General features: G+C 34.1%; 4 protein-coding genes across 5 annotated transcripts; 1 reads left to right on the forward strand and 3 right to left on the reverse strand.

The window, feature by feature from the left end:
• Positions 1-10,497: 10,497 nt before the first annotated feature.
• On the reverse strand, positions 10,498-19,914 carry LOC123556558 (uncharacterized). Its single transcript, XM_045347347.2, has 6 exons — positions 19,431-19,914; positions 14,757-14,947; positions 14,065-14,234; positions 13,713-13,823; positions 12,380-12,586; positions 10,498-11,687 (listed from the first exon to the last, which is right to left on the reverse strand). The coding sequence occupies exons 1-6, from the start codon at positions 19,620-19,622 to the stop codon at positions 11,257-11,259; spliced, it is 1,302 nt and encodes a 433-aa protein (XP_045203282.2). The 5' UTR covers positions 19,623-19,914; the 3' UTR covers positions 10,498-11,256.
• Positions 19,915-20,451: 537 nt separating this feature from the next.
• LOC123556252 (uncharacterized) lies at positions 20,452-23,792 on the reverse strand. Of its 2 annotated transcripts, XM_053542831.1 has the most exons (6): positions 23,557-23,792; positions 22,537-22,727; positions 22,196-22,383; positions 21,737-21,895; positions 21,277-21,504; positions 20,452-21,050 (listed from the first exon to the last, which is right to left on the reverse strand). In XM_053542831.1, the coding sequence occupies exons 3-6, from the start codon at positions 22,371-22,373 to the stop codon at positions 20,617-20,619; spliced, it is 999 nt and encodes a 332-aa protein (XP_053398806.1). In that variant the 5' UTR covers positions 22,374-22,383; positions 22,537-22,727; positions 23,557-23,792; the 3' UTR covers positions 20,452-20,616. The 2 variants fall into 2 exon arrangements, with proteins under 2 accessions (XP_053398806.1, XP_045202784.2); XM_045346849.2 differs by lacking the exons at positions 22,537-22,727; positions 23,557-23,792 and having other exon boundaries at positions 22,156-22,338.
• Positions 23,793-24,378: 586 nt separating this feature from the next.
• LOC123556561 (alpha-crystallin B chain-like) lies at positions 24,379-37,908 on the forward strand. The gene is made up of 3 exons (XM_045347351.2): positions 24,379-24,692; positions 35,520-35,696; positions 37,452-37,908. The coding sequence occupies exons 1-3, from the start codon at positions 24,432-24,434 to the stop codon at positions 37,578-37,580; spliced, it is 567 nt and encodes a 188-aa protein (XP_045203286.2). The 5' UTR covers positions 24,379-24,431; the 3' UTR covers positions 37,581-37,908.
• Positions 37,909-39,844: 1,936 nt separating this feature from the next.
• LOC123556560 (uncharacterized) lies at positions 39,845-47,502 on the reverse strand. The gene is made up of 2 exons (XM_045347350.2): positions 47,352-47,502; positions 39,845-42,955 (listed from the first exon to the last, which is right to left on the reverse strand). The coding sequence occupies exons 1-2, from the start codon at positions 47,422-47,424 to the stop codon at positions 42,180-42,182; spliced, it is 849 nt and encodes a 282-aa protein (XP_045203285.2). The 5' UTR covers positions 47,425-47,502; the 3' UTR covers positions 39,845-42,179.
• Positions 47,503-56,286: the final 8,784 nt, after the last annotated feature.

The following is a 56,286-nucleotide window of genomic DNA, read 5'->3' on the forward strand; positions in this document are numbered from 1 at the left end:
TCATTAATATAAGATAAAACTCCTGAACTTGAACTTGGAAGGGTATCAGAATTTCTGATAATGATTTTTCAAAAACGATTTAGAACATACAAATATACTCCTGTAAAATGTCATAAAATCACCCTTGTTTTTAGATCTGTATCAACTAATAAAGACAACTTCTTATTTTAATTGCGTCATTTAAAGTTCGCCATCAAAACAATTGCTACAATAATAAGGCCATGCCTTGGTTATGTTGATCTAATTTGTGATTCGGTAAACGAACTGTTAATTCTAGTAATGAACACTTCTACTGATGTAATTTGTTACGGTAAGTTTATGTCTCATATGTTTCTTGATTGGTCACGTTATTGTTATGTACTCGGAACTTCCTGTATGCTGTCTACCAATCAGAAAATGGCTAACTAAAATCTGAACTTAAATAGACATAACTCATTACATTTTGCCAACTGTATGTTGCGATATTTTGTAAGACAAATAAGTGTTTTCGTTAAGACTTTGAAGACTATACAAATAATAATAACTGAATACTTTCAATGAATGTAAATGATCGCTTTATGTCAATTTATCAATACGAATAAAAAGATATCAAGACGTGAAGAAGGATCACAGAGAACACTGTATAAATGTACTACACACTATAATATACAGCTTATAAAATCTACAATAGACACGTATATCTAACAACACATGCAGATTGTAGTTGTAAGTTATTATGAATAACCCACTGTACAAAAAATATATATGTCTGAGATCCTTTATCAAGTGTTTTGTTATTTTCAATTATGAAATCAAATCTTAAATGACTGAGTCAAGTGAAACAATATATCTGCGTGTACTCGCTGGATGCTCTGTTTAAAGTTGAATTTGATAGTAAGTGCGAAATCATTTTATTTCATTTAGAATTATATAATCATAAACTACCTACATTTAACGACAGTTTATTTACGTTAGTTAATACATCCTCCAGTATAAAGATACGGCTACTGGCCTTCTGATGATCTATAAGTTGTGTAAATAAATTTAGGAAACCTTCCACGAAATGACGACAAAGCTTCATGTATGAAGTTGTAATGTAACTGAATAATTTGATTAAACGCCTATTTTTATACAATGATATATGCAATGGTGTTGTACATAATAATGATAATAATAGTTGTTATAACAATGTTAATAATGACAATAATGTACCTACACCTCTGTACATTCTACCGACACATGCATGATCACGATGTCAACCGTAGAACATAAAGCAGTGGTCCTGTACAATAACGTTTTCTCCATATGTTATACCGGTATTCCGCGGTTATTAAGGAATCCATTGCTCGTATGAATTACATTTTGTGCCCAAGAATACCAAAATAGCAGACAAGAAAACAAAAACGCACGGAAATTGCCGACGGTCATCATGGGTATCCTAATTCAATATGAACTGTATTGAATAGACTTAGTTGCATATAGACTAATCGAATGCGACTTGCGGGTTTTTCATTTGTACGTGCGTGTCTGCGACGTTGTAGGAATACTGCCTTTTAGGGAACATGGCTTTCCCTGTTGAATATTCATCCTCCATCTCCACTTTCCCCCAACATCCGACCCTTTTATCCAACCCTTACCACTCACCCCTACTTTTTTGTATTTTGTATATATTTTTATTGTACTTGTTGTTGGATTTTTGAAGCAACCCGTCTACACTATTTTTCCGTTACAGCTTCTTTTTGTTGTGGGCCTATTTTGAGATACATGGCTCTATGGCTGTGTTTGGGATGTTCTGTGCTTCTGGCAGATTTACCCTTATCTTTAATCTTTTCAGACGTCCATTTCTGCATCGTGGTTTAACTATTTGGAAATTCGTACAATATGCAGGTTTTTGAGGACATTTCAAATCATCATATCTTTTTGTTTGTTTTGTGTTTAACGCCGTTTTTCAACAGTATTTCAGTCATGTAACGGCGGGCAGTTAACCTAACCAGTGTTCCTGGATTCTCTAACAGTATAAACCTGTTCTCTGCAAGTAACTGCCAACTTCCTCACATGAATCAGAGGCGGAGGACTAATGATTTCAGACACAATGTTGTTAATCATTTGTGATCATGAACATAATTTATCAATGAACACAAAGAACGTGTAGGAATGACTAAATTTGCCATAATACACGTACTATATTCATTTTTATTTACTGAAAACATATCATTATTGAACATCACAAATGAATTTGTAATGCACACGTTTACGTAAACGAGCATATTTATGCATGCAATGATGAACGCTTTCAAAAATTGACTACAAGTCATGACAAAATGTAAAATATCAAAATATCAAACTGTTAAAAATTACTACCAATTTGAAAGTGACTGTAAAAGCAATAAAGTGTTATCTTGCTATCTTAAATTTTAAGTTATTTTAACTGCTGAAAATCGTAGACAAATACGTAACAGTGTTAATCAAATACCATTTAAGTGCAGGAGCAAACAAAAAACTTTATGATTTTAATGACGCGCTCACTGTAATCTATATAGCGCTTCAACGAAGTTAGGTCATAATAATTATTATATAGACAGTACAAACAAAAATATTAAGAAAATGACTACTTCATTGTCTAAGGCGTCGATACAATGTAAATATAAAAGCATTGCAAAATTATGCAAACAGCACAACGTAGGCGTATTTAAGTTATCTGTCTCTATCACAGAATATGACGAGCTCAATTATATTTCGTGGTTTAAGCACAATAAAATATCTGAGAAAGCAAATTGTGTGCTTAGATCTTCTCCTAGTGAACTTCCTGTACGTGTGATGTAATTAATCATCATGATTATGCAGCTTTGAAGAGTAAACATTATATTTTCAATAGGTTTTAAACTACTGTCTGCTTCATTTAAAAGCAAATATGAAGAGTTTTCATACCGAATTTGATTACAAGTATCAAAACTGCTGTATGCTAAAGGTCTTTCCAAGACACTTTAAATGCTTTCAGAGACAAGTCCATTGATGAGCAAATTGATTCACAAGCAGTACAAGAATCTGAAGTACATAAAAGTTACTTTTTGACATGTTGTGTTTCCTTTGCACATACAGTCCAATTTGTTCAAGAGATCACGTTTATGAAGAGACCACTTGCATTAAAAGACACCTTTTGCAGTTTCTTTTTGTTTTATTGAAGAACCAGTTTTGTTGTATTAAAAGATCAGTTGTGTTAAGAGACCAATTTGGTGGGTCTCTTAATGCAAATTGCACTGTACTAGTTACTCATATAAGAGACTATCCGATTTTGGACAATAAAAGCAATGCTTTATATTCAGTATAAACAGTCACGTTAAATAACGCAGACCCTCTAACGTATCGATATGTACATGAAAAAAAGTTATAAATTTTTCATACGCATAAAGACCAGAATCACATAATGTTACTTCAGACCATATCGGAAATGACCATGTGGTTTATATGAATGCACGATATCAAGGAATTCATAGATTTTGTTGCAGCTCTTTAAGAATTAGAATTGACGATTTTGACAGAACCGTGGTGTCCATAATTTTACAAAGTGTTTTCTCATTGGGCTATCGAATAGTACACTACCTGCTATAATACTTGATTCAATTATGCAATTATTGACGCACATATAAAATCTCAACTATGTAAATATATTCGGTATTCGGACGAGATACTTACCATGAGAAAATGTTTGAGGAAGCGGAAGAATGAAGTTTTAAGAATATATATATATATATATATATTTAAAAATTTATTTCCGTCCGCCTGTACTAAAGCAAATACCATATCTGGTATCAAGGAAGAACGTTAAGTGCGTTTTGTAGTATTTGGTCATTACATGAACGTTGAAATGATATTGTGAGAGAAAGTTTCAAGTAGGGGAAAGACAATAATAAACATCCACATGACAATGCATATAATAAATAGTATATCTTATCATGGATAAAATAATAAAATGTTTTATTGCAGAACATGTATATCAGAACATGATAATAAAAATAGCGAAATAGACAGGGAGTCGACGGGAAATAGTTCCAAAGAAATACTTTATATAGCGTGTCATTGCAGTTCCTGACATGATAGATAATGCAGATCTGCTAATTTGAAGTTTAACTCATTGAAAACGCTTAGTATAATAGTTTAAGTTTCACTAGCAGCGTGTTTAATTTTTCACTTTGTGTTCAAGCTACCATTATTATTATAAGCAGCTCATCTTTGATGATAAGCTATATTCAAAAACTCACGATCAGCAGAAAGATGATTGTTTCAAATAGAAAGAAAAAAGTTTGCATTTTAAAGATAAGCCGTATATACAGTATTATAAGCTGGTATGCATATTGTATGCTCTGCTTTGCACGTACTTCGAAAACCGGTGAATACCCAACTTATCCCAAGAAAAGATAACTATTACAATAGTTTTACGTCAAACGACATGAACTGAATTGTAAACCCGTTCAGGTTTCACAAAAATATAAGGAGACCAGTCAACCGTAAATACTCGGCTAATGTATAGTACGTATCCGTTAACAATTCTTATTCTGAAACGTCATACAAAATGACATTAATCCATCTAATTGAAGGTATGTATGACTCACATTGAAATGTTAGAAGGGCTTGGAACTTTATTTTGTTCGTTACTAGTAGTGCAAAGCGTCTCTCTATATCACTTTCCCCCCTTCCTTTTTTATATAAAACTTGGATTTGGAGGAGTTTAATGTTTGAGTAAAGAGGTCTTTATGTGTTTTCACGCATAATGTAACATCAGCAGCTGCTACCCTTTGCTATTTATTTTATGAGGTCAGACATTTTAAAACGGATCTCATCTTTTTTTTCTATATTGTTCGCATGAATGCAAAAGATAACGATAATACACTGCCAGTACTATTCCTTATTTTATTTTCTTGCACAAATAACATTCTATTTCAATATACATTGAAATATTAATACATTATCAATATTCATGCAGGTAAATTATGCGTGAAAGCTTTTCAAACATGTGTTATCTGCTATCCCAGGACCACATGGTGCTAATAAGGAAATAATTATACTAATTCCTAATTAGGACAAACTAACTCTTACGTACGAGTTACTAAGTCATAATTGGGAGAAAGTAGACCTATTCTTTAGAAGATACGTAGTCTTATTTAAGAGTTAATAAGTCCTAAGCAGATGAGAGCAAATCCTAATTAAGGAATGTTTCTTTCTAAGTTATAATTATACGCTAGGGTCCTCGGTGGCCAAGTTGTTGAGGTCGCTGACTTAGAATCACTTGCCTATTACTGATGTTTGAACCCGCTTTAGATGTGAGGAAGCCATCCAACTGCCTTACGGGGATGCATATGACCTAGTTAAAACATAAAGTACAGCTCTAAACAATTTATCACTTGATAAGCCCTCTGTATACCCAAATTTGCACATACTTAATGAAACGGTGAATACCCTATTAACGTCATAGTTCATTCACTTGAATTCAAGCATAATAATTTATTCAAACTACAAAAGGTGTGTATTTAAATCTGTGTCAAAATCGTGGTTTTCGGCAGATATCAGCAAGTGAAATCAGATAGGATACAATTTACCGACGTCTGTTCGATTTTTAAACCACAAGGAAAAAAAACATAGTACGGCGGGTTCAAGTCAATACTTTATAGCTGTTTTTAGGCGGATCCTCGATGTGGAAGTGGGGTCGGACTCCTTTGCCGTGCACTTTTCTCTAATATTAGTTTTGAGTGGCTTTTCAAAGAAACACATCATAAATTAAAAGTAAAAATTTCTCACGAAATGTGTCGAAGTAGATGTGTTTTGTTTGTTTTATGTTTTTTTTTTTTTTTTTTTTTTTTTTTTTTTTTTTTTTTTTTTTTGGGGGGGGGGGGGGTGAGGGCGAAGGGAGGAGTGCGTCGAGGAAGGAGCGGTGGGGCGTCTGTGCGCGCGGAATACCAGAAACATGTGAAAATATAATTACATATTTTAATGAAAAATACTGTTACAGAAAAATAGTCAACTAAAATAAGAAAAAGAAACCATTACTGATTTAATCATTAAATCTATAAGAAACCTAGAAATGTGTCCATTGGACACAGATGCCCCCACTACATGACAAAGGACACAATTTTTTCCCTAGGTCAGGGGCCATAACTCCGACAATACTGAATGAATCCGGACGCAAAACCCCAGATGCACAACTGCACATGCTGACCAACATTCCTTTAAACTTTGGTGACTCATGGTCAAATACTTTTGGAGCTAAGCGCGACAAAACATTAAAATGACCATTTTTTAACAAAGTCAGGGGCCATAACTCCTACATGACTGAATGAATCCAGACGCGAAATCCCAGGTGCACAACTGCACATGCTGATCAACATTCCTGTAAACTTTGGTGACTCTACGTCAAATACGTTTGGAGCTACGCGCGACACAACATTAAATGACCAATTTTTTACTAAGTCAGGGCCCATAACTTCTATACGACTGAATGAATCCGGACGCGAAACCCCAGGTGCACAACTACACATGCTGACCAACATTCCTGTAATGTTTTGTGACTCTACGTCAAATACTTTTGGAGCTAGGTGCGACACAACACTAAAATGACCAATTTTTACAAAGTCAGGGGCCATAACTCCTACATGACTGAATGAATCCGGATGCGAAAACCCAGGTGCACAACTGCACATGCTGACCAACATTCCTGTAAACTTTACAGGAGACTCTACGTCAAATACTTTTGGAGCTAGGCGCGACACAACATTAAAATGACCAATTTTTACTAAGTCAGGGGCCATAACTCCTACACGACTGAATGAATCCGGACGCGAAACCCTAGGTGCACAACTACTGTAAAGTTTTGTGACTCTATGTCAAAAACATTTGGAGCTAGGCGTGACACAACATTCTCGGATGGACGGACGGACGGACAAGGGCAAATCTATATGCCCCCCCCCCACCCCTAAAAAAAAGAAGTGGGGGCATAAAAAACTTTCTGAAATAAGGGTTTGTATGTCTCACAATTGATGATCATGTATATATATGATATGAATACATAAAAATACTGCATATAGAAGACTGTACCAGAGAATCCTTTAAAACCTCGCTTAGGGGATAGAATTCATTAATATAAGGAAGTTTTCCAGCTGGCTTGCAAAGGTATTCTATCAAGGTCACCGTTCGTGCCTGAAAAAATTCTTTGGTTTTCTTCTACCATCTATAACAGGAGGCAGCCATATGACCTATAATTGTATCGGTGTGACATTAAACCCCACCAATAAAGACATCTTTACCTGGAAGAGCAAGGAGGAATAACTGGAGTCTTTCTCTACAATCAAAGACATGAATATCCATATGATCTAAACTTGTATCGGTATGACGTTAATCCCAACCAACAAAAAAACATTTTTCTTCAATATATCCTGGTTATAAAAGAAAGACATATATTTCTTATATAAAGTGCTCTTAAAAAGCTACGTGAAGGAAACCCTGTTTTATTCATATAGAAATAAATTAAATTTTCTTTATCTAATGTGGTGTGGCGTCTAATGAAAATAATTATAATCTTTATCTGAACTTATTACACACAATCGTAGAAAATTATGTTAGAAAATAACAATTGTCTTAAAAACTTAATTAATTGTTCTTATTTCACAATATATCGCAAATAGTCACAAAGTATAAACAGGCTGATTTTGGAGGGGGCGATACTTTGACCACTGATAAACATAAAGCATTATTTAAGATATGGGTAGTAATTAGTGTACGGTATCCACAGGCCATGGTCTGCGGCTATTTTCTTGAGGATGTAAAATATCTTGTACAACTGTATTACTAATAACTACAAATAACATGCTTAGTTGAGTCTACGATTCGTCGATTTCTACGTCATGGGCATGCATCACAATATGATAAGCGAAATATAAAAGTTAACACTTATATGGTTTAAATAACTCTCTCAATATGAATTTTATACCACTTTGCACGCTTTTTATACATTTGTGCATGTGCTTGATTTATCGGTGAATACAACGTACCCATTTAAGCTCGTACAACCCCGGCCGACAGTAAATTATAGTAGTACGTCATACAATATCTGTATATATTTATCTTTTTCTATATATATTACATGATCGTGACATTTGTCACAGCTTAAACACGAATCTTCATTAGCAGATAAAACGTTTTTTCAATTTGTCAATTACAAAATGTATAAGATATGACAGTGTGAAACAATTACATTATGCTTATTTTCTTTAATGTTTGACATAACAAATTGTTTTCAAGACACGCAGACATATATTCGGCTTTGTAAAGTCAGTCTGAAAGCTTGTCTTCCTGACCATAATTTCCGAATATTAGATACCATAACGTTTCAAAACGAACATCGATTTCGACGATTCAATACTTTTTTGATATTGCACTTATTGCAACACTGAAGTCATAGTACTTATTTTGTGAAGTTTAAATATGATAAATTTGCTGACCATCAGCTGACTTGAGTCAGAGTTATTTTTAGATTACCTTGCGGTTTGTAACTGCATTCATATCAAAGATGCCTTGATATATATATGTCATTTTTATACGTTTAACCTTTATCAAAAGTAGAAAGATCAATTCATGTCTCATTTTGTAACTCGCTGACACAAGTATGCGTAACCTAGCCGGACACAGAATGAAAATTGCTGACAAATCTGTTTGATTTATCGCATTGCGTCTTTTTATACTATTAAACGAAATTTTAAAAAAACACACACACATAGACACAAAGAATAATTCATAAGCAAAGTAGAAATATTTATGATTCTGCAAAAACACCTTATTTTCGGCAACAATTGAAATGATAAACAAATTACTATTCTATACATATCATTTAAGTGTAATGGTAAAGGTTTTTTTTTTTTTTAAAGTATGGTAATATTATTGGTTGATTTGAATTGCCCACGTAGTTCTTACATTTCCTGGTCATCCATTCAATCTATACGTATATCAGAGTCCCGTTGGAGAAGAGGGATTTTGTTTATTTCATTACCTCTCATAAACAGACTTAAACAGACTTAATTACATCCAGTCTGCTATTATTATTCTAGGTTGTGTTCTTTGATTGCAAAGACCTTTCCATACATTTTACTTTACCCCGTATTGTTTGTAATTCCTAATATGGACATAAATGATATATTCATTTAGCACATACTTATTTGGGTTATGGCGCCAAACAGGACTACAAATTTTGGTTTCACATCTCATTTACATCGAAATAAAAGCAAGAGGTATGGAATCAAAATTTGCATACTTGCTGGAATCACAGAATTACTGCAAAACCAAGTGTTAAGACCCTATTAGTCGCCTCTTACGATCATGCAAGGGTAAGGCATTTAGCACAGCCGAGACGGTTAAGGTGTTGAAAATATTGTGAAATTAAAAAAAAATTGCGTGTTGAATGACTAGAATGGGAACTTAAACTGGCAGATTAATTAAACACTGAAACGTATGACTAAGCATGTAATTTTCATATTCAATGACAGTTACACGGATATTCCGAGTAAGTGTGCTGTATTCTGAAAGCCCGTGTCTCTGCACTCGTTTATATACATAAACACTGCACAAATCAACTACTTTTCATTTCGGTAGTAGAGATATATAAGATTGCACGCATTACACTGACTTACGTCAGTACTTCTTATGCTTAGCGTTACAGAAATATATTAGCATATGAATAGAGGACAATAAAGTCAGTTGTGACGTCAGTATATCGGAAAGGGGATACAGACCATAGATCACTACAAACAGGTACTAAATGTGTTCAAAAGTGGGATAAAGAAAGAATAAAACATGACAAATTGTGCATCATATACTGCTTATTTTTCACATATTTCTGAAAGTACATGTAATCGGGCGATCCTCAAAAGCCACAATGAAGATGAAGACATTAGATAATACGTCACAAACCAGCAAAAGAGTGTATATAGAACGTATACAGACAATTAAAAAATTAAAAGAAATATGTCAAATGTCTATGATATGAATTTTATATGAAACTTTTAATAGGATCGAAACTATATTGTATGCACTCTTCTTATTATTTCCTTATTTATTTACAATGCACTGTTTATAATATTAATCGGCGATATATGACCTTTTTGTGTCGGTTCGCCGTAAAACCCAACTCATTCATTCATTATAACATTAAACTATACAACAGAAAACCATAAAATTTAATATGGTTTTATTTGGGCAAACATGAAACAAGGCAAATATCAAATAAATTGAAAGCAACGCTTAAAGTCAAATAGGGAACGCCATAAAAAGAAAATCGTTACCAAGACAACAATCCAGATGGACAAGGGAGTATGTGTACATGTATACACATACACAGCGACTGTGAAACACAAAAAATACATCAATAGTAAATGAAGGCTTAACAAACCAAGGGAACGAAGAAAGAGAGGCACACCCACGGCGCTGTTGGGATTTATATAAAAACCGAATTAAAAGTATCATTAACAAAAACAAAGGTTATGCTTCGAAAACGTTTAATTATAAAATTGAATCCGATGAATGTAACAAAATTGTAAAATGCACAAATATTTCCAATTCGTCAGTTATCATATAATGTAAAGCACATACCGTATTTAACTTTAATCAGATAAACATCAAACAGATAACTCAAAATGCTCAATGCAGAACAAATATCTTAACAACTGGCACATAAATACTGATTCTGATACTGATACTAAGTGTAGACTTACAGTTATAGCATATGATAGTCACAAAGAGAATTGACAATTTAGAAAAACGGCATTTTTGTCTCGGAAACCATTAATCCTAAAAGTTAAATACATGCTCCATTAAAGCCTTATGAAACAACATGTCTATGTTGTTATGTTGCCCAAGCAATTGTCAGCAGTCTACGTACATCAGTAAGGGCTAGTGGAAGATCACTTCAATATCTTGCTTTGTATCTAAAACTCTGCTAGGTATCAATCTTGATAAGCGAGTCGAGCATGCCGAGGCAACAGCCACTTTTTCTCTTCTGCTAATCATAATTATTTACCTTGAATAATAAAACTATATCTACCAATGAAAACTCTGGGAAAAAAAAGAACAAAAATCAATGTCAAACAGAAAAAAACACTTCCGAAGAAAGCAGCTATCCGTACATCAGTTCACATGAAAAGTAGGGTACGTGTTAATGTATAAATGGTATATCATACTTATGGATTTAACATGACCCTGATAACGATTTTAATTATGTAAGTATATTGAAATATGTATCTATGACGGACTACTATTATTAATGCTTTTATTAGATAAATTATAAAGTGTCATATTGATATTGTGAAAGTCAGCTTTACAAAGGGCTTGTGATAGTTGATATAATGTAGCTTCGGAGGATTTAATTTCTACCCATATATTTAAAAGTCTTGTAACAAGTTCTTTTTGTGTAATGTTCTCCGGATCTCTGTCTCTTGTGTTATTCTCCTGATAAAGGATAGAATTCTTTAACCCTAACTTGCGAAATAATGGGAAAGGGTCATGACACACCTCTGTAGCGACAACCGTTATGTATTCGTGCGACTTATCCAAAGTACAAACTGGAAATGTGTACTTTTCACAGAAACACTGCTTGTTAACACGACAATCACAAAAGTCTTTTTTCAGTTGAAAAGAAACTAGACTACCATCGGAAAGTCGAAGAGTTCGGACTGCAAATAGAAAAGATGAAGTTAGGCGATAAAGACTAATAAAAGCTTCAGTTAAGCAGTCAGTCTACATATAGATACAAATATGATAAATTTGTTGACAACAAATATTGTTCCAAAGCATTGAATTTATAGTAAAGGACACACAAAGTGTTTTTTTGTTTTTTTTTTTTTTTTTTTTTATTTAACGTCGCACCGACACATGATAGGTCATATTGCGACTTTTCAGCTTTAATGGTGGAAGAAGACCCCAGGTGCCCCTCCATGCATTATTTCATCACGAGCGGCGAGCGGGCACCTGTGTAGAACATCCGACCTTCCGTAAGCCAACTGGATGGCTTCCTCACATGAAGAATTCAACGCCTCGAGTGAGGCTCGAACCCACATCGATGAGGGGCAAGTGATTTGAAGTCAGCGACCTTAACCACTCGGCCACGTAAGATGTAACACATATCTATGTAGTTACGAAATTCTTCAACTGACATTATCTCATAGCCATTTCATACATAGTAACGTTATAAATCAGTTATTGTTTCCAAAATGCACAATACGTACACTCTGATAGAAGCTTAAACGATAATATTAACATAGTTTTGTTCTTTAAGTAAAACACCTAAAGCAAATTAATATAGCTTCAAAAAAATTTAGGCATATTTTATTGTTTTAATCATTTTAAGCGATATACTAATGCTTACTCATCCCATCAAATTGTCCTGTATTTGCTGGTTGGGATAGTTCTGGTCTGACAACGAGTGGTTGCACAGCTGCTGAAAGTTCTGGCCTAACAGCATTGCCTGTCATTTGATTCAGATATTGTGATTTTTGAATGGTGTGGTCCTGGTGCCCAGCATCAGTTTCAACATCGGGGTCGTCGCACAAGATATTAACATTACTATATATACCTACAAGTGCAACGTAAATATTTTTTTATCAATATGGTTATGAATAAACGTTGCAAATGAAACGATTTACATCAAGAACGTCCAAAGGCCTAGTTTTTACACGAACTATACAATATATCAAATCCGTCAAGAAACATTTAGAACGTGTGACAATTACCTTATAATAATGTAATATTAACTGTGAAATAAAACGTGACAAAGAATAATCACTTTTGCCCCAAACATGACCTTAAACGGAAAGTCTCAAATGGGATGAATTCGGGTATAGGAATCATTCAGGTTTTTTTTCAACCATTTTTCTAAAGAAATCTGATACAGGCACAGCTGTAGACCACAACCGGAAAATAACCATTTATTCCGTTAAAGAAGCTGCACGGTAAAAATATTTCTGTGGTCCCTGACTGTCCTCATTACTAAAATAATTCCTACGTGACTTGAAGATGGCAAAAGATCCAATTTCCTTAAAAATTGTGATTTCAGCAATATTCAGTGACATGTTTGGAACAAAATAATAATTCTGTTTAAACAAAAACAAATAAAACAGTTCAGGAGATACAAATTCTTGTAGCAAACAAAGTATCTTTTTTCTATTATCAACAAATTTGAAAAAAATCCAAAAAGTGTAGTCTGAACCCCGTTCATATCATTTTTGTATGACAATTGAAATCACAAATCTGTGTGTCTCGTAATATGGTCATACAGCAGGGTATGTTTTCAAAGTACACAGATTTTTAAAAAAAAATCATATTAATAATGTGCTAATAACCGAATAGGCGTCGTCAACAGAGCTAACCTTTCAACAGCCTTTTAATACCATGTATTTATATTACAAAGATCAATAGTGTAATCTGTATATACGTCTACACATGACCAGAATATCGATAAGCCATTACAATACTGAACAGAAGTATACCCGGGCAAATAACCGAACAACACTGAAGGACACAAGAACAATGATTTTGCATCGGGTCAACTATTTGCAACCAAAGCAAGGAATGAACTATCTAAATGCAAAACAGCAACTACGGACAACAATTCTAATTTCGAATTTGAGTATACGAGTGGTGTATATTAAACATAATATATTATCTTTGGAATGCGATAAATAAGCAGAACTATACTATACCTTGTCTCGCTAGACTTCTGTTCCGTTTCAAAATTAACGTTGTAACAGTAACAATCAAAATAAGTGCAACTGATATCGTGACTATTGCTATCGTTTCGCCAGGTACTTTGTCTAAAATCGAGAAAGTATTATGCATGTTATATCCTGAGAAACATAAAAATGAACATTTCCATCTACAGTATGACTAGGCAAGCTGCTAAAGTGATTACAACATATGCACTGACAGCATATCCGGAAAAACAGCTACGTTTTTACATAAATGGCAGAACTTGCAATTAATAACTGGTCTGAGTTTTTTTTTCACAAACGACAAAAATCATGTACACTAATCTTTAAAAATGATCTAAATTACCTGTGTTTTCTCCTGTATGCGCTCTGACTTCTACAGCTTGTTCCCGTTTGCTTGTTTGTTTGTCTGGTAGGTTTTGTAGCTGGTTCGCCTTATCTTCAGAGGGTTCCAGTAGCCGTAAAGACTTTTTAGGACTACAGGGAAATAATGTATGTCTATAAGTATCTTCAAAACTGTAAAAGAAAAAAACTATAACTAAAAGCAAGCAATTATAATAATAATACTTAAAATTTTCAATTAATTGGTTTAATCATCGCTGTTGTTAGGAACATTTGCAGTGTTTTTTTTTTAATTCTTCTTTAGTAACAGGAAGTGTGTTTTTTCGGTACAAACAGAAAATTTATATATATTATAAATTAGATTCTGTTTTGTTCAAGAAAAAGGAAGTTTTGGCCTTATTTTTGAATCATGTATCCACGTAAATAAATTTAAAGCATTATCTTAAACGAGTATTAATCGATAAACATGCTTCTATCCGTACGATATTTAATTTTTGATTTAACCATATTTTATTACTTACAGACACATAAAATTACAATAATACAAAGGCAAATGGGTTGGGCAACAAGTTCTATCTACATTACATTAAGCCCTTCTCAGTACAATATTTAGTTACTAGAACTTTAATAAATAAGGAAGAACTTAATTATGCTCTGTATTTAATGATATTATAACCTATAAAAGAATCCCCGTACCCGTAAAGGCAGCTGCCGCATTTAGCATCTTGTACGCTGGAACAGAGTTCATCATATTCCCGGTTCATTTCTGTACAATTCATTCTGCATTTTATGCACTCCCCGACACCGTTTTCTGAGTATTTTCCATCTGGGCATGGTCTACATTGCAAACACTGCTCGTCACCATGGATACCCGTACGTCTTGTATACTGGCAATTTACAAAGGATAACTACATTTACTTGAAAAATTGTCATGGAGTGCCTACATAAGTTTATGTTAGTTAATTTATATACCCACTATCGTTTCGAAATAAGTTGTACTCAACGACCCCTATTACTTCGAAATAAATTGTACTCAACTACCAGAGAGTGACAACATCACAACGAAACAAAATCTAATTCATTATTTCTACACTAGTTATACATTCAATATAAACGTATTTCTGAGCGCTTTGCAAAATATAAACTAAACTATCCTTGGTAGCGAAATGAGGTCAGTCAAAATAATGTTTGCTTTTGATGTCTTTGATAGGGCGGTGAACCGAGTGGTAAATATATTACACTATACTATTGAAATGTCAACGGTTTTGTACTCTATTTCTTATTACCTAAAAGTATATACTATAAATTCTTACTGCTGCGGACGTATAAACCATAAAATCATGAAGGTAGACATATTACAAAATCTATGAATTGATAATGCCATTAAAACAGTGTTTCAATAGTATATACATTATATAACACAGACATATTTTGTCATGCAACATGGGTCATCCAATCAAAGGCGTAAAAATGAATATTACTTTTCTTTAATGAAATCAAAACCAGTCATTTTGAATGCCACATCAAACTTACAGAATGGCGAAAAATACAGTATGTTGTAGAAATAATCATTTTTATAATTGTGAAAGTTCTTCTCTTAGAAAATAGCAGTGGTAAGCGATCTGTTCTAAATACTTCATGGGTATTTAAATAAACCTTTAGCCTGCTGAGGCAGACGATTCTGCCTTTGCGACCAGTGCAGATCAAGATATTTTTTTACAGTTTAGCAGCAGGCTAAAGGTTAATAAGTTAACGCTGCTGTACAACAATAAAGTGGTAATTGCACTTAAATCTACTGAAAACGCGTGTTTATTAGAGTTTCACCTTTCAGAACAATCGGTACGATGTTACTTAATGTCTATTGTATTCTGCTAAGTAGAATTCAGCAACCCGTTTGACAGAACTACATGTATTTACATCAAAATCAGGATCAAGTTTTATTAACATTACTTGCAAAGAGTGATTTCAAGATCCTATATAACAAGTATTTTCAAATATGTATCGACTTCACGATTCAATAATAAACACACCCTTACACTTTCAACCCGATATATATTATCGTTAATTCTTTAGAGACAATTCTTTTGAAATGAGCCAAGATTAAAATTTAGATAAATGACCGTTTTATATCGTAATGTACTTAAAAGTCCTCTCTGATAACAAGAGATCACAGAGTGATCTTGGCGCCCACCAATGTGCCATTTTTGAGTGTTCCAAATTTCTCAAGGTCAAATTTCATTTCCATACACAACACTGTGCATGTGGTCCAAATTCGAAAGCTGTAGCTTGAGAAATGTGAAAGTAGGTCACTAGGTCAATCTTAAGGTCAAGGTTAATTTCGGTACACAAAACCATGCAAGTGGTCCAAATTTGAAGGCTGTAGCTTGAGAAATGTAAAAGTAGGTCACTAGGTCAAAATCAAGGTCAAATTCTATTTCTGAATACAAAACTAAGCATGTGGTCCAAATTTGAAGCCTGTATCTTCAAAAATGTGAAAATAGGTCACTAGGTCAATGTAAAGGTCAAAGTTCATTTCGGTACACAAAACTATGCATGTGGTCCAAATTTGAAGGCTATAGCTTGAGAAATGTAAAAGTAGGTCACTAGGTCAAATCAAGGTCAAATTTTATTACAGAATACAAAACTATGCATGTGGTCCAAATTTGAAGCCTGTACCTTAAAAATGTGAAAGTAGGTCACTAGGTCATAGTAAGGGTCAAAGTTCATTTCGGTACACAAAACTATGCATGTGGTCCAAATTTGAAGGATGTAGCTTGAGAAATGTAAAAGTAGGTCACTAGGTCAAAATCAAGGTCAAATTCTATTTTGGAATACAAAACTATGCATGTGGTCCAAATTTGAAGCCTGTACCTTCAAAAATGTGAAAGTAGGTCACTAGGTCAATGTCAAGGTCAAAGTTTTTTTTTGGTACACAAAACTATGCATGTGGTCCAAATTTGAAGGCTGTAGCTTGAGAAATGTGAAAGTAGGTCACTAGGTCAAAATCAATGTCAAATTTCATTTTGAAACACGGAACTATGCATATGGTCCAAATTTGACGTCTGTACCTTCAAAAATGTGAAAGTAGGTCACTAGGTCAAAATCAAGGTCAAAGTTTTTTCCAGTGCACAAAACTATGCATGTGGTCCAAATTTGAAGGATGTAGCTTGAGAAATGTGAAAGTAGGTCACTAGGTCAAAATCAAGGTCAACTCATGTCAAGGTTTATCTTGCCACTCAAAAATATACATGTTGTCCAAATTTGAAGGCTGTAGCTACAGAAATGTGAAAGTAGGTCACTATGTCAAAATCAAGGTCAACTCTTGTCAAGGTTCATCTTGCCACTCAAAAATATACATGTGGTCCAAATTTGAATGTTGTAGTTATTGACAAGAACATTTTAAAAGCTTTTCCCTATATAAGTCTATATGAACCATGTGACCACCGGGGCGGGGCCATTTTTGACCCTAGGGGGATAATTTGAACAAACTTGGTAGACAACCACTAGATGATGCTACATTACAAGTATCAAAGCCCTAGGCTTTGTGGTTTGGACAAGACGATTTTCAAAGTTTTTCCTTATATAAGTCTATGTAAACCATATGACCCCCAGGGCGGGGCCATAATTGACCCTAGGGGTATAATTTGAACAATCTTAGTTGAAGACCACTAGATGATGTCACATACAAAATATCAAAGCTCTAGGCCCTGTGGTTTTGGACAAGAGGTTATTCAAAGGTTTTCCCTATATAAGTCTATATAAACCATGTGACCCCCAGGGCGGGGCCATATTTGACCCTAGAGAAATAATTTGAATCATCTTGGTAGAGGACCACTAGATAATGCTTCAAACCCTAATATCAAAGCCCTAGGCTCTGTGGTTTTGGACAAGAAGGTTTTCAAAGCTTTTCCCTATATAAAGCTATGTAAAATATAGAAATAAACAAAGGGCCATAACTCACTCATAAATTGTTGAACCAGTCTGATTTTCAGGGGGACACAACTAGGGTACCAATACATCATTCTGACAAAGTTTGGTCAAAATCCCCCCAGTAGTTTCTGAGGAGATGCGATAACGAGAAATTGTGAACGGACGGACGGACGGACGGACGGAATGACGGACGGACGGACCACGGACGCAGAGTGATTTTAATAGATAAAAATCCAGTTTGACGATGCAACTTATTGAATACTTGTTAATTTATTTACCTTACCTAACGGTAACGGTAAAACACTCCTTAGTTGAAAAAAGCACAATATAAATTTGCTTTATATCTATTTGTTTCGGAAGATTGCTGCGTGTTAAAAAGCTTTATTATATTAAACTGCCTCGCCCATAAATTGAATTCTTAAACCATATTCTTTAACCTTATTAGTCGGGTGAGCATGTCTTTGTAAAATGTACTAAGAAACAAGTTAAATGATAATAAGTTTGCCTACAAGATTGTATGGATCTCAATCCTAAGATGAACCATTTAACGAAAATACAAAGAGACAATACTAGAAGCCTTATTTGGGCAGAGTACAATAATTAGCCATGATTAACACACGACTGAAACAAGTAAAATTTCTTGACAGAAATGTAAAAAAGTATTTCTCATATTAATTAATAAAACATTTATCACAAAGCTTTCTGGTCAATAGTCAAAACTATCCGTCGGACCATATTTTTTGACATTGATAAAACATTCAATCCATACTGTCTTCATAGTAAGTTCATCTTAACATTTTATTAAATAAAACATTAATGTATACTGTTGTTCAGACTTTTCAACCACAGTTTATATTCATAGTTATAAGATATTGTTTCATGGCATACATGCGCTGGCTACAGTCTCGTATGCATTATAATAATAAGCGTGACTGTAACCTAGCTACCAGTTGCGATATCAGTTAAAACAATAATATATATAAGGGATTAAAACTATGTAACATAAGTTTTCAATTATGTACTTCAATTCTGACCCAACTATGGGATGAAAATCTTTTTATTTTGTACAGTAAATAATTGCCATATTCAGTGAAAAAGCAACATGGAAAATAAAATCATGTTTGTATTAAACTAATAACTATATGGCATCAGATTATCACGGTAGAGGTAAAACAATTTGTTGAAAATGACATCGAGCTATTAACAAATATCCATCTCTACAAAATAACATGACGTTTATAGGGATGGTCACTGTCCCGTCGATAAGATTTCGGATTATAAATATCACATAATACGCACTGATATAGCTCATGCATTGTCAGTGAAACAATATGCAACTTATTTATGCATTAACAACATCTTAGGATTTATCCATATCACTCTCCTGTACAAACAGATTAACATGAAGATACTAAGCAATAATTGTTACGTAAGACTTACCGGTTCTGTAAAATTTCGAAACGTTCCTGGCGGACAGTCCGGACATATCACACATTCCTTTTTAAATTTATTCCATCTTACATTATCTGATGCGGAACATTTTATTTGAGTAACGGAAGAATGAACAAACTGTGTACTAAACAATATATTTGAATAAACGAATAAACACAAAATAAAATTTATTTCACCCATGCTGTTTTCAGCGCTAATTTGTTATGAACTGCAGACGAAGTCACACGATCATGCATGCATACGTCACGACAAGGATTGTCTGTTAACCAATAATGTTTACTCTAGCGTATCGTGTACTACTGTTTACATTAAACCGGTTAACCTTCAGAGTTATGAATGAAGTTAAAGATTAAAGGGTGATAATAAATCAGCAAAAATGAAAATATTTCGCCGGACATTTTGTTAACACGAGAGCTTGTGAAGTCATGTTTATTTTTAGCACCGTTCCAATGTCATTCAATGTCATCAATAATGTTCAGTCAGTGTCTGTTTGTAACTCTCGGTGAAGTAGTACTGGACTTATTTGAACAATGTATAGATTTCATTCAGCATCGATCCTGATATATCAATACCCTTTAATCTGATTGTTTAATTGAAATTATTTTGTGTATTACAAATATGTTTGCACGATGACGTCTTCTTAAATATCTGGTCGGTATGCGAGCTTTAGTACAAGAATTTGACCGGCACTATCATAATATTTTTAAACATATAGCAGATAAGATAATTGCAGTTGCAAACATCACAAATCATCATGTCTATAACCAGGGGTCCTCAAACTATGAAAATCACTTCTCCATCACTTCTATGGGCTCGAAACTTCCGGCTTAGGGTGTAATAAGGCAGCATTATAGCTCGTTGTGGAAGGTCGGCAGTTTTACTCAGGTAACCGTCTGTGCATGCGGTAATACCCTGAGGGCGGCCTAGGACGATCGGATTTCACACACCAAAGCATGAAACTCGCAATAATATTTATTGCTTTAATGGGAATTATAAAATCAAAAACAAATAAAGATTTATACGATTTTTTGCGACTGGTTACATCTACTGCAATGCTTGTAATATCATTAAAAACACAATATCATAAGAAACGAAATGATGGTACTCAGTCACAGGCAATGCAAATATTACTGTTAAAGTTCTTTTTTATATAATCGATAAAGATTGAATAATATCAATGCATAGTTATATCGTTATAGTGAATATACAAATCATAAAGTTTACTATTTATATCATGAAAATCAGCTTTGCATAGAGCTAAAGATAACTGTTTTAATGTAGTCTGAGTTGGTTTAACTTCTATCCATCTATTCAGTAAGTTTATCACAAGTTCTTTCTGTGAAATTTTCACTGGATCTCTGTCTCTAGAGTTATTTTCCTGATATATTATAGAATATTCTAAACCAAGATTGTAAAATAATGTACATGGATCATGACATATGCTAGCTGCAACGTCTAAAACATATTGGTCAGACTTTTCAATGCAAATATCTTCCAAAAAGTCATACGATTTACAATGACACTGTTTGTCAATTCTGCAGCGGCAAATGTCTTTATGCTTTTCATAACAGAAAACGTCTCTTGATCCACCAGAAAGTTGAATATAAACTGAAAAAGAATAAAAACAATGTTTAATACATTACTTTAGGCTGAATACAAACGTTTTCATTCTGTTTTTAAATTTTATGTTGGAGTAGCATGTTTACATTTTTTTGTCGAAGTTGATGGAAAAGATGGAACATTTTATGCGATTTCATCCGCTTGACGGGATTTAAGAATATATACATCGACGCATAATTGCTTGTACTTGTTTTAAGATTTATCTTATACTTACTCATCCCGTCTAAGTTGTTTGTTGAAGGCAGATGTGATAATTCTGCTCTTGGATGCGAAGGTTGATCCGGTTGTACAGAAGGCTGAAGCTCGGATCGCACAGCTGCTGGTTCGGTTTGGGGTATCGGGTTATGATGGATTGTCCCAGTTTCATCACTATGTGCAAAAGTGTCCATTTCAATATCATTGTCACAAGACAAGTGATTCACTATTGTGTATGTACTTGTACCTATAATATATGATTGAAAGAATGAAGTTAATGAAACATACATGACAAATATTGTCCTCAACTATATTATACTGGACTGTATCAGAAATTGATAACCCTCTTTTACCTAACACTACGAAACATTAAAATTTGCGTAATTTTTACAATTCTGTTAAAGATTTCCAAATCGAGTTCATGTACTTGTTTATTTGAAATAAGTTATCTATTTTTTATATTTTTACTCAAGTAGTACCTTGTGTATTTAAGTCATTTCCAACCATTCGTGTAGTTCTTCTAGTTCTGTTATGGATCTTAAATACTGCAAATCCCACCAAGGATGAAACAAGCAAGAATCCAGCTACCCCAGCAACTATCAGTTCTATTGTCAAGTTAGATATCTCCTTCGAATGATCTAAATAAAAAAATAATAAGAAATGCTAATCTAAATGCAGGTCTAAACGTACAAAAGAATATCGAACATAATTAATTATGTATCAGAATTTACACATTGTTTGCGAAATAACTGTCTATGATGGATGTGTGTCTGGTATAAGAGCTTTCTTACGAAATCTATTTGTTAATAACATTTAAAACTTATCTATAATTGGGCACAATATAACATAAAACGTAAAACAAAGATTTTATTTCGCGATGCAAAATTAGAGTTCACACCTTGTAAAGAACTCTTTAAAGACAGGCAAATCAGTAGTACCATTAATTCCATTGTCTGCATCCTCCTTCGAAGAACCTTCTACTTCGCTCTTACTGCCGGCTGGAGGTTTCAGATCTTCATTTGAGAGCTCTTGCGGTTTGCTCGAAGGTTTCTTCGGTGGTTTTAATATGCGCCTCTGCGGCTTCGGTGCGCAGGGAAACTGTGTGTTTCTGAACATGTCATAAAATCTGAAACATAAGTAATGATAGGATACAATAGATCTTTATGACACAAAGTGTTCTGCTGAAGTTAATAGTAATGTCAGTACTAAATTGTAAACTTTTTATCTTTCTACGATTTGTTTAGTAACTATAAATATAATAATGTCATCAAGCACTTACCCATTTAAACAACTACCACATTTTGCATCACGGACTTTAGTGCAGGGTTCAGCAAATTCTCTGTAAAGCTCTGTACAATTTACCACACATCTGGAACATTCGCCGTATCCGTTTCTGGAATACCTTCCCTCTGGACATGGTCTGCATCGTATACATCTTTCCGCACCATGTTTGCCTGTACGTCTTGTATACTGTAAGTGAAATATCACTTCTTATTAATGTACTCGATGAACTCTCGTAATCTGGCTGTGTTATTTGTCAAACTTCCTGAATAATTTGCACTAGTATTCTATTGTCTTGAAAAGTAAAATATGGTTTAAAGACTTAAGTATGATACGTATAGTATTTCAGTATCACAATGTCCATTAAAGATAAGACAGTATACGCAAGATTATAAAGTACATAAAAAGCAGCATCAGTATTATACACTTACCGCATGATAGTCAAAACTATTGACCGAGGTGCGAAAGTACCGAAGGTCAATAGTTTTGACTATCGACCGGAATGCCATTTATAAATGTTTTAATACATGACATAAGAAGCATGTTTTTTTTCTAATTTCTCTTCTACAGGTTTTGACTTAAGCCCAGGAAAATTTTGTGTTAAACTATAGACCGGTCAACAGCACAAACTAGTGACCGGCGATTTATTCAAGGAGCCAGGTTATAAAGCATATAATACACTACTGAGTTAGATGACTGTGGTATAATTCTATTGTACATTGTAAAATATTTATCTTATAAATTATAATAATTAGATATACACTGTTATATTGTTTACTTTATAAAAATATTGTCAGGCATTAGTTAACTGCTTCCAAGTCGAACACAGTCAAAGACATACGCCATATACAAATCTATGGCTCCGGAGATGGCAAATGCCTTATTATAAGTGAAGTGTCCATTTTGTAAGTAATTATTATATATCAATTACATTCAAATCATACCCTAAAGCATAGATCTAATATAACACAACAAAACATTGTTAATAACAACAAATGAACCAAACTATGGAACTTACCGGCTCTGTGAGTTTCTGAAAAAACCTGGATTGCAACTTGGACACTCAACACATTTCTGTTTGTTTTTATTCCATTTCAAATTTTTCAATGGTGAACACTGAGAATCACTTGCGGAAGAAATATGAAACAATGTTATGGAAATTATATAGATATAAAGAAAGAACAGTGAAATTTTATTTGCTAAAGTATGCATGTTTACTATTCATTCAATAATTTTGAAATAAACATTCACGTGTGATATATCTTGCATGCGTAATAATCTTATCCAATCACCACTCAGTGTTTGTGTGACGTAAAACAGTCGTATACGATATACTCAAAAGTACAAGGTTAAGGCTAACATTAAGTCATTTCTAAATTTAGTTACATTTTAACTGCACATGATACAGATCTATTTTACCTTCAGTGGCAAATTTATTACAACTCAGATTTTCTTCAATTTTTACGAGTACAATAAATGCCTTGACCAAATACCTGTTTCAGTTGAATGTTCAGAATGATAATTGTTTTATTCCACATACATTTGTAAATGCATCGATAAAACAATTTCCAAGTTGTTATTTACGTAACAAATAAACCTGCCCAATGTACCGGCTTTCGTATTATGACATTTTGATAATGGAATCTAGAAAAGCTTACAAATAGTTAGTAAGTATATCAACACTGTAAACAATGATAAACTAAATAACCTTCAATCTGTAAGAAAGAAAGATAACTCCAACGCAAATTACCGTGCAAGTGTATTGGAGTATACTTTTCCTGTCAGTCGATGCGCAATTTTATAACGTTATTTCGTCAGAAAACTAGGACAAGTCACGATACATTTGATCTAAAAGTTTCTGTTTATTAATTTGGAAAGATTTGAGATTCGGAGATGTTCCACAGATTCGGTAGACACATTCGACCTCTGGTCTGCAAACTAAACCAGAGGTCATTGTGCTGGAAGAGGAATTTACCGATTCACACACCCTGGAAGACACGGAGTCCCTATTTTGATGTATGGTGGGATGCAAGGAATATTGATCGACATTTTGAAAAAATGTGGAGGGACTTTGACAGGATGGTAGGCCCAAGTTTTTTCGATGCCTACTATGTACGACCGCGAGATGTAGAGGCCCGAACCGAGGTGTCCAAAGTAAGTAATTACTGTATTATTTATTTTGTTAATGTATTTAACAAAATTAATGAACCCAAGTTTATAGATACATTGTAGATCTTAATAGCAAGTTATCCATTTTTTAAGAGTCTGGGCACTTTATTGTCCCCGTCTTTTTTCACGTAAAAAAGTGGAACATAGAAATAAGTTGCGCGTCCTTCCGTCCGTCACACTTCGTGTCCGGTCCATTACTCTGCCATCCATGAATGAATTTTAAAATACCTTAGCATAAATGTTCCCCATAATAAGGCGACATGTTATGCGCAAGATCCAGGTCCCAAGCTCCAAGGTCAAGGTCACACTTAAGACCAAAGGTTTACATAGTCTGCTTCGTGTCCGGTCCATAACTCTGCAATTCATCGAAGGATTTTGGAATAACTTTACACAAATGTTCCCCATAGTGAGACTACATGATTGTCATGCGAAAGACCCAGACCCCTAGCTCTAAGGTCGAGGCCACACTTTGAAGTTAAAGGTTAACATGGTCTGTTTCTTGGCTGGTCCGTAACTCTGCAATTCATTAAGGGATTTAAAAATTATTTGGCATAAATGTTCCCCATAATAAGTTGAAGTATCATGTGGAAGATCAAGACCCCTAGCTCTAAGGTCAATATCACAGACACCCAAGTTAACTCTCTTTTGCTTGTTTGTACATGAAAATACCTCCCTTTATACGATACATGTGTTTTATATCAGTTTTCCACAAATTTAAAAAGGAAATTATGTTTTAAGTAAGACGATTGGTATTGATATATATATAAAGCTATTAACAATTGTAAACTTTTAGAGTGCAAACCCAAGCACTAGTTATAACTTGTAATAATGGTATATATAGGTAAATGCAGCATCACTTTTGCTTCAGTACATTAGGTTGATACATAATGCAGCTTTGCATCGACCAACAGTAGAATTAACTTATTCTGGTGTGTAATTTAAAGTAAAGTTTTTATAGTACCGTGTAAGTGCCATGCGTTCCCTCCCTTTATTGTGATAAAACACTATTTTTCCTTACCAATCACACTTTAATCTTTAAAATACAGATATTAACATTTGAAATAATTAACCAGTTATAAATTTCAAGACATTATCGAACTCCATACCATCTTCATGAATTAGTTTGTTTGTTTTTGGTTAACGCCTTTTTTCAACAGTAGTTCAGTAACATAACGGCGGACAGTTAACCTAACCCGTGTTCATGGATTCTGTATAAGTACAAACCTGTTCTCCGCAAGTAACTGTTAACTTCCCCACATGAAACAGGGGTCGAGGACGAATGATTTGAGACACAATGCCTTTAAACAAATCGTGACGGAGAACATACGCCCCGTCCGGGGATCGAACTCGCGACCCCGTGATCCGTAGATCTGAGCTCTCCCTACTGAGCTTAGCGGGCGGGTCTTCATGAATTATATGGTATATAGTTATGGTTTACATGCATTGTTAGTATGTTGCCTTATTACGTACTTAGAAGATGTAGTTTAGGCATCCAAAATGTTTTGTGAAAAATGTTCCCAGGCGGGGGACGCTGGTAATTCTATTACAGATTCTGGTGTCATTGTCAGATACATTGTAAACATTTATAAGTTTATCAACAGGCATGCATTTGTATATCTAAATTCCAAATGCTTTAAAGATGGAGAGTTGTAGGGGGATATGGTTGATGGGGGAGGGGTGATGGAGAAGAATGTGAGAGTTTTATATGGGGCGTGTCTGACAACTCCTCCTCTAAGCGTCCTAGCAAAGAATCGATGACCTTTTGAAAGCATAGGAAAATATATTTATTAATTTATTCATGAAGTGTTGTATATTCTTTTTATAATAAGTGTCTGCCGGCTGAATGTATGTAGCAGCACCAGTTTTGTAATTTTCATAACAAAACGGGAAGATTTAAAAAAATGAATTTTATTCATTGGATCTACGCGTAATGGTTAGTTTTGTGTAACTTGTAGTGAAGTTGAAAAATTCATTCATTGTACCAGTGCATGAGAAATCATACATAAATATACTTAAGAGTTGTAAGCTAAAAGTACAGATTTTACACACCTACCAAAATACTTCAAGTGGCATTGGACACTGGACACTGGACGTTTAGCAAGTCGATTGTCTGAAAAAAAGGATAATTTTTAGGCATTTAATTTCAGCGGGTTATTCTTCACTATAATTATATTTGAAAGGATTACCATTAACAAGCACCGTTTTGTGGCAAATTAAGGGACATAATTTGAATTTCTGTACCGCATAGAGACGACTGAGGAAGGAAGGCGATCAAAACATGCGACAATGCAACACGACGGACAACAATGCGATACGATGCCCGACATTGATGTCGTGATGTCGTATCGTAATGTCGCCTGTCGTATCGTGTGTCGAGCATCGTGTCGCAGTGTCGCGCGTCGTATTGTTTGTCGTCCGTCTACCCCTCTATGTTGACGCCAGACATGCGATACGACGTGCTAAAGTATGAAACGATGCGCGATATGACGCACAACAATGCGACACGACTCGACAAACGATACGACGGGAAACGATACGAATCGATATCGTTATATTCATGTTGCTCATCACATCGCTTGTCATGCATTGTGTAGCATTGTCCTGTGTAATATCGTGTGTCATGTTGTATAGTCGTGTGTCTCATCGCTTGTCATGCGTCGACTTAAAAGAGTTGATAACAGTATAATGCAACACTACAAATGACAATGAGACACGACGTACGACAATGCGAAATGACTCGTGCCATTTAGAGATGTTTAAAAAAAATGTGTGATTTAGTAACTTGGATTTGTTGAAATCAAAAGCATGTTACAAGTATTTTCCGCAATATATGCACACTTTACCCCAGGGATCATTGAGTTTAATCATAAGCAAAAAAAATGAAAAATCTTTATAAAAAAATTCTTTCTTACCACTCTTGTTTTGAGCTCTAAACATTCGCTAAATGTTTTGCTTTTTTTTGGCATGCAAAGCAAAAATAGTAAAAGTTTAATGACCTGCTTAATTTATGGGTGGGTGCTAGGGTATATATATATACAGTCAAACCCGGCTGCAGAACCTCCCTAGGGGACTGAAGAATGCCGGTATTTGTGAAAACATATATTTTCTCAAGACAGGTGACGTGTGACCATAGTAAGCAGGTTATATTTTTTGGAGGCTGTCTACAGTACGGGTCTGACTGCATAAGGGAGTTCATCGGTTCTAAGACAAAGGTGAATGTACCAAGTAATATAGCAAAAACAAAACAAAATTATGTGGGATAAGGCCGTGACTTTATTGTAAATTTTCAAATGAAAATTATGGTATATTGTTAATATATAGCATGGTATATATGAAAATGATGAGAAAATATGAAAGACAAAGCTCCAGCTAAAATGCCTGGAAGCAACATAGCAGCGCGAAGGTGCAGAAAACTATGAAAATAAGCGCAGAACATACCAGACTTAATAGGAAATTGTAGGTTCTAGTACTTCGCAGTAATGAGAAACGAGGCGAAGATGCCCTCACCGATCTCTATGATATGAGATGATATATCAACAAAAATATTCTTCCTTGATTAAGTAAATGCGAAATGAAACATAACACCAAGATCAAAATAAAATCTGATGTAAGTCAAGAAAGTCTTCAGCAAACAAACGCACAAAAATATTAAGATATTGAAAAAATTGTTTCAATGTAATATATGAACAAACGGACCGGTGCGAGGGAATGGTTATAGCAAACTATGCTACAATAATAATATAATCCATCCAAGCGATTGACTGAGCTAACCAGCAGACTGGAAACGTAAGAAAACAGGGAGAATTTACATGTCTGTTTCAACATAACCCATGTGTTAGAGGTTTGTAGCAAAGTGATCCACAAATTATAAAAATATGTACGGACCTACACGTACATATAACAAATGCAACTTTCGACTGATCACTAATAATCGTATGGCCGGTAAGTTGAACAACCCTGTTTATATAAGACACAGTCAATCCGTGGACCAGGTGAATGGCCAACCACATGGTTTTAAGGCCCCCTCTAACGGTTAAAGAGCGCCCGCCCAATAACACCAATAATAAGAGATGACCAACCGAGCGCGAGGCTGCAGATACGTGAAGGTCAACCTAGACAAGTGAGCTTTTATTTTGATACTGCCGTAGTATACAAGAACAAAATATTTTGTGGATCACTAAATATTGCTCACAACACGGACAAAAATTAAAATGAAATTAGAATTGACTTGAGCCAAACATTTTAATAAAGAACACTTTCTTTACTGTACCCCGTATAAAGATTACAATTTGTAAGCGCCATTTAAGTCACGATAATAAAATAATTCTAAATTGATGAAATCAGATCAATGCAAATAATGTATGTTTACTAATAAAATCAAGTTTATATACGCATACACGCCTTATTTCTTTCCTTTACTATATAACTAATACCAAACAAACAACTTAAACTGGTTTCAAAGATGGTGGTTAAATACTGTTCATATAACAATCAATATCCCAATAACACAATGCATCAGTAGAACGCCTTCGAAATATATATAGACAGAAATATCATAATTCTTTCCAAATATGCATGTACTTAAGCAATCAATATGCCGAAAGAAACATAAAATATACCGGACTATTTATGAACATATGCAGTAAGACAGAATACAGAATGGACAATTCATATGTAATATGACAAATACTTGTCAGGTTATCTTAATCTTTACGCATTATTATTATTATAATTATTATTTTTTGTTTTAATTTCATCTACAAACTACCCAGAAAGACAGGTTAATCGTATGCTGCGAGCCGCTGCCCAACCCTAACTCTTTTCTATTTTTATGATATTTTATATAAGAGGGGGGAGGTAGGGAGAATCCGAGGCTCTGACCAGCGAAAAGGCTCTCTCCACCCCCTGCTTTCCGAGTATTTACTATCATCAATGTTTCTAGTAGATAAAATAAATGTGCCAAACAGAACAAAAACAACACGAAAAAAACTGGGTAATGTTCATGAGCTGTCATCGAATTATAAATCGATGTACAAAACGATGTCCTACAAAAATATTTCAGTTATGTTTGTTTGTTTTTTTTTTTACAGAATAAATGACATTAAGACCATCTCCTCATATTTTTGCAAATACAATGCCAGGATTCAATTGGCGAACCTGCATGCTTTGTGTAGTAAACCCGCACTAATTCATGATATCTTCGTGCTTAAATTCAAACCAATTTTAACAAAGAAAACAACAAACAGAGTACCAAAAAGAAAAAGATAGTAACATTCGGAATGAATACATGCAGTTAAAAATCAAGCCCGTTTCATTCAACCGTATTGTTCCATGATGATTAAATGTACAAACAGAAGCATACTAGCAAAATTGAGTTTATACACACACACTGTAGCCCGCCCGCTTAGCTCAGTAGGTAAGAGCGTTGGTCTACGGATCTCGGGGTCGCGAGTTCGATCCTCGGGCGGGGCGTATGTTCTCCGTGACTATTTGATAAACGACATTGTGTCTGAAATCATTAGTCCTCCACCTCTGATTCATGTGGGGAAGTTGGCAGTTACTTGCGGAGAACAGGTTTGTACTGGTACAGAATCCAGGAATACTGGTTAGGTTAACTGCCCGCCGTTACATGACTGAAATACTGTTGAAAAACGGCGTTAAACCCAAAAAAAAAAACAAAAAAAAACACACACTGTAAAGAGTTTGTTCTCCAATAGACCATAGATTACAGAAGCGACGTGACATGTTTGGTGCAGCAGTACATTTTGTGGCAGGGTTCAGCATTTTGATTCACCATTGTGACCCTGAAACAGATTAAACTTGGCGGCAGAAATATGTTAAAAAACAACAAAGTTACTGTAATGGGAAGGGTGGGAGGGAATTTTTGTAAACGATCTGTCCTCTACGGATTTCCGATAAAGAATGTACTTGTCACTGCACTAAATATGCCCATGAAAATCCCGTGGGATTAAAACTTATCAGACTAGTATTTGAACTGATACGACTATAAATACAAATACAGGTGCGGATTAGCAGTGAGGCGTTATGTTAGACAAGACGATACCCACCAAAATTAAAACAATTTATTTCATAAGAGAACATAAATTTACTTAATTTATGGGTGGGTGCTAGGGTATTTATATATATATACAGTCAAATCCGACTGCAGAACCTCCCTTGGGGACTGAAAAAATGCCAGTATTTGTGAAAACATATATTTTCTCAAGACAGGTGACGTGTGACCATAGTAAGCAGGTTATATTTTTTGGAGGCTGTCTACAGTACGGGTCTGACTGCATAAGGGAGTTCATCGGTTCTAAGACAAAAGTGAATGTACCAAGTAATATAGCAAAAACAAAACAAAATTATGTGGGATAAGGCCGTGACTTTATTGTAAATTTCCAAATGAAAATTATGGCATATTGTAAATATATAGCATGGTATATATAAAAATGATGAGAAAATATGAAAGACAAAGCTCCAGCTAAAATGCCTGGAAGCAACATAGCAGCGCGAAGGTGCAGAAAACTATGAAAATAAGCGCAGAACATACCAGACTTAATAGGAAATTGTAGGTTCTAGTACTTCGCAGTAATGAGAAACGAGGCAAAGATGCCCTCACCGATCTCTATGATATAAGATGATATCTATAGATTTCAACGAATGTAATGCATTTTAGATTTTAGCACTAATAAGATTTACAATATACCATACCGAAATGCACATTACGTGTATTGAGGGCCACTCAACATTTTATGAAAATAAAATTCGCCAAAACGAGGTATGCAGTGAATACACGTTTACTCAATAGGTACAGCAGGTCATTGACAAACAGTTAAAGTCTAGAGCTGGAAATTCCCTTTTGCTATGTACCTTAATTTTTAAGATGTATCAAAATCTATGAAACTCGCTGCACACTTTACATATTGTATATCTTAAATGTTACAATGTCATTTAGGTACATGTACATATTATCCAATAGTTCGATTACTATAAGCCAGGGTCATCATGAAACCTTTTGCTGAGGTTTCAGTCAAAATGTATTATCTATTTATTTTGAACGAACATCAGACGAACGGGCGGACGAATAGGAAACCATTAGCCATAAGACTTTCAATTAGAAGAGTCTTACTGTCACTGACTTGTTACGTCGTAAACAGAATAATTATGCTTGAACAGTTTCCTGTGACGTCTTCTTTGCATTCATATTATTGAAATTATTATTCATATAATTATTGTTATTATAATTATTATTATTAACATTTTTCTCATAATTGATTCAATTCTGTTTTACACCTATTTTCGATATTTCTTGATTATTTCGTTTTCCATATCAATGCATTTTTATAACTTATTCTTTTACATTCAGGCAGTTAAGTAATGCATGCAACGGACCTAGATAAATCGGATCTAATAAATTTAACCAGGTACAGCAGTTACCCTTCAACATAAGGTGCCCCATAGCTGCCGACCCCGACCATGCCACGCCGCTCCTGTAGCTAAACTGTTTAAAGACATTAGGAGAATAGCCGGTTGACGACATTATTTTTCTGCAGCCCCTTATACCAGAGATTGACCGTGTTTATGCTGGTGTTACAGTTGCTGACGTAATGGATTATCCGCATCAAAGCGTACAGGCTAGAACAGCGTCTAAAAATAATGTGTATGCATTTCATTAGCGTGTAACAAAATTGATAACCCAAATCCATATTTTAGTCATTAAGAAATACATTTAAAGCTGAATATTGTTCAAAATATAACAACAATCTGTATTAATTTATATAAGTCCTTGTATATTATAATCTTTTGCAGAACGGAACCATGCAAAGTATTAGCAGATTCGGTTCGATTAACTTGGTCCATGGGAAATCACTCGTGGCACTCCCAAGTATAGTGTGGCTTATTCCATTTAGCTCAGAATGTTTGTGTTTTATTTCTATAGCACCGTTCTCCATAAGTTTCGTTGTTTTGCTGGATTTTATTCTTATGTAAAATACTCCCAGAAACAGTAACCAGACTTAGGTATGAAAAGCACATCTTACCTTACTTCGAACATGTCCGCATTATATTGTTTAACAGTTCTGAAAGAGCTTTGTAATTTCATTACAATGAATTAATAATATATCTGTAAATCCGTGAATTATTTGATTTAAACATGACGCTTTCGTGCTTTAAGAAATATTTCTACGACTCTCTGTGACAGTATGTTATTAATATTCATAAGCATCACTTACCATTTACTGTTATACATTACAACAGTTGAGATCTAGGTTACCCTGCTGATGTATAAAATGAAAATATATCTTACATTTCTTTCGATATCTAACAAACTGCAGCTAACCAATATGTTACATTATGAAAACATCCAATATAGCCTACACGTATCTTTCTTGTCAGCTGTTAATGTTTCATGCCATAGTACGAACCCAACTGGAACGCTCTCTTGCCAGTATAGCTAATAAAGTTAATATAGCCAATTTCGTTCCTGGTAAGCTTACATTACCTTATTACATACCAATTTTCCTATGTGCAGTCTCTACGAACACTTCAACCATCTGACTGAAATACTGTTGAAAACGGCATGGAACCAATTAATTGTATGTCGCTCCTTACTAATCGGATCTGTTAAGCTGTAACTAGAATATACAACATGATTTTTATCATTTGAAGCAAGATATTTAAAGTATAATTTTGACAACTGGTAAGAAACAACCAAATGTATATTTCTATTTGATTTAATGACATAATAGTTTGTATTTTTTTTTTGAAATTATATTAGGCTACAAAGCAAAATTATTTGATTAATCCCAGCGATACTAAATCATGTAACAAAATATTTCCGCAACAACGTTAGAAATGCATAAACCTCAATACACCTCGGGTGAAACAAGTACATGCATATTGTACATATGTTAAAGTCCATAAATAATAATGACCGAGAATAATATACAGGAACTAACGTACTGCATTTTTGCGCATGTACATGCAAACAAAAAAAAAAAACTCTCGACCACACCCATGTTTTACCTGTGAGTGTTTGTCAGCTCACTATGTCTGTTAATTTTATTTATTTATTTATTTATTTATTATATAACAAAAATTCACTTCAGACTGATTCAGTCAGTGATTGAATAAAACAAAATAACCAATATCTTGCTGATTGTACGATGAACACGTGTCTCCATTACTTTCCAGAGGACATATTAAAATGCCGTATAAACAGAAAGTTCAGCAATCAAAATTATAAGCGCAGACATCTAAAGAAAATATATAATGTATACTCATCTCAATTGCGAATTCTCAAAACAGTAGCGCTGCAGTTTTCCGTCGTTATCTTCTTTAAATTTTTGTAAACGATCTGTCCTCTACGGATTTCCGATAAAGAATGTACTTGTCACTGCACTAGATATGCTCATGAAAATCCCGTGGGATTAAAACTTATCAGACTAGTATTTGAACTGATACGACTATAAATACAAATACAGGTGCGGATTAGCAGTGAGGCGTTATGTTAGACAAGACGATACCCACCAAAATTAAAACAATTTATTTCATAAGAGAACATAAATTTACCTAATACCACAGTCACACATACGGTGCGGATAGGTAAGTTTAGCTACGGACAGAAACGTAGTAATTCGTACCGATCCGTACCTGAGCCGTATGGATTGGTACGGATGGATACGGGTTACTACATTAAGGTACGGCTCCGGTACGGATCGATACGAATCGATACGAATTACTACGTTTCTATCCGTGGCTAGACGTAGCTATCCGCGCCGTATGTGTGACTGGGGTATAATCAAACTAATATCACCAAACTCAGTCAAGAGTAGGGTCACAATATCAATGTCCTCATGTGAGCGATCTTGGCCCTTTTGGGTTTACTTCGATATATATATATATATATATATATATATATATATATATATATATATATATATAAATCAAATAAATAGAATGACTTCACATGCCTTTCCAACAGTATTTAATTATGAAAAAAAGTATTTTTATAATTAAATACTATTGGAAAGGCATGTGAAGTCATTTTATTTATTTGATTTATAGACTTCCATCTTGTGCCGAGTCTTTTCATTGTCAAGTTTATATATACATATATGATTTTCCAGAGTCGCACTATGTCGAATTTGACTCGAAGTTTTTGTATATAACCAGAAAATCAAATAAGCATGTTTAAGATACTGATATAGTGTTTTTATAGAAAAATATAAAATATAAGCCAATAAAAGCTGTTTAACTCACTACATTACCTTCTGTTAAATACTCCTTTCTGAAACAGTTTTCTTTTGTTTTTAATTTTTGAGATAATTTCGATTCTCTAGCTTAACATATTGACCGTATATTCCACATGTCCCGTTCTCGCCCAAGTTTGAAAACTCTCATACCTTGAACAATTGTAATGTCGCCTTAGTCTGGTCAACATGTTATTCATTTATTGTGCCGTATTTGCGGAATATTTCGTATTCAAGCAAGACACCGGATGCAGAACATTTAATAAGTGTCATTCAAGTGTTGTATAAGTAACGTTATTCTGAATAGGTATTTGTATAATGGCCTCAGTAGTAATATTATTTTGGTCCTTCTGGTGCTTGAAAGAGGGCCTGATGGCTGTTGCACATTTCATAACCTCACATGCACATTCTCAATTAAACCAGTTGTGTCATCATTTGCTTGATTGAACTTAATGCAGCCAGGATCTTCTGATAAATTATTATTTTAGGATTTATGTACCTATTGCCACAGTATTTATACTGTTGTTTTCCAGTACATGACACATATCTTGTATTGCAGTTGAAGTATGACAGTGAAGGCTTCGAGCTGAGATTGGACGTACAGCAGTTCACGCCATCAGAGCTGAATGTAAAGTTGGTGGGAAACACATTAACTGTGAGCGGGAAACATGAGCAAAAAGCAGATGAACACGGACATATTTCCAGAGAATTTCACCGAGAGTTAACTGTACCAGAGGTGAGCATTTTTTGTCATTTTATTTCTGAAGTAAAAACGAACAAAGATTAAAGCTTGATTCATTTATTGCATGAGCTATTCCTTGGGCTGGAGTAAAGTTTCAAGGCAATACTGTGGTTCGAATTGTCAACAAATAAACTGATGTTAACTTTAAATATCATACAGAAAATAATAAATTATAATTATACAAAATTGTTTTTGATAAAATTTTCATCAAAATCACTACATCACTTAGTCACACTACCGTAAGAGTATAAAAAACTATAGAAAACAATTTAATAGCTCCAGCCCGAGGAAAGGACTCCTATGTATATAGACCCATCTCCAAAGATGACTGCTGGCCACCTATTTCAATGATTTAAAATTGATTGTAAGGTATCCAATCCACATGTATTACAGTACTACTAAAATATATCATATGGTTCATATAATTTTGGTAATTTTTGAAAGTGTATTGTCTACTGAAAAGAAAATATAAATCACATGACAAAATATGTTATAGAGTTTTTATTTATTTACTTTTTAATCTTTAATAATACTTCAACAGAAATTCAGTTATTACAGTGTTGATTTATCATTTCGAAGTCAAAAAGCATGACTGTAATGATTCTTGCATATTATTTATGGTATTCTTATTCAGCAGAAACACGGGGTAACTAGGCGTCGAAATGTTACCTATTTGAGGATCGGATACCTTAAGGACAAGTGGAAGAAACTTGACAAATAAACAGTTAAAACAAATTTCCTTCTTGGTTTGAGTGCTAAATGATTTATAAGTATTACAACGGAAATCTAATCAATAAAATATAGATCATTAAATATATGCGTTTAAATGTAAATTTTTCAAATAGAGTCAAGTTGAACACCTGTCGTAGAAAGGCATCAATCACTTTTGGAATAGGAAATATCTAGAGATTTAGCTGTGCTTCAAATCATAAAAACGAAGTTATGACTTAAATATTACTGAATTCCTATAAATGTGGTATTTTTATTGGAAAGTTTTGTATTTACCAAGAGACAGAGACATGCTGTTTTATATTTAGTGCAAATTTCGTAGTGTTATGTATAGTGGATGAAATACTATAACAAGATTTAACAAACACTTCTTCCATCCCCCCCTCTCGCCCCCACCCCCGCAACACATACACATTTATATGGCGCTGCTGCTTACCGTACGTCCATACGGATGTCCGTCCATACATTATGTGTCCAACTCCTCAAACACTGTTAGCCTGATTTGATTCAAACTTCAACAATGTGCAGATAACCATAAAGGAAGGAACTTTTGTAGTGAAAGGATATGCTTGAAAATTTTACAGATGAACGACTTTGGTGTGAAAATGACCATAAATGACTTTTTCTGCGACTATTTAGTCAAAAATTATGGTCATTTCTTAATTTCATTCGATAGGCAATAGTAAAGAAATCTGATGTTTTCAGCCAGCTACTCGTACACTTTTTGAAGGAATGGATTCGAAGCTATTCAGATGCACAATTTTATCTGACTACACTTTGCTTCAAACTTGAAGTCGAACATCCTTCATTTGAGGATGGTGTTTATAGAGGGTGACGCATGAGGGGGGATCCGTGTCCTATGAACACAATACTAGTTTTACCCTTATTCTTATCTAAAACTTGACGATTATGATAAAAAGAGGCCAAGCTAAAAATAAGTAAAAAAGTAATATTCATAGAAATTTATGACTGATTAATATTATGAATAATTAATAATAACATCATAATTGTCTGTTGTAGGATGTGGATTTGGAATCAATGACGTCATCAATATCCGAAGATGGAATACTGACCATTACGGCTGATGTGAAGGGCGCAGAAAAACCAGCGGAGAAAGTGATAGACATTCACAAGGAACAAAAGGACTAGGAACACTAAGTCTGATTGATACCCATTCTGCTTTTGAAAAGACATTCTCAAATATCAAGTGTTAAATCTGTAATGATACTAGTTATTCTTTAATACAGTTGTCATGTTCAGGTTAAGATATAACTTTATGTTCAGAAAAAAAAAGTTATATTGCTGTCATGTTAAAGATGCTAAGGATTATCACATTTGTGCTACTAAAACATTTTGGTTTTCGTAGTTTTAACCTTCAGAAAATACTGAATGATAGTGAACTACTACTTATATTACACAAATGTTTAATATGTATTTGGAACACTGCCGGAGATTGTGAAACAAACAATATATTGTTGCTCTTGTTTATTCATTTATAATAAGGTTACATATGTAGATCTATACATATATACATAGGTGTAAGCGAGATAAGAATGTGACTTGTGTCTAGTTATATTACTATAATGGTAAAGAATAAGATTTTCAAGTATCTAAAATGCATTGTGTTTGACAAAGGTTCGTTTGTAACCTTGAACATCAGTCCGTTCGTCTTTCCGTACGTCTGCTTGTCGGTCTATCCTTTCGTCCGTCTACCTGTCTGTCCGCATTCAGCTTGATCACGCTTCTCAAATAAAATCTTAAAAGTAGATCCCTTGGAAGCAACGAAAACAAGGCAAACAATTAAAATTGCAGACTCGGTTTGATTGAGTCTGTTCTTGAGCAGTAATTGAAAATGAAACACTGCCCACGTCCCCTAGCATCGGGTTAAGCAGTCTTCAATCTTAAAATATATATGAGTTGAAATCAATAATCCCGAAATACCAGAAAATATAACAACACTGAGATGAAGTCGGGTCGACTTTTTACGGCCACCACACAGCACATAACATCCGCAAAGTCCTCTGTTCGGATTTTTCATAGAACTGAACATCGGATTTGTTTTGTGGAGCTTCTTAAAAGCTTTTGATAAAAATTGTCCAAACTGTTTTACTATTGGTGCAATTCAAATGCAGTTCCAGATGAATGATTGATACTAGTAATATTCCTTGTTGCGTACATGAAGTTATGGCTTCTTGATAATTATGTATCTCACAAGGTCACAGGGGTCTGAACATTGAAAACCATTTCCGACCAATAGCTTGAGAACCACATGGCCCAGAATGTTGAAACATCATAGCATGATTGAACAAGCAGAGTAGATGGCCCCTATTGATTTTGGGTTCACCACGAAAGGTCAAGATCACAGTGGCCAGACAATGGAAATCCATTTCCGGTCAGTAACTTGAGAACCATTTGACACAGAACCTTCAATCGTCATAGGGAGATAAGACTTACAGAGAAGGTGACTTTTATTGTTTTAAGGTCACTCGATCAAAGGTCAAGGTCACAGGGGCAAATCCGTCCGTCACACTTCATTTTTGATCAATGACAGGGGAACTATTTGACCTAGAACCTTCAAACTTCACAGGGTGATAGGATTAACAGAGTAGATGACCCCTATTATTTTTGGCTACTAAATCAAGGTCAATGTCACAGAGGCCTAAACATGGAAAAAATTTTCTGATTAATAACTTGAGAACCACTAGGCCCTGAATGTTGAAAAATTCATAGGACGGTTGAACATGCCAATTAGATGATCCATATTGCAGCCAACCATCGGTGTCTCTTTGTCTTTCACTCTTGTCCCCTATTGACTTCTTGCCTATTACAACTATGCATTGGGGGAGACATGCGTTTTTCTACAAAAACATCTTCTTTGTATACATAAAGTCTACGAAGAGACTTTTTCTGTGCTTTATATCCACTTCTGTCCTGATTCAATTAAAGCTTCTCTGAGATAGTTAGAATAATGTTGAAATTATTGTTAAAATATCTCTCGAGAATGGTTATAGGTTCCCACAAAGCTTTGACACGCATTTTAATGCTTTAGAGATTGATAAATGTTAGACAATATATTAATTTGTTTAGGCTTGCGCACTTGAAAACATTATATTAGACACTGATAACGAAATGTATGTATGTCTGCCAGACTAAGTCTCACCCGTCAAGCGTTTATGTTTTGAAAATTAAAAAAGCTCTAGCTGAAAGTGAACATCAGTTTCAGCAAATCATAATTACATATCTACGTTAGTCTAAATTCAATTGCGTGATTTATCCGTGTTAATGCAACTTAAACATAATCTATTCGTATTATTTTATTATTAAATCTTACACTGAAGTAATTTTCATAAATGCAACTTGTAGTCAAAATTGTTTCCTGACCGTTTTAAGTCAGACAAAATAGAAAGATAATAAACTTTCTGTTATTTTTAATAAATCTGATATTTTCAGGTGAAAAAAAAAACAAGCTCTTGCCTGTCTTTGACAATTTTATTTGATATCTGAAACTACGAATTAAATAGAACAGGAAATAGCCGCAACAAAATAGAACAACATAGGCAAATATGGTAAGCTTTTGATAGCATTGGAGAAATGATAGAGCTGTCTTAATAACACTCTGTATGGAGCTAAACAATGCAGTATATAACAGTAGTATTAACAGTATATATATTCTATCGAGAACATCTATATTTTTCATTCTTTTTCTTCCCAACCTTCAATTTTTACTCTCCTTCTCCTTTTTATCACATCTTTCCAATAATATAGACATTTATAATCAAAAATGAATACTGACTTCTTTGATTTATATCCATCAGAGTTGCATAATATCTTACTTTATACATGTCTTGATATAAAATGTGTATCTAACAGTATGAATTAATATAAGAAGTAAAACTCAGTGTAAATTATACGTATTTGGACAATATATGCAGAAAGATTTCAAGAGCAACACGAAAATTGAAATTGTCTTTCCTTTCAGAATATCGACTTTCGTCTTTCTCTCAGGATTACTTTTTACCATTTGTTCCGCACACGTAAAGGATACATTTTAAAACTTGTACCTTATTACCCGACACTGGTTTAGAAAATAGGTTTAACAAAATAGTACTTGACTCTGACAGGATAGTATGTCCCCTGGACATGGTAGCATGTTACTGTGAGAAAATAGGATGGTCGTATAACAAACAAGATAATATATACAACGGACATGGTAGCATGTTACTGTGAAAAAAATCGGAGGATCATATAACAAAGAGGTATGTTACTCGGACAATTAGAGGTTATTATACAGGGCTGGTGTGCCTTAAGGCGATATTGGCATACAAGCCCGAGGGCTAATGCACAGCCCTGTTGTATGACCTTTTTATTGCCTAAATTTCATTCTACGGTTAAAGTGAAAACGAGATCAAAATAATGTAATGTTGAACAGCGTCAGCGTCATTAAATGTTCATGAAATGCGCGGGAATATCAACGTTGCCTACTGTCGCAGACGTTTTTTCCTTTAAATTCATGCAATCCAGGGCCCAAAGTGTCTTGTGTCAGCCTGATTCAACCACACTAGAGGAGGAAGCTAGCGAAAACATGTTAATTTACCATGCACTCTTTTGTAAATTAAATGTTAGTTTGTATAGACTTGACATTGTGTCATTGCAAGTATAAAATATATATGTTTTGCGCAGCCGGAAGTATACCTGATATGGCCGGAAGTGATATCCGGCACACCAGCTCTCACGAAAACTAATATCGACCTCATGCTGCTCATATACGTTTAAATTCAGTGCAAATGTGTTACTTTATTTAGTAACATATTCAATAAAATAATATATACACTGGACATGAGAGCATGGTACTTTAAGAAAACAGGACGGTCGTTTAACAAAACAGTACGTCTTTTTGACAAGATAGTTCGTGTATTGGACATGATAGTGTGTTAATTTCAGAAAGCAAGATGGTTGTTTAACAAAATAATACGTCTCTTTGACATGGTTGTATATACATTGGACATGATTACATGCTTCTTTAAGAAAATAGTATGTTCGTTTATCACAATAGTTCGTCACTCTGACAAGATAGCATGTTACTTTAAGAAAAATAGGATTAAAAAATAACAAAATAGTACATCTCCCTGACAACATGCTACATCTACACTGGACATGAAAGTATGTTCCATTGAGAAAATAGGATGGTCGTTTAACAAAATAGTATATCATTTTGACAAGATAGTCTGTTCACTGGACATGATAGCATGTTGTGTTAAGAAAACTGGATGGTCGTTCACAAAATATCACGTCATTCTGACAAAAGAGTACGTGCTTTACACATGATAGCATTACAAGTCAACATAACACAATAATTAACACGAAATATGATACTATTCAGAATAAAGAAGAAGCCTCGAATCCAGTTAGAATACGACAGCTCTGGCGTTCCATACCAAACTATTTCATACACAAGATAGTTTATCAAATTGTCACGGAGAGCACCACCTAGCCCCCAAATCGAACTCACGAGCCCGCTATCCGTAGATCTGCTCTCCATCTCACTGAGCCATCTGAGCCGGCTGATCATATACAGCTGTAACCTAATTAAAGTAATGATGATAAAATAAATGGTCTTAACTTTACTGACCATTTTAGTTTTATTTACATATCATAGATTTGTGCTATTAACAGTATAAGTTCAGTCATGTTACGGTCAATCAACGGGTACCTCACGTAGTTCTTAATGACCTTGTAAACAAACACAGGTTATGATGGTCTGCAGTAGTCATAAGACTGCTGCCGTCGACTTTGTGCATCAGAAATCATTTCAATAACATGACTACCAGGGATAATTTGATATATATATATGATTTCTTTTGGGTACCGACGCGTTATGCGCAGTTTCAGTTTTGCAATGATCTCACTTATGTGCTTTGAATTTGTCACTTTCTGTCTTATTCTGAACATACTGTGTCGCTTTGCTAGAACTTCTCTCTGATGTCGAAATCTTTCTTGAGCATAGTCGGCAATATATACTCCATACATACGCTCAACAATAAGAAGTATGTTGCCATTTGCAAAATGAAGTGCCACATTGATATCGGTTGTTGCACTGAAGAAACCATTTTCAACAAATTCATTTTGATCTGCGTACGGAAAGTCTTCCAGTCCTCTGTAAAGATTGCTTTGATATGGATAGGGATTTAACACATCTATAGCTTTATCAATCATAACCCCAGCTTGCAGAAAAATGGTTCTAACTCGCGGGTCTCTACGATAAACTGTAAAACTGCATCTCAGTTCTTTATTTAAACGGAAGGGGAAGTTATTGATGTGCTTGTCTTCAGTTAATAGTCTTTTGTCAATGGTACAGAGTCTGGAGTACATGCTCATCCAGACTATTGCCTCATATTGGTCACCAGGACATGCACCCACTTGTTTTACTTTATCCCGTGCAGCGTTTAAACAGCGTTGTATTTGGAGACGGTTCGAGACGAATTCTATTGTTTTGATAGATTCGTGCTGAAATTTGGTTCGATATCCTGAAAAAAAGTCAAACAGCAAATCGGTATGTGTGCAATTTTAGTTTGATTGTTGTGTTGTATATTAAACTTTGTACCTATAAAACATTTATGTTATTCAGTGTTAGTATTTTAAATATTCTATACAAAACAAAAACGTGCACTCTTTTTTAATGTGGCATACATGAATAAAATGGCTGATCATATGCGATAAAATAAACTGAATGCGTAAAACATCACTACGTACGACCCCGTTTGTCCTTCCATCCTTTCACAAAAGGCAACCAGCCAGAACATGAAAAGTATATCAGAAACAATCATGATATATGTAACAATTTACCAGAGATTTTTATTTGCTATATCTGAAATTGTACATATTTATTTGTTTCTTACTTTAACAATAGTCCAAGGTTATGTAATGTATTCAGTAGGGTGTGTGTGTGGGAGGGGGGGGGGGGGGTATAACTAGGCAAAATCCTAATTCATTCAATTATATCACCAAACGATATCAACAATATTAACGGTGAAATTGTTATACGAGCCACAAGCACGTGAAGCCATTATTGTTTGGTTAAACAAAACTTTAACTAGTCATTCTTGAACTTCTCCTTTATTCTGCTTTATCAATGAATGCTTCCTCATTATTCTTAAAGCTCTACAGGCATGGTAATAAGAACTATACACAAACATAATTATTTCAGCTTAAAAGGTTTTATTTTAAAGTAACTTTTATAGGACAATAGCTGCGTGTGGCCATTTAAGTTGACGGCACAAGATAAGGAATGTTTATTCATTACTATAAATAAGTTAACCTGGAAGTTGAAAAAGGATACAGCAACGAAATGATGTTTTAAAAAGTGCGTTGCCTTTGTCCAAGATTATTTTGTCGACAAATAAAACACCTATTAACATACGTGTTCATTATTGTTATTCTGATTAAGCCTTTACACTGTATTTTGAGGTTTTTAAAAAGATAAGTTAATAATTGACTTTATTAACTTAAAGCAAAAACACAAAAAATACAATGTTGCTTTTCTCATCACACGTCATACACAGACTCATTCAAACAAACCGAGTTTGCCATTATGTTGAGCGGTTGCGTTCCTTTCTTCCAAAGATTAATTTAACATGTGTTTTCCAATGCATAATTCAATTCCGAATTTCAAATTTAAACTAAATTGGCTAAAAGTCGACTTTTTTGCTGAAATACAATCAAGGAATTTAAAAACGCCCCATCAACGATGGTAATAATAACACGCAGATTCTCTAGTGAACCTTGAAGCGTGCCCATTCCCATCTTTGCAAATATTTTTCGCGCTGTTGTTCACATAATTCTCAGCTCGCATTTACAAACCTACATGTTAAGCCGATAACAGTCATAAAGAAACATTTTATACTCAAACTCCCCAAGTTGTATTAAATGAAAGGTTCATTCATTAAAATCAGTATTTTCTTTTTTCCTTCTCAAACATTTATTGCAATATTGTAAATTTCAGTATGGGAGGATCGACCGAACTATACTGGACAAGCTGAGATCTAGGTTCCACTTTGTACAACCCCACATGAACGTGTTAAATTGTCAATGTCACCTACGCTTGTATTCTGTAACGTAAAATTGCAATGTTTAGCTTATGTTTACGCAAATGGACCACTGCAGTTATAATTTTGTTCATTGGTTTGACCTCAAATACAACTCCAAACACAGCTCAATTTCCTTAGACTATATTACCATTATTGTTAGAAATATGTAAGGAGAATGATGGGGACTAAGAATTTTTCACAAAGATTGCCGCTCTAATAAGATTTATGTATGTTGAATTTTATACGCGGTACATAAAACTTCAACTGGTACGTTTATTTTATACTACCCTTAACTGTGTGCCAACAACAGAAATGACTGTCATTCTGCACATAATTATATACTTGTACCACCTCTTTCATTTTTGACAAAGCCTTTTTAAAGCTGCTATTGTATATCTATGCAGCTTAGGTGGGGCTTTCAGTTAAGAAAGAAAGAACCATGTATGGATATAGCATGTATAGCAGTCTAAGTGGACTTAAGTATTCTATTTAATTCAGAGATTTTGGCATCTGTGTCCCCTGTTAGCCACATGGTGTTCCAAAACATTATATGCAACGATTATCTGCCGTCTAATTATTAGTTGTTGCTTATATTTTTGTTCAGTTTAAACACTAATTTCATATACGGCCAATAGAGTAGCAATCGGTGGCGGTGGGGAAAAGGTTGCCCACTAACAGGGACTACTGTTATGGCCTGTCCACTCACACTTTCAGATAGACATAGTCTATGTATCCTATTGCGCTTAAGTCTTGATGAACCACTTCCAGCGAAATATCTCTTTCCGCAGTCACCTTTACTTTACAGTGCATGTCGTTAATTGTTTTGAACTCTCCATGCCGAGCAAAATTAATGTTCATGCATTTTGATGTATAGGTTATACAGGATAAAATCCCAGTCGACACTCTTGTACCTTATTTCCTTACCATACTTTTAAGTGCATGGAAATGGAATTGCAATTTTGACTGCCAACGCTCAAAACTTTGGATACGATGTACGTGTGATTTGTATGTATGTACATGTATATAGTTATAGTCAGCCCAAACTCGAGCGAGTATCCCTACAGTTATATTCAGATGTATTTCTTGATTATTTATGCGAAAGTGTCTAATATTTTGACTGGTTATATTCGTTGCTTCCGAATCTTCCCATAGCTTGATTAACTTTATCAACAACATCCTTACAAAGTGTATTCGTACTAAGTTTCTTTGTATAAATTCTGGTCCTCTGGGAACATATTCTATTTAATTTATATCTATAATAGAATACTGGTGTTATCGGTCTGAGCGGTCTAGGTAATAGATTATCTCTTATTGTTATTGTTTCAAATTGTGTTTGTTCTCTCGTGTATAGATTCTAGACTTCTATAATATCAGATTATTTTGTGACTTTTCAAAAAGGTTGACCAAAGCATATAATTGCTTTTAGTTTTATAATCGTATTACCAACTTAAATTTTGATAATAATGCTTCACGTCAAAAATGTTCTTTTTGTAGATTGATTTATTGACAAAATAGAATCTTTGCCATACAACATTGGTTTCGAGCTTTTTTTCATTTTTTTGGACACCAAACGGGTTTTTACCCTGAAATTATGTGAAATCAGTACTGGTTACCTATGCTTACATAAGTACGTCCCCACGACTTACGTTTTCGACGGACCTATATTTTCGACGATGTCGGTATTTCCGTTTATTTGCTTATTCCGCGTATGTCAAGCGGTGATCACGTAGTATTTTGGTAGAATAAACAAAGTTCTACACGTGTCCTCATTTCATGACTTCATTTAAAAAGAAATGAAAGTAAATCAATAAATTAATATCAACATACCGTTTTATGCATCTTTTATTTAATCCCAAAACTGGTACTTTAATGACACTCCCATAACATCACTTAGAAGCATGGAAATAATTTAGAAGTTCGTCTGCAGACACGGCCATCTTTGTTGTTATTGGTCATGTCATGCTTTTTAAAAATCTATACCATACAGTAAAAATACCGCGATCTGATTTATATGACCCCCTTTCAGAATAAATTAAGAACTTTAAAGACATTCTTTAATATGTACTTACATTGCACACGCTAATTGTTAAAAATTCAGGCAGATAATGATAAAAAAAATCCCATATACATTGTTAAATGGGTGTTCCTTGATAAATGATATGGTTGGGTGCAAAGGTCAACAATAGTTGCATCGAGCAGGACCGAGTTATGTCAGGTGTCCAAAGTTTAACAGTCAATAATATTCTATGAAAGCATGTTTGAATAGGACGTGCTAATAACTCTCTGAAAATATATTAGATTAATATAGTTGAATATGGATAAAACGTCGACAAAATGCAAAACAATATCTGTTTCAGGCGATATGTGATGATTTGTACTACATTCAATGTACGGTATAGATTTTAAGCGTGATTGGCGGGAATCGTCGAATACGTAAGTAGTAAAGTGCGAGCAGGTGCTTTAAACTAACTTCCGTTTTTATCCGAAATGAACTTGCAAAACTCAGATTTTCGGATAATAACCACATACAAAGAGAAGGTCTTGTATTGGTTTGCCGCTTGACAAGTAGGCAATTTAATTATTCTCCTTTCCTAATTTTGGCAATCATTTGATGCTTTACGTCGTCGAAAACTGGTGTCACGGGGATAATTGTTATATAGTACGCATTAGATATCCTTGATAGCATTGCAAATATACTTTATTTTCCGCCGATTTAAAATCCGTAAAAATGTAAAAGAGCTTCTATATATTATAACAGTCTCGTTTTAGTTTTGAAATAATAAAACGATGATTATCCGAGAAAATTACACTTATCATCAAAACAAGGCTCAATTACCTTGAGGTTGTTGGAAGCTTTTAGAAACACAAAATATCCAAATTAATATAGAGAACTGAGTATGTTTATCCATTGTACTAAGCTTTTACAAACAAATAAAAATGCATGTCAATAAGTTTCTCAACCTGTAAAATATGACAATATGACGTATTATCTGGATCGGAAATATAATCTTTACAGTCAGGTTGAATTTAAAACGAGAAACAATCTATAAATATCTACAATGTAATGGTGATATAATCAAATGAATTGTCGTTATTTGGTTATCATGACTAATAAACTTTTATGTTAAAGATTCCCTTCTTAATTTTAATATCTGAAACCGAAACGAGGTTTTAGGTTTAAGTTAATAACGTGATATATCGGATTACATTATAGTAATTATGTCTTATGCAGTACTTTTAAATATCAGAAACTATTGTTACATAAGGAAGTGATTCACCACTACTCACAAAAAATCAAGTTCTTGTTATTAAATTTACTTTCCGCGAAACTAAAATAATAAGGGAATCATTATTTCAATATCTATCCAGATAAACTAATTACTTTTATTAATCGCAGGGGCCGTGGCCGAGTGGTTAAAGTCGTTGACTTAGAATCACTTGCCCTTAACAGATGTGGGTTCAAGTCTTGTTCGGGCCGATGGATGCTTCCTGTGAGAAAGCCATCCAGCTGGCTTACGCAAGATCCTTGATTCTATCCGGGTGCCCGTTCGTGATGAAATAATGCATAGAGGGCCTCCTGGGGTCTTCCTTCACCACCAAAAGCTGGGAATCACCATTTGACCTAATAATCATGTCAGTGTGACGTTAAGCCAACAAAATTCATTACACAAAAGTCATGGAGTGCGGCGACTTTCCGAGAATATGATCTGTTTTGCGGCTGTAAAAACGTCCTTAAAACTGTATTTTAAAATTACAGCTGTAAACGGCTTGTTAGTGCAATGTGACCACAAATACAGTTTTAATTTACAGATGTTTAACATACAAGCTACAAAATTACAAATGTGTCAGGATACTGGTTATATGACCCAGGGAAATGCCTACGCCTTTAGTATCTTGAACAATGGTTTGGGTCCAATCGCTAAGGTGACTATGTCTTAGACTAGCTGACAAACTATGTAGAATGTCCTTTGTTAAAACGTACAGCTGGTGAGACTAAATATCTCATATATATAGAATTTTCCTCTGGCTACCTTGCCTAAATGATTCGTGTACCAATGATTCGTAAATGATTTTAATTATGAGCTAGACAATTTCAGGGATCAGGCAAATTACTAAATGTTTCAAACTAACAATTTTCAATCAGTTCAAACTCCTATAGGCTTGAGACTCTATACTTGACTGGTCTTTTTGTTGAAGTTCCCGTCAGAAAATGTCTTTGAATCAACAACATACGAGTCCTATCGCATAGATGCTCGGCCTCTGTCTTCTCAACTCTATATGATTGCCCTGACTCCTGGATGCTCAGCGCCTATATGCTATCACATGTAGCATTCAACTTTCATATAGGTATATCCCCGATGCCTTGGCTGTACATCGCCAATATTGCTGAACCGTCTATAAACTGGAACTCTCCTACTATCTCAGTAGTTTACAAAACTCTGGGTCTCTGTCTCAGCTTCCTGATGCTCAGCCTATATATGCTATCGTCTATAGCATTCAATTACCTAGGTAACACTCATATGCGCTGGCCCTATAGCTCGAAACCTTATCGAAATTCTGCTACTCTTCTTTAGTCTAAGAACTTCCAAAGACTTCTTTTTAATAAATTATCTGCCCTGACAGCGTAGTTGCAATAACTTCCTTATCAAGGTACTGGGATAAATTATTAGTTGAATTCTCGATGTGTCTTCTTCGACCGCTGGATACCGAATGAGCTCTCTGTCATCAATCTACCTATTTATAACCCAGCAGACGTGCTATTTTTAGAACTTGTTTCTGATTGGTCCAAATTTAAGCATAACGTCTTACAACGAATACCTGCTCTATTAAATGTCTGGTTCCCTTTAACTATTGTATATGACTCAATGTGTGATGCTGGGATCCAGCTATCGACGTAATGAACACAAATCAACCACAAATGACCCAAAATCTATTATTAACAGCAATTCAACAATAATTATAACAAAGATGACATGAAAAAGGAGTCAAGCACTATCTGTGCTTATGTGTCACGTTATCAATATATCAAACATACACATTTTTCTGACAAAATGTACAGTTGAAATTTATAGGTGTCTCAAAACCACAGCTGTCAATTGTTTTAGCGAAACATAAGTATTGTCACCATTTTTTTTTAAATTTTGTTGGGGCAAGTGAGAGACACCACAACTTCTCAAATATTGGAATTTTAGTTAAATAATAATAAATAAATGATTTTTTCCCAATTTTGTAAAATAAATCAATAACAAGTCTTGAAAGAAGTAAAAACTTACTTGGAAAAAAGGAAAATAAGGGGGAAAAAATTGGTCCCAGTGTGGCTTGAACCTACGCACCCCTGAAAATTGTAGTCAAAGTAGGTTTATGGTAAGAATTGAATACTCTTCAAAAAGGAGGTACTCTATTATGGGCCTAATACCTTAAATATCTAATAAAGTTGTGAAAGGTCATGATTAAGCACAGGCATTAACCATTTACAGTATATTTTAAGCTTATAATTTTAAAGGTATAATTACAAGATTGTTATATGTTTTCACGACAATGAGATTTTGATAAACAACATTTGATGCATAGTTTCTTCTTTGTAACTCTTGAATTCTGCAACTGCTATACTGTAAACATATTCCATATTTTTCTTTAACTAATATATTATTTATTAAAGTCCCTTTTTGTTGTAATTGCTACCCTTTTTAGAGAATGATAATTCATCTTAAAACTTTTCGTATCTCTGTTTTCGACCCCTGAGATAATGCGGCCTTTTTCAATATCTATAACCTTTTCATATTTACAGTTGCGTTGTTTTTCTATTGTATCTAATTTGAATAATTCGTACTGTCTTAAGGTGTAAAGTGAATTCTACAACAGTTAATGCACAATCAATATTGTTTTATAAAATCTAAGTCATGACTAATTTTTAACAAAAGTGCAGGACTTTTACAGCTGTAAGCTTCACAGAGGTATTGGAATATTGTAAAGTGTTCTAAGAGGGTGTGCCGTAGTAAATTTAGGAGACTATTATTAGAAACACATGAAATATGTTATATATTTCGGGAAACAAATATTGTGGTAGAACATTGTATTTAAACTTTAAAAATATTCGATAAAAAGAAAGTGAAGGAATTAAAAAAATATCCAAACAAAATGGTACTTATGTATTATGCCTTTTCCTCAAACAGCACAGGTCGATTTGAAATTGATACATACGTATCAAACTTGTTACATATTTTACTGAAGCCGTCGAAAACCCTTTATCGTATATAGTTGCTTGAATATTTAGAGAAAATGCGTAACCATGGAAACACGAGCCCCGTGACGTAAACATTTAAAACTTATATAGAAAGCTTGTCATGTACTAACACAGCTATCAACAGCATAAACTAGTATGGATATAAGTGAAACAAAGATAAGCTTAATATTGTTACATTTTCATGTTTTCCTTCTTCTTTTAAGGGATTAGACCAGCAATAGTGTACTTGCTTTTTGAATAGTATTCAATTCCTACAATACACCTACTTTGACTGAATTTTTCCCGGGGGCATAGGTTCAAGACCCACTGGGACCAATCCCCCCACCCTTATTTTCCTGTTGTAAGTTTTTACTATTTTCAAGACTTCTTATTGATTTATTGTACAAAAGTTGAAATAATTCATTTGATAAGCAATTTCTTGCTGTTCAAAGAGAAAAAGAAGAGAGCAGAGTTAGGAATTAGACATCATTAAAATAATGAGTTACGTGTGGTAAAAGTTCTCTATTTTGCCTTTACTCTAGATTACATATTGTGGAAGAAATGTAGGTTGGTTTTACTTTGCCCAAGAATATTTTTAATGAAGTGAGCAAAATTTAAAACGGTCCCACACGACCATGATTTTTATATGTTTGAGTTAGTATTTTGTCTTATCAAATCCGTTTACATGAGGCACCCTAGCAAAAAATGATATTGGCAGTTTTATTTTGTACTTTATTATAGTTTACCAATAGTTTGGTCAGTATTCATATACCATATGTGAAAATCAAGAAACATAACTCCATCCTGCTTTTTTCAAAAATGATTGCCCTTTTTTGACTTAGAACATCAGTTTTCTTGGTTAACTTTTATGTTTAGGTCAGCTGTTATCCTAAACTATCAAAGCTATTGCTTTAAAACTTGCAACACTTGTTAACCATCATAAGCTTACACTGTACAGCCAGAAACATAACTCCATCCTGCTTTTTGCCAGATTTATGGCTCCTTTTAAACTTAGAAAATATCAGATTTCTTGGTTAAATTTTATGTTTAGGTCTCCTTTTTCTCTTAAACTATCAAAGCTATTGCTTTGAAACTTGCAACACTTGTTCACCATCATAAGTTCACCCTGTACATCAAGAAACATAACTCCATCCTGCTTTTTTTTCAAGAATTATTGCCCCTTTCATTTTTCTTTTTTGAGTAATATGTTTAAGTCAGCTTTTCGTATAAACTATCAAAGTTATTGCTTCAAAACTTGAAACACTTGTTCACCATCATAAGCTGACCATGTACAGCAATAAACAGAAATCTGTCTTGCTTTTTGCAAGATTTATAGCCCCTTTTGGACTTAAAAAATATCCGATTTCTTGGTTAAGTTTTATGTTTAGGACAACTTTTCTCCTAAACTATCAATGCTGTTGCTTTGAAACTTGCAACACTGGTTCGCCATCATAAGCTAACTCTGTATATCAAGAAACATAACTCTATCCTGCTTTCTGCAAGAATTATTGCCCTTTTTTGACTTTAAGTTAGAAAATCAGTTTTCTCGGTTAACTTTTATGTTTAGGTCAGCTGTTCTCCTAAACTATCAAAGCTATTGCTTTAAAACTTGCAACACTTGTTAACCGACATAAGCTAACCCTGTACAGCCAGAAAAATAACTCCATCCTACTTTTTGCAAGATTTATGGCCTCTTTTGGACTTAGAAAATATCAGATTTTTTGGTTAAATTTTATGTTTAGGTATTTTTTTCTCTTAGACTATCAATTTGAAAGCTATTGCTTTGAAACTTGCAACACTTGTTCACCATCATAAGTGCACATCAAGAAACATAACTCCATCCTGCTTTTTTCCAAGAATTATTGCCCCTTTCAGTTTTCTTGTTTGAGTAATATGTTTAAGTCAGCTTGTCGTATAAACTATCACAGTTATTGCTTCAAAACTTGCAAAACTTGTTCACCATCATAAGCTGACCATGTACAGCAAGAAACATAAATCTGTCCTGCTTTTTGCAAGATTTATAGCCCTTTTTGGAATTTAAACAAATTGTCTTGGGCCTATTTATATATGTCACTGACAATTTGTAACCAGATATGTGTATGTCTCATGTTTTCATGAAATCACATGTAATTTCTATCATGGGAATACAAATGAATATAGTTATTCTGTGGTAATTCTTGAAGCACTTTCGTGGACTGCTTAAATACTGTAGATAACACCATTTATTAACTACTGAGCAAATATATATACTCTCCAGAAAGAGATTTCAAATATTGTTGGCAGAACTATATAACATTTTTCTATTAAACATTGCATAAAATAGCTAGAAACATTATTCTTGACTTCTAAAATAATGCATTTATGTAACAATGTTTATCAATTAATGACTTTAATAGGTATTGAAGTCGAAAATATCTTTAACAAATAAGAAAGAAGTATTACTTAATACACCCGTCCGCTTCGCTCTGTAGGTAAGAGCGTTAGTTGCGTGATCATGAGTTTGATCCTCGGGCGGGGCGTATGTTCTCTATGACTATTTGATAAACGACATTTTGTCTAAAATCATTAGTCATCTATCTCGGATTCATGTGGTGAAGTTGACAGTTACTTGCGGAGAACAGGTTTGTACTGATACAGAATCCAATCCAGGAACACTGGTTAGGTTAATTGCACGCCGTTACATGACTGAAATACTGTTAAAAATGGCGCTAAACCCAAAACTTTTCATGATCCATTTATAACGCAAGCAAGCCAATGATGTTTATATTTTTGAAATACTGACATATATAAAAGGTAAAGCAGAAGTATCGTTCTACCTCGTAAAATACCTAGAAAATATTAAACTATGACAAAGTATATTTCAATGTAATATTATAATCTAGTATCCGAAATTATTCTGTTTTGCCTTTCAAGTGTAAGTTACAAACAAACATACATACTATTATATACATTTATATAGGTATATACTTCTATGAATATATGACAAACACCGGAACAAGACATTAAATTTATCTATATAGAGGGTATTTCATAAATTACATTTCAACAATATCTCCACTGGCACTTTATTTGTATCTATCTGAGATGACAACATGATTATAGATACATTTCAAGGCTTACACAGACATTGGACAGTGCTTCATCGTGTATTTTCATTACTACACAAAGCCTATATTAAAGAAATACTAATGAACTATGAAAAAAAATATATTTCATTGAAATGTAATTTGCTAGTATTCGAAGTTAGTGTGTACATATAGAAATTGAGTTAACATTTTCATATTAAAAGAACACTAAACATACTGTTATATATGTATACATTCAGGTATACACTTCTATAAAATATATGACAAACACAGGTACCATGCAATATATCTATCTGTACAGAGGGTACTTATTAAATGTAAAATGTAATACTATGTACATTTAGCACAATATATCTTGCTCCCAATACTGGCACTTTGTGTGCTTCTACTTGAGTTGTCTACACGGTTTGTCGATAAAGATTCAAGTCTTGTAAGAGGACAATAGACAGTGCAATACCATGTACTTTCATTACTTTACAAAGCTTATATTATCTCCATATGAATCATTTCAGATCTCTCTCTAGTCTTGAAAGACTGATGTATTTATACGTTTTATTTCCACGTCCTCTTTTTAAATGATGCTAGTTTTAGCTAATCACTTTTTGGCTCCCAAAAAATGTATGTGAACCAGTATACCAGATTAAATATGAGAAATGTAACAGGAAAAAATACTCGAGATACTCTGTCCACGTTCCGAGCCTTCTCTCTATCCGCATTTAGAATATTTCGAATATTAAAGTTCTTCAGGTTTCGGAGGAATTTAGGCTGAAAATATAGAATCAACAAATTTTTGTTGTACGAAGATATAATACAATTATTGCGATATGAAGATTTATCGACACTGATAAAAAAGTAATATAGACCGAGCGCCTAGTCAGGGGTTGATAACATTGTTTCCAGATCAAAACAATCACCACAGAAATATAAAAGGCTACAATTATTCTATTGTTAAAACTAAAAACTGAAAGGCTACTTATAATAGTTTTAAAAGAAATAAAATCTAAACATTACGCATTGTTAGTCATTTTGCATATCTTTTGGTTGTAAATTTTGTATGACGTCACGTTGCTCAAAATCGTATGACGTTACTACTAGAGGATATGTGTTCTACGGCTTAGAGTGACGTCCTTTCTTTTATCAATAACGTACTTGATCATAGGAAATCAAAATACACTAAGGTTCAGTTTAGAGCAACAACATTCGATCATGTTAACTGTGACAGTTTACAAAATAAGTGTTTTGACATTCTCATTTACAGGTTTTGTCAAATAATGGAAAATTGTGAACGGATATATGAAGAAAACTAATGTCAGAAACAATATTATATATGTTGGCAACCAATAAAACAAATCAATATTGTGCATTTAAATGTTTCATTGATATGTCACGAACTACTCGTATTCATTTGAAACACTTCCAGTTGAAAGTTTCGAAAGACTCTTTTCTGAGATTCATCATTGAATACTCTCAGAAATTGGTAAAACGACACTAGAAGAAGTGTATTGCCCACAGCGGAAATAACTCTGAAAAGAGTAAAAACGGTGTTGTAACATTTGCGGAAACTTACGTTAATAACGTTGGCGGTGTCCGCCGATTATCACTAACACGTGTTTATTTTTTTTTCTTAACATCTCCCATATCATAATTCATATCACCTTATAAATGCTGTCTGGCGTTCATCAAATGTTGTATGTTTTCAATATTGCATAAACAATAAAGTTTTCGATTTTCTGGGATAACCATCGTACTCATTTAAAACACTTCTAGTCCAAAGTGTAACTAATATAATATACCTTTTCTTTCGTTTTTTCAGCATTTTCCGTATCGTCAGCGGTTTCGGGATCTTTCATTGAAGCAGAATTCAATTTTCTCCTGGCTGCACTTGCCATCATTGTACCAACTGCAATGCTGCCAATTGTTGTTGTCTTACGCCGTTTCTCCACGCGTGCCAGAACATTGACATAAGCAAATTCAACGAGGCCAAGAAATACAAAACCCAAACAAACCGCCATCCATACATCAATAGCTGCAGAATAGAAACAACATATCTAGAAGACTAGTTATCACTTACATATCAGCCTAAGGTTCTTCTGCACGTTTGATAAACCGGAAGTAATGGCGTAACGTTATATATCTGGAAATCATTTTATAAAGTGGCAACCCGTAAGTAAATATTTCACAATGACACTGTTATTAAAATATGATATTAAAACGCCTTACACGTTAAATAATTAAAACAAAATATCTTGAAATTAGCTTGAAATGTGCAGTACAATTTAATCATGATTAAATATCTCAAAAACAAGCACACGGACTATGCATTTTATTATTATATGATTATTTACGACAGTCACTGTAAGAAGTTTCATTTAAGACTTATTTGTAGAAAAATTTCCATTCGCGAAAATGTAATGAAAGTTGTGAATTTCCCATACACTTTCATTATGAACAATAGCGCGAGG

This window comes from Mercenaria mercenaria, chromosome 5 (genome assembly GCF_021730395.1).
Source record: "Mercenaria mercenaria strain notata chromosome 5, MADL_Memer_1, whole genome shotgun sequence".
NCBI classification, from domain to species: Eukaryota; Metazoa; Mollusca; class Bivalvia; order Venerida; family Veneridae; genus Mercenaria; species Mercenaria mercenaria.

Excerpts from the sequence above, each read along its gene's own strand:
- LOC123556561 (XM_045347351.2), top strand. The coding sequence starts at position 24,432 with ATGTTCCACAGATTCGGTAGACACATTCGACCTCTGGTCTGCAAACTA. Across the intron at positions 24,693-35,519 it reads CCCGAACCGAGGTGTCCAAA|TTGAAGTATGACAGTGAAGG; the intron begins GTAAGTAATTAC and ends CTTGTATTGCAG. Across the intron at positions 35,697-37,451 it reads GAGAGTTAACTGTACCAGAG|GATGTGGATTTGGAATCAAT; the intron begins GTGAGCATTTTT and ends TGTCTGTTGTAG.
- LOC123556558 (XM_045347347.2), bottom strand. The coding sequence starts at position 19,622 with ATGGGTGAAATAAATTTTATTTTGTGTTTATTCGTTTATTCAAATATA. Across the intron at positions 14,948-19,430 it reads TTCGAAATTTTACAGAACCG|TATACAAGACGTACGGGTAT; the intron begins GTAAGTCTTACG and ends GTAAATTGCCAG. Across the intron at positions 12,587-13,712 it reads CAGAAGTCTAGCGAGACAAG|GTATATATAGTAATGTTAAT; the intron begins GTATAGTATAGT and ends TTGCACTTGTAG.
- LOC123556252 (XM_053542831.1), bottom strand. The coding sequence starts at position 22,373 with ATGTTCAGAAACACACAGTTTCCCTGCGCACCGAAGCCGCAGAGGCGC. Across the intron at positions 21,896-22,195 it reads TGCAGACAATGGAATTAATG|ATCATTCGAAGGAGATATCT; the intron begins GTACTACTGATT and ends TTTTTTATTTAG. Across the intron at positions 21,051-21,276 it reads AAACAACTTAGACGGGATGA|TTTATATTCAACTTTCTGGT; the intron begins GTAAGTATAAGA and ends ATTCTTTTTCAG.
- LOC123556560 (XM_045347350.2), bottom strand. The coding sequence starts at position 47,424 with ATGGATAAACATACTCAGTTCTCTATATTAATTTGGATATTTTGTGTT. Across the intron at positions 42,956-47,351 it reads AAGCTTCCAACAACCTCAAG|GATATCGAACCAAATTTCAG; the intron begins GTAATTGAGCCT and ends ACTTTTTTTCAG.